Here is a 72,089-nt window from a genome sequence, read left to right on the forward strand (position 1 = left end):
AATTGCGCATAATGATATGCGTAAATTAAATCATGCGCAGCATTCACAATATATTAAATATAACATTCATGTGTAGTAATAAATTTCGAAAATATAAAGTGCGCACACGATATGTTATCCAAGTTCATCCAGTACTGCCTACGTCCTCGCCTCTAACTTGCAAGTCCGAAAATTTGACTAATGCTCACTTAACGGGTGGAGTGACACCTAATACAATACCTTAACAGGATGGTGTACCTAGCTTTCCTAATCGAGTCAAAGTCAATCTGGAACTTTTACTAGAGTAAGTCTCCCTCTTTAGGCCCACACCTGGAATACAAAAGATATAAAAATTTACGTACAACCAAATGCTTCTTACACAAGCAGATATGTACCACTATGCACAAGTACTAATCAATGCACCTCAAACAAATAGGAACTATAAGCTCTATGCTATACATGTGCTAAACACTCAATCTTATGTCAATATTCAATCAAGTAAAAAAGTGTATAATCAAGCTAATCTTTGAAACAGTGTATAAAAGTATACAGTTTAGGGTTTCAAAGATTTCTACCAAGAGTAAACAGAATATCTAAAAAATATTTTCTCAATATCAAAGCAATAAGAGATATTCAAAAATGAGTTTGTAAAAACATTTTTGCACACACAAAAATACAAACTCAATGAGTCTTGCAATGATAATGCAAAGCCTCACTAGCCACTAGATTTTCCCACACACTAATTTATGAAATAAAATCGAGGGAAAAATCTTATGCTCAACTCTCAATTTGAAAATCAAATACACAATACAATGAGAATTTCCAAAAAATATAGAACAATGTATAATCACTCAAATAACTCTCACAAAGATTGGTTTAGCAAAGGAATGATTGTATGAGAGAGTACAAGAAATTTGGCTTAAAAATGTATAGTATGGGCGAATAGGAGTATAAAAAATTTAAGAGGATTTTTGTTAATCTTATTTGCTAATCCCCATTAATATTTGCAAATGAACTCATATTTATAGAGATAGGAAGAATTATGACCATTGGGGACACCAAGGGAATTATTAAAATTGTTTTAAAAGAGTTTAAAAAAATTAACCCTATTTTAACCCCAAATAACCTTGGTAAAAATTGTGCAAGCTAAGAGGTTCGGTCAATCGTACTTGAGGTTCGGTCGACCCATTTGCCAGGGTCGGTCGATCGAGGCATTTTTGAATTATAGGTTTGGTCGACTAGTCTTGAGACGATTTCAGAACCTCTGTGGTTCGGTCAACTAGATTGAGTTTGGTTGAGCGAACTTGGGTGTTTGGTCGACCAGGTAATTTTTCAACTATCAATTCGGTCGACCGAGGCATTGGGATTTCCCCATGTGCCAGTTCGGTCAACTAGGGCGTTGAAGTTCATTTTCAAGATAGTTGACCAACTGGTCAACTTTTTGACCTAGGGGAACTTCAATTGACCAAAGTTACTATGTATGTATGGGTTCGGTCGACCAAGCAAAGTCAAAAGTTGACTTTTACCTGGTTCGGTCAACCAAGCCATTTACACTGCCCAGGTTCGATTGACCGAATCTGTTCAAAAATCATTTTTGGCCCAAATAAAACCCAAGTTAAATCTTTGTTACTGTAAGTTATTAACCTTATTACTTCAAGGATTCCTAGTCATTTTATGGTCTTTGAGCTAACCCTAAAAATCCAACGTCGGTCGACCGAAGGGCGATCCCTAAGGTCCATCTATGGTCTTGATTTTATAATCCCTACCATGCATGACATATATTAATTATTACATACCGATAGATAATTAATATTACATACCTTGAATGAATGAATATAACTTATAACAAATAAATATTCTGGGTCTTTATTTTCTTCAAGTCCATGTGCACCATATGATATTGCCAATTTGATCTTGTACACAAACTCAGCAAAAATTAAATACCTTGTATTTGCCATTAACAAAAACGAGATAGGACTCAAAAAGTCAATAGGATCTCCTCATTGACACCTGCGCTCGCCGACGAGTCCCTACTGTGCTGCCCTTCAAATTTTTCTTCCTTCCCTTTATTTATTTTCCTTTTCTATTATGTATTTATTTTATTTTATTTTATTTTATTTTTTATTTTTTGGGTTCGGGTCTCTACAAGACATGTATTACAATATGTTAACTTTTTGAGTCTGATCCCTGGTTTTGATAATGAAAAATCACAAGTTTCTTATATGTGTTTTCAGTGCTTGAGCAGATTTAATATTTCAGCACACATAAGATCAAGGGACTTGGAAACTAGAAGAAACTCAAAGATCACATACATCTGGCGTAGTCCATGAAGTGAAGAGCATTGAAGAAGACATATTTACTTTGATTGTTAATGCATTTTAGTTTTTAATTTGGTCTGTAATAAATGCATGACATGCATGATATGGTTGAATAAGCTTAATGACCATAGATTGAGCTTAGGACCCCATGCACATAATGAAAAATCCTTTAAGTTAAAATGTCACATTTATACAAATAGGGATAAAACTTAAGGTCATAATTAGGGTCAAACTTATGTTTTTTAATAACCCAAGTCAACCAAACCCTTCTAGTAATAACCAGCTTGGTCGACCGAACACTTTGTTGGCTAAAAAGGTCAAAGTGTTGACTAAGCTTCGGTTGACCAAACCCTTGGCATTATAAATGCCTTGGTCGACCGAACAGGTCAGAAGTCAACATGTTGACTTCACTTGGTCAACCGATCTAAATTGAACATATCATTCTAGGTTGACAGAATCATAAAGTGTCTAACCCGCCAACTACTTGGTCGACCAAATGTGTAGTTCATTTTAGCCTGGGTCGACCAAACTTAGATGAGTAGTCGACTGTCCCTTGTCTTGGTCGACCGAACCCACGAAGAGTTCAAAATAGCCTTGAGACGGTTGACCATACCTACAATTCAAAATTTTCACGGTCGACCAAAGTTATTAAAGTGGTCGACCGAACCTTGAATATAGTCAACCGAACCTCTCGGTTTGGTCAAATTTTTACCGCAAGTAAACGAGGTTATTTTTAATTAAATATCATTAGTATTTTTCCAAAATGACCTCCATGTCCCCAACGGTCATATTTTCACCCGACTCTATATATACCCCCTTATAACTCAAAATTAGCAAGCTGATTAGTTAGAAAAATATTTTAAATTTTTATATCACATTTTCATCTTCCTAAGCTTATTTTTTGATCCTCTCTTTACTATTACTTTGAAAAATCTTTCAAGAGAGCTTTGTTTTAAACATCCTTTGGGCATTTATTTTACAAATCAAAATTCTTTTCACTCTCATATCTTATTCAAGTTTCATATCTTATTTTTGAGAGTAAAACAAAGTTTTTCCATATATATATATTCATTGATATATATCCTTGGAGAAAAACTATTTCTTTGCTTGTGAATCTTGCACATTCATTGCAAGATTCAAAGGCTCACTTGCTTGTGCTTGCAAAAATAATTTTGAGCCATAAACCCTAGATTTTCCAACACCTTATTTAGAAAAATATTTTTGGAGAAATTTCTTATTTGGGCATAAAATCTTGAAGCACTCATCATACACATTTTTACTCAAAGATTATATTGAGAAAAACACCTTACTCACACTGAGCTTATTTTCATATCATATGTGAGTGTTGTTGACCTTATAGGTCACATCCAGTTTTGATTATGACAAATGCTCTTGGTACTAATGGTTGTACTGAGAATTGCATGCAGGTTCACCTTGTGCCCGCTTCAGGACTAAAAAGACATATCATGATCGCGTGCGATGTTCGTGCCAAAGAATGAAGATCTATGTGTTGTAATTTGTATTCATTTATCTATTTCTTCAGTTTAGGATGTAATTTATTATGAACTATGCGCGTTTATGGCTTGTAATAATTTGCATCATGCATGGTAGGTAGGTATGCTCAAATCAATCCTAGTTGGGCTTTAGGTGCCTACACAAACCTTAGAAAGACCTTAGGGAATACCCTTCAGTCGACTGACACTGGATTTTTTCAGTGCACTCAAAAAGGCTTAAAATAACCCTAGGACACTCACATATGTCTGAGTAAGTGAATAGGGTGTTTGAATGATCAAATTGGACCGAAATGCACAATATATACATGTTCGTCGACCGACCCTCCATGTACAATTTGCCCCTGGTCGACCGACCAAGGACCGGGTCAACTAGTTGACCACAGCCCGGTCGACCGAATCCTTATAGTTCATTTGACCCCGATCAACCGAACTCCCCATAAGTCAACTTTTTGACCACTTGGTCAACCGAGCCCAAAATGCACTCCAACACTTTGGTCGACCGAGGGTCTTCGGGAGTTGTCCCAACGCTATGGTAGACTGAACTATCCAGTTCAAAACTTTTTGGTCGATCGAACCTCATAAATTGAAAAATCGCCTTGGACTTACAAGTCCGGTCGACCGACCATTTTAGTTCATTTAAGTCCCGATCAATTGAACCTCAAAAAAAGGCCTCGAACATACATGCCTGGTCAACCGAACGGGCAGTTCATTTTTGGCCCGATCGACCAAACCTCAAGAACTTCAGTCGACCGAAAGTCTTTTGGTCGACCGGTGCTCTTAGGTTGCCCCTTATTTTTTACCGCGGTTAACTTTTTTAAATGGGGTTAATTTGTGTGAACTTGTTTAAAACTTTTAATTATTCCTATTGGGTCCCCAACAGTAAAAAATTCCTCCTTGCCTATATATACTCATTCATTTATCATAATTAGCAAGGGATTAGCAAACTTGATTAGGCCAATATTCTCTCAACATCCAAAATCCTTTATTAGCCAAATAATACTTCCAAACACTCACATACTCCTCATTCTTGATTTCTACAAGCGTTGTGAGTATTTTCTAAGGCTATTGTGCTTGATCTTTGTAGCTAAAACTCTCTGTTACATTATTGTTTGATTGATTTTATGCGAGAGTTTAGCATCAAGGTTTTTCCACAAATTTCATTTGATAAATTTAGTGTGGAAAAAATTTGAGGGTTATGGTTCTTGCATTGTTGTTGCAAGATACCTAAAACTAGATTTTGTGTGCAAAAATCTTTTTCAAAAGTTAGTGCTTAAAACAACTCTAGTGTGCTTTGAATATTAGAATATTGTATTGAGGTTGTTTGTTTGAACTTGTTTAGCATATTTTGAAACCCTGATATGAGATTGTATTATTCACATAGTGTGTTTCAAATATTGCTTGGGTATACACTTTAGATCTGAACAGAAGCTTACATGTGACTAAGTGTTTAGCATACATTAGAGCACTGGGCATATTTACATATCATTTGTGTTATTGATTGAGTTGTATTGATGCACACATCTGCTTGTCTAGAAGCGCATTTCCGTGTACAAACATTTTATAACAATTAGTTGTATTCTAGGCGCAGGCCTGAAGAGGGAGACTAGCCCTGTGGAATAGTCCCAAATTGGTTTAAACCAGATTAGGAAAGCTAGGCGCGCCATCCTATTAAGGAGTGTTGGTTGAGGCCAGCTCCTTGAATTGACCTAGTTGTATTAGGTGCCGCTCCACCCATTTAAGTGAGCATTATAGTGGTAATCCTTGTGCTGGTGTGGCCAAGGCGGTGACGTAGGCACAGTTGGCCGAACCCTGATAACATATCGTGCGTGTTCTTTCCATTTTTGCAATTTATTTACTGTATGTGTATGTTATATTGTGAATGATTGGGTTTACATTTGCATAGACAGACCCTAGGTTAAGTAATACTGTTAATTTGGTTTGACCTAGGCAATAAATTTTAAATATGCAATCACCCCTATAAAGACCAGAAAAATTAAAATGATTGAAATAAAAAAAAATATATATATATATATAATAGATAAAATAACAAATAAATAAATAAAAGGAACGGCGTGGGAAAAAGAAAAAAAAATTAAAAATTAAATTAAATTAAGATAAATTAAATAATTAAATAATTAGTTATTAAATTAAACATTATTACATTGGATTTAAAAAAAAAACTAATTGAAATAAGAGAAATATATATATATATATATATATATGTGTGTGTGTGTGTGTGTGTGTGTGTGTGTGTGTAAAGTTAACTGAAAAAGAAGAAGAAGAAGAAGAAGGAGAACAAAGAAGGAAGACACGCCACCCTCGAATTTTATTTCCTGTGGCCGCTCCGTCTCCGTCTCTCTCTCTCTCTCTCTCTCTCTCTCTCTCTCTCTCTCTCTCTCTCTCAATTTCTCGATGAGTTTGCGTCGGATCGAAAAATAGAAGGTTTCGTTAGATTCCTGATTCCACTGCCGACATTTCTACTGGAGCAGATTTGTCATGGCAATGGCTTAAGTCCTGCTCTTGGGGAAAGGTAACTTTTCTCCATTTTCTCAATTTTTTTGTAAATATGTTGTTAAATCGACGATCGGGTACCACCACGTGGTCCTAGTCGCGATTGCCGTCATTTTGACGTAAATAAATTTTCAATTGAAGTTTTTTAGGCCCCACTCCAAAGCGAGAGTGAGATTTGGGAAATTTGGTAATTTGGCTATATTTAAGGGTATATTTATTTATTTAAAATTTATGGGTTTAAGAAATATTAAAAGAATATTTTATTCAGGATTAATTACATGGAACTAGAATTTTTTATTCAGGATCCGGGTGAGCGCCGCAGGTATTTTTTTTGGAGTCCCTGTCGGCGTAGTTCAAGAAATCAGGTAAGAGGGAAATTTATATATTAAATCAAGTTTTTCATGAATTAAAAAAAATCATGTGTTATTTATGTATATATGTTTTTATGTGGTTTTAAAATGCCAGCCATGAAATTTATGTTTTCTGAGTAGGATTGTCGATATAGTTATTATATATATGTGAAAGTGAATGAATGAAAATGAAAAGAATTTTCTGATGAATTAAATAAGAAATGAAATGTATTTTGAGCACATAAATGCTAAGTATGGGTTGGCTTATTTTATGAGAAATATGTATGAATTTTACTAGTAAATTGTGTGGCATGAGAATCTGTGCAAATTATATGTTAAATGTATGAGATGCAGGCTAAGTAAGTAAAGAAATGAGAATAAAATATGATATGGACAATGTTGCCTGTGTATGTTAAATGCAACCATGTAAAGGTACGACAGCTGAAAGTCGGGGTAGCAGATTCTAGCGCATTTCTATATGGACTAACTATAACAGATTCTAACACATTTCTATGTGGACTAACTGATGACGGCTAAACAGCGGTTGTAGTACAAAGGAATGAAATGAAAATGTTATGAAATGAAATGACAAGGAATGACAATACAATGAAATGAAATGTGAAATGTGAATGATACAAATGGGAAAGAGTCACTTAAAGTGAAACACAAGGAAATGTTAAATTATTAAATATGAAAAAATGTGAATGATTGAATAGCGATGGAAAGAATGATGTATTATGATATTAGAAGTATCTATGTATGTAATACATGTTACGATTGGACGAGGCATACTCTTCTCCTGAGGGCTTGCTGAGTAAGGCGAGTGTATTAGTAGCTTTAGATGTGGCAGTAGCTGCATAACGCACTAGGGCAGAGGGAACCTACTTGTATGGGCGGGTAGAATTCCCTATCCTTAGGGTCTTTGCCGATAAACTGTTGTTGAATGCGAGAGTACGAGATCAAGTTAACACTTGAGGGCTTACTGAGTAAGGTGAGTGCTCTGGTATGCTTTAGTAGTAACCTTCGGGTTACCTAAGTATCAGAGTAGAGGGGTGCAACTTGTATGGGCGGATAATCACCCCTATCCTTGGGTGATCTCGTGGGTAAACCTTTGCATATGATTGTTAGGTTCAAAAAAAGACTTTCAGTATTATGTTAATGATTTACAAATATTATAAAATGATATGTATAATCTCATGATGGCCACACGTTGAGTTTAATATATTATTTCTTCCCTTACTGAGATGTGTCTCACCCGAATATAAATGTATTTTTTTTCAGGACCTCCTCGAGATCGAGCTTAGAGAGCTCAAAGTTTTTATAACATTATTGGGAAATTGAAAAAGAAAAGGGTTTATTTCTATGTTAATTTTGGGGAAGGTAAATAATTATGTTTTATGTCTTTATGTTTTAAGTCTATGGAGAAAAGAATGTTTGTGAACATACTGAAATGGTGGATGATTAATTTATTATGGTTGGTAGATGGATTTAGAAAACTCTGGTATTATGTTATATGGAGATTATGTTTATGTTTTCCACAGCGTATATATTGGTTTATGGATTATCAAGTATAATGCGCTAGACCCGAGTTTAAGGGTTCTGGGTGTTACAACCCCCCCTCTTGGGATTGCACCAAAACTAATAGTATTTTGAGTTGTAGTGTTGTACACATCTACTTGTATTGGAAGCATATTTTTTTGTACAAAATATTATATTTGATTATCTGTTTTATTCCCGACGAGTGGTCAGAAGAGGAAGACTAGCCCTGTGAATATTCCCGAATCACTTAGACTCGGTTAGGCGAGCATCAGCCTGGTTCAGACCCAGTTAAGAGAACTAGGTGCAGTTTTGTAATCGGCGTCGCTCACCCATTAAGTGAGAAATTAGTGGAATCCTTGAGTTGCGGCTTAAGGTGAGGACGTAAGCAGTATTGGTTGAACTCCAATATCATATCGTGTGTTGTTCTCTCCCTTGCGCACTTTATTTCCTAAACTTTGAATTTAGTTCATGTATGTTTAATTATTTATTGTCTTTATTGTTTTCACATACATGCTTTGAATACTGTGGGTATTGGAATATGTTTACAAAGACCCTAGGTTGTGAAATACTGTTAATGTCTGGTTAAATCTGAAAAGAAGTTTTAAAATTCAAATTCACCCCCCACTTGGGAACACACCAAAGGCAACACAATACAAAAACTAAATGCAATACAACTCAAATAAAACATGTCTTCACTCCTTGCTCTTCAAGTTTCTATGAATGGGCTAGATAATATGTGCTTCAAGTGCCTTATGGCTTCCATTGTATCCTTATCATATGTGCGTGCTAAATTATTGACCTGTTCAAGTACTCAACACACATATAAGATACTTGTGATTTGTAATTATCAAAACATGATCAGACTCATAAAGTCAACAATCTCCCCTTTTTTTATGATGATAAATATAAGAGCAAAAATGGGTTCAACCTGAAAAGAATTCTCCTAAGAATATGCATAATTTCAAACTTTACAATGAATTTCAAGCATATGTAGGAAAGAAAACATTTCAATTTAATATGCATTTACATTTCAATGTAGCTCAAATGTTTCTCAAATATTTCTCCCCCAATATATCACACCCAAATTTGCACTTTTCTCACCCAATTTTGCTTAGAAGTTATTTCTCCCCCTTTTGGCATCAGCAAAAGTTCTAGGGTAAAGAGCATTCCTTAGCTAGAGAAACTCCCCCTTTTCGACATAAATATAGTTCTTTTGAAAAATTTAGCATTTTTTACACAAAACAATATTTCAATCAACATGCAATATCTAATCATCTAGCATGCACACACAAAGTTTTGCATCAGCCATGCAATTGTTTGTAGAGGGTGATCAAAATTACAAGTTTTTTCATGTGGTTATTAATCAAAAACAGAATTCGTTGATGATTAATTCTATGGTCTTAGAGGATGGTACGGTTTTGGTGTCCCTTGGAGAGATTCATGAAGGTGTGGTTAAGCATTTTCAACATTTTCTCTCTGAACGGTCTACTAAAGCATTACCTAATTTGAGCGAACTTATTTCTAGGGAGATATCGGATTAAGAAAATGAGTATTTGGCAAAAGAACCTTAAAAAATGGAGCTGAAAACAGCTCTAAATTGTATCCCAAAAGATAGTAGTCAAAGACCCAATGATTTCGGTTCAAAATTTTACAAATCTTGTTGGTACTTTGTTAAAGAGGATATGTTGGAAGTTGCTAAGGAATTTTTCAGGGGAGCACCTCTCCCCGGATTCTTCACTTCTTATTTTGTTCTTATCCCTAAGGTGAAGGATCCAACAAGCTTTGAAAAGTTTAGACAAATTAGCCTATGTTCTGTTACCTACAAAGATTTTTCAAAGATTATTTTAGGTCGATTGATACGATGCCTGAATAGAATTATCTCTCTAGAGCAAGGGGATTTTCTCCCTAGTAGAAGTATTTTTGAAAATATTACTTTGGCACAGGAAATGGTTTACTCAATCAACTGAAAGATTAAAGAGGGAAATATAGCTTTGAAAGTGGATGTGGTAAAATCTTATGATCGGGTTGACTGGAGATTTTTTCTTATTTGGGTCTTCGAGGGATTTGGCTTTTCTAGTCAAGTTTGTAACCTAATAGCAGAATGTGTTAAGATCCCATGGTTTTCAATCATGATGAATAGTACGAATAAGAGTTTTTTCAAGTCTCAAAGGGGCCTTCGGCAAAGTGATCCACTATCTCCATATTTATTTATTTTGATGGAAGAGATTCTTTATAGATTATTAAAAAAAAATATTTGAGGAAGGCCGGATTGGAAATTTTTATCTTCTGAGGAGAGCTCCTTTAATTTCTCATTTATTATATGCGGATGACTTGCTTGTTTTTTCTAACAGAGAAAGAAGAACTTTGAAGATGCTTTTAAAGACGCTAGATTTCAATAAAAGTTGGTCTGACCAATTAATCAACAAGGAAAAATAAAATCTATTTTTTCCAACAATATCAACATTTTTTAAGAAGGGGGCTATTTCAATTGACGGGTTTTATAGAATGAAATTTTCTACCGATGTACCTTGAGGCACCTTTGATTTCCGGACGCCTTACTACTAGAGTACTTGAACCATTGGTCTCAAAAATTCAAAATAAGGTATCGAGTTGGAAGATGAGGTTTCTGTCTCATGGAGGTCGTCTCATCCTAATTAGGGATGTTCTATCATGCATGGGGACACATACACTAACGGTTCTCTCAGTTCTTTTGGTGGTGATTAGAAATATTAATTTCATTCTCTCTTCTTTTCTTGGGGGGGGGGGGGGGAGAGAGTAATAGTAGGGCGAAAATGAAATGGTGTGCCTGGTCAAAGGTTTGTAAACCATTAGATGAAGCAGGTGTTGGCATAAAGGACCTTAATGACATTCAACGATCTTTCCACATGAAGTTTTCTTGGAGACTTATGATGTTAGTTGTCCTTGGACTCGTTTCTTTAAGGTTAACTATGTTAAATCAGGTCACATGGCTTCAACCAATTTTACTCCTGCAAGCTCTCGGTTTTGGAAGACAATAATAAAGGTTTTTTCAGAGGTTTATAAGAATGTTTATATGAAGGTTAGATAAGGAAAAACCTTTTTTTGTTTTGTTTGATAAGTGGTTGAATAATGGTCCCCTTGCTGAGTGTTCTTACACGATCCATCATCCTAAGTTAAAGATCCAAGACTGCTTGTGTAACACCCCAAAAAATATCTAATGATATAATAATAATATTCATAATAATACACCATTGTGACATCTCTGATACCATACTTTTACATTCCAATTTTTCTTTTCTTTCATTTTTAATCACAACATGCGCGCGCGCGCGCACACACACACACATATATGAATATATATATATATATATATATATATATATATATATATTATAACATAAATATTACATATGCCCATTCACTACCCGCAGAAGCAAAAACAGACCCATCCATAACTGTGCATACCAAAGTACTACCTCCCAACCATTACTATACCATCTTCTCAGACAGAACTATAATCCAAAACTCTAAACATTTATATACACAGATCCAAACTAACACTTACGCTATCTATAATATCTACACCCCCTACCTGAGCTCCTAGGTCTAGGTACTTGCTGATCCAAACTAATGTTGAAATATTAATGGGGTGAGACACCTCTCAGTAAGACGGAATAAATTAGTGTTAGTGTGTGGCAATGAGTTTATATATATATATATATATATATATATATATATATATATATATGTATGATTCATCTCTTAATCAACTTAAATGAAATAGAAATTTAAACTATACTCATACCTATACAATTTCATAGCACATATTCTTTTTTTTCCAGTTTTTAACTTGGCTCAAAAGCCCTATACATATAAATTAAAAGTTACATGATCTATACACATAAAAATTATTTGCTGAGATTGAGGCGTTTCGTATCGGCATCCCTCAATCCAGTCATTCATAATCAGTTCACAATTCGGCTTAACAACCCTATACATATAAAACCACAAGTTATATGAAATGCACACATATAATTCATTTGTTGAGATTGAGGCGTTTCGTACCGCCGTCACCCAATCCAGCCATTTATAATCAGTTCACAATTCGGCTCAAAAGCTCAATGCATAAATCCACAAGTTACATAATCTACACACATATTAACAATTACTGCATGATTGAGGCATTTTGTGCCGCCGTCCCTCAACCAACTATTCATACATTCATTTACCATGATTGAGGCGTTTCGTACCGCCATCCCTCAATTAGCTATTCATACTATACCCTCACTGAGTTTGAGGCATTCCGTATCGTCGTCCCTCAAACCAGCCATTCATACCATCACTCTAACAAACACTAGTATGTTTCGTTGAACGTTTTGTTGTGTGGTTTTATTCGCAAGTTTCGGTTATTCTAAGCGTAATTTGTGTGTTATCGTTTTTATTAAATATATGTTTCATGGTTTAAGATTATATGTTTCATGTTTTATAATTTGTTTGATTTATGTTATACAATTTACGTATAAGATGAGAGTTTCTAAATGTATTCATAAGTGGTAATGGTACAGTGTCCAATCATTAACATGAATACAACATACTATCATACTCTAACTCTGTATAAACTACTACTATTCCATAGTTCTATATAGAATAATATCATGTTGTAACTCTGTGTTAAACACTATCAAATTATTATTCTACATCTAACACTGTCATATCATTATTCTGCATTAAACACTGTTATATTTATATTCTGTATTAATCTCATTGCCACACATAATGGGTATTACTTTACAATATAAAATTTTTCCTGGGAGAAACATATTTTATTCACCTATTAATTAAATTCCATTATATCCCAAAAACTCTGATATAATCAATTCCCTATACTTTAACTTATTTCCAAAATATTCCCAAAAGTCTAATTTAATCAAATCCCTGCAGTTTAACTTAATTCCAAAATATTTCCAAAAATCTAATTTAATCAAATACATGTAGTATAACTTAATTTCAGAATATTTTCAAAAAATTAATTTAATCAAATACCTATAGTTTAACTTAATCCTAAAAATATTCCCAAAAACTCAATCTGATCAAATCCCTACGGTTTGATTTTATTTCAAAATATTCTCAAAAATCTAATTTAATCAAATACCTACAGTTTAACTTAATTCTAGAATATTCCCAAAAATCTAATTTAATCAAATACCTGCAGTTTAACTTAATCCCAAAAATATTCTCAAAAACCCAATCTAATTAAACCCCTACGGTTTGATTTAATTCCAAAATATTCCCAAAAATCTAATTTAATCAAATACTCGTAGTTTAGCATAATTCCAGAATATTCCCAAAAATCTAATTTAATCAAATACCTGCAGTTTAACTTAATCCAAAAAATATTCCCAAAAACCCAATATAATAAAATCCCTACAGTTTGATTTAATTCCCAAATATTCCCAAAATCATATACTCAAATTTAATCGATTAAATTTCAAAAATAGGCTGACCTAATTTATTCCCCTTACCTTAGCCTTGAAGTGGTACCTGAGATCCCCAAATAACGATTCCACTTCCGTTAACTTGTTAAGGATTGCCACTAGTACCCCATAGTGGTGTTCGTTTTTCGATTTGGCTTACAGACAAAGAGAAAATCTAGAGAGAGAGTGAGAGTGTTTGAGGAGAGAGAAATGGAAAGAGAAGGAGAGAGATTGGCATGAGAGGGGAGAGTAAAATTAAGGCGGGTCTCCTGAAGACTCAAGATACATCCTGAGTCTTCTTATACATACATATATATATATATAATACTTTATATATTTTTTAGAATCATAACCCTAATCAAGTATAACTATTTTCGGGATCGTTACATTCTCCCCACCTTATAAAAATTTCGTCCTCGAAATTTGTTGATCAATACTTATACCAACAAAATTTTCCTTAGTACGCAATTCTCATAAATATCTTTTCTTAATATAGTGGAGATCGATTCCTTCGACCATATAATGCCTTAGATAGCATCATCCCAATACTGGCTTGGTAGCTATTGTTATAGGTGAACTTTACTAACAGCAGGTATTGAATCTAGTTTTTCCCGAAATTTAACACTCAAGCCTGCAACATATTTTCTAAAATCTGGATTATTCTCTCTATCTGTCCTTCAGTCTAAGGGTGAAATACTGGAGGTAACCCCATTACAAAATCCATGATGATGTGCACCCATCACGCTTCCGCTGCACCACTCTGATGCTTAGCTTTCCCCTGTTGACATATTAAACATTGTTCTACGTATTAGGCAATTTCTTTCTTTATATTATTTCACTAGAAAAATTCTCACAAATCCCGATACATTTTGGTGCTTCTTGGATGCACTGAATAAAGAGAACAATATGCCTCATCCAAAATGGTTCTTTTAATCTTAGCGGTATCAGGTACACATAGTATTTTTTTAATTCAAGCTATTTCCTCTATCTCATATTCAACTCCTATTGTGCAAAAAAGAACTTAACACTTTTGTGGTCCTTAAAAATCTCACACTTACCATCATACAATTAGTGCCTCTAAATGTGCATATACCACTGCTGCCTATTACAAAACATGTATGGAATAACTCTTCCCGTACTCCTTGAGTAGCCAAGAAGCTTATGCTACAACCTTCTCATGTTGCATCAAAACGCATCCAAGCCCCTTTTCGAACCGCATCACTGTAAATCACAAAATTGTTTTTCCCTGAAAGAATTGTTAGTATTGGCGCAGTGATGAATCGTTGTTTTAACTCCTATAAATTTTGTTCACATTCATTTGTCTATTTATACTTCACATTATTTCTTGTTAACTTATCAGAGAACCTAATAACTTAGAAAACCCTTTTATGATTTGCCAATAATACCCTACCAAACCCAAGAATATTTTGATCTCATGAATGTTCTTCAATTTCGTTCAATCCATTACCACCTTTATCTACTAGGGTCAACTGAATATTCTCTTGTCTTGACCTTCACCTGATGGTACCCTATTGGAAGTTTGATTTTTGGAGAAGACTTGTGTTCCCAAAGTTGGTTAAACAAGTCACCTGTACAGAGTAGTGGGTATTTGTTCTTAACTATCACCTTACTTATTTCTCAATAATTGATATACATTCTCAATGACCCGTCTTTCTTTTAACAAACAAAACTAGTGCTCCCCATGGTGACACACTGGGTAAGATGAATTCTTTATGCATTGACTCCTACGATTGATCCTTTAAATCTTTCTAATTTTATTGGAGTCTTAGAGATTGGTGTCGGATATCTTCCAAATTTAATTCCTCCTCCTGGCACTTCCTTCACACAAGTCAGATATCCTTGGAATCTCCCTAGAGGTAGCCTCTTCACCTAATTAGCTGACAACATTTGTGGTGAAGCGCGCAAGAACGACCCAACAAATCTATACTCTTACTCCCCTGATGGTCTAAACACCACTTCCTTCTTATAACAGTCAATATTGGCATAACTGAAAGTTAGCCAGTTCCTCCCAAAATCATGTCAAACCCATGAATATAAAAAACCATTAGATTAACAAGAAGTGTCCTCCTTGGAATACTAATGGGATAATCCCTGAGAACCCTTCTACAAACTACCACAGTCCTCCTCGATGTGACCACAGATAAATCTGTATTTAACAGCTAAACTTCTATCACACACAATTCGACATATTCCCGAGATATAAATGAGTGTGATCCCTCAAAATCAAATAATACACAACTTTTTTTGACAAAAATAATAAATATTACCTGTCACCACGTCATTTGTATTTTCTGCTTCTCCTAGTGTAAGATAATAGGCATGCGCCGGGGCGGTGTTCCTCTAATGGCTATCTCGAGATGCCTGACTATCTCCTTGAAATTGTCTAATAAGGATTGCGTTAATCGGCTACGCATGACAGTCTCATGCAATGTGGTCGGGCCGACCACACAAATAACATACATTCGTCCCAGCCCGACATTCCCCCAGATGTCTCCTTTTACACTTGGGACAAAAAGGGCATAACAGATTACCCTACTTTGCTTGATTCCCCATCTTAGATCTTTGGCCCATATTGTATCTCCTCCACTGCCCCTTACTGGTACTTGCCTGAAATTTAGGAGGCGTGGGCTTCTTCCTCTGTCTCTGTACTCCTGTGCCGCTCTGCTGACTTGCCTCTGCTACGGTGGCTTTATCCACTAGTTTTGATAAATCACGCACTTGTAAAATTGCCACCTACTTATATATTTCCTATCTCAGCCTCCTCTTGAACCTCTGCGTCTTTCTAAATTCATCAAGAGTCATATATGGAGCAAAATGAGACAACTCCACGAACTTGGTGGCATACTGTGGTACTGTCAGATGACCCGTAATCAAATTCAGAAACTCTTCCATCTTAGCATCACTAACAGAGGTGAGAAAGTATCGGTCAAGAAAATCACTTTAAAATGACCCCAAGTCAATGCTACGAGTACTAGCCTTTGTTCCTCCAAGAGTTTCACCGCTAACCACCATCGCTTGGCCTCACCCGTCAATTTGAAAGCAGCATTTTCTGTTTATTAGTGCAGCGTAGCACTATCAACATCTTCTCAATCTTCCATACCCAATTCTCTTCAATAATTAGGTCGGCACTTCCTGAAAAAGCTGGGGGATTCATCCGATATGGTGCAGGCCTAATCAATAGGTGGGAAACCCTACCCCCTAAAGTTCCGTACAATTTCTGCCATGACCTACTACACAACACTACGTAGTACTAGATCTAAATCACTGCCACCCTTGCTGGAAGCCCCCACGTTGCCACTACTCCTAACATTTGCGTCGTTATTCCCTGGATCCATCCTGAAAATAAGACAGAAAGCAACCTTAGAATTCCAATACCTTAACGTAACTGACACAATTATCCAACTAAGGAAACAGTTAAACATCCACGTTCTCAAGGTAAGCCTTAACACACAACTCAATCACAAAATCGTCGACGGTTTGTACCTATCACATAAAACTATCGATGGTTTGGCCCAAATACCCTCACTATCCTCTTTCTCATATACCCTTAGTCATTTTAAGGACCAAACCCTGAATCCATAGAAAATATGACCTATCCAACCAACATTTCAAGTTCCAGTCCCTTTGCTCAGAAACAAAAACCATCAATGATTTGCCATAATTTTACTGAAATCGTCGTCTCAGGAAAATCACAGAAGACCATCAATGGATTTTTGCCTCCTACCTGTGAGACAAAACCTAAAATTTCAACTTACTTCAGATACTCCATTTCACTATATATCCTTGGCCAAATCCACCATACAACACATAACCTATTCCATTTCTATTCCCATCACCACTTATTCCTATACTTTGATAGTATTATCCATTAAAGAATACAGAACCTAGCAACCTAGGCTTTGATACCACAATTATAACGCCTCAGAAAATATCTATTGATATAATAATAATATTCATAATAATACACCATCGTGACATCTCTGATACCATACTTTAAAATTCCCATTTTTCTTTTCTTGCATTTTTAATCACAACACAACACACACACACACACACACACACAGAGATATATATGATAACATAAATATTACATTTGCCCATTCACTGCCTGTGGAAACAAAAATAGACCTATCCATAACTGTACATACCAGAGTACTACCTCTCAACCATTACTATACCATCTCCTCAGATAGAACTATAATCCAAAACTCTAAACATTTATATACATAGATCCAAACTAACACTTACCCTATCTGTAACATCTACACCCCATCCTTGAGCTCCTAGGTCTAGGTACCTAGTGATCCTGAAATGTTGAAATATTAACGAGGTTAGACACCTCTCAATAAGACGGAATAAATTAGTGTCAGTGTGTGGCAATAAGTTTATATATATATATATATATATATATATACGTATGATTCATCTCTTAGTTAACTTAAATGAAATAGCAATTTAAACTATACTCATACCTATACAATTTCATAGCACATATTCTTTTTTTCCAGTTCATAACTTGGCTCAAAAACCTTATACATATAAATTACAAGTTACATGATGTATACACATATAAATTATTTGCTAAGATTAAGGCGTTTCATACTGTCGTCCCCCAATCCAACCATTCATAATCAGTTCACAATTCGGCTTAACAACCCTATACATATAAAAGCACAAGTTATATGAAATGCACACATATAATTCATTCGCTGAGATTGAGGCATTTTGTACCGTCGTCCCCTAATCCATCTATTTATAATAAATTCACAATTCGGCTCAAAAGACCTATGCATAAATCCACAAGTTACATAATCTACACATATATCAACATTTACTGCATGATTGAGGCGTTTTCGTGCCGTCATCCCTCAACCAGCTATTCATATATTCATTTACCATGATTGAGGCGTTTCGTACCTCCGTCCCTTAATTAGCAATTAATACTATACTCTCACTAAGTTTGAGGCATTTCGTACCGCCGTCCCCCAAACCGACCATTCATACCATCACTCTAACAAACACCAGTATGTTTCAGTGAACGTTTTAGTTATGTGGTTTTATTCGTAAGTCTCGGTTATCTTAAGCATAATTTGTGTGTTATCGTTATTATTAAATATATGTTTCATGGTTTAAGATTATATGTTTCATGTTTTATAATTTTTCTGATTTATGTTATACAATTTGCATATAAGGTGAGGGTTTTTAAATGTATTCGTAAGTGGTAATGATACAATGTCCAATCATTCACATGAATGCAACATACTGTCATACTCTAGCTTTGTATAAACTACTGTCATTCCATAGTTCTGTATAGTATAATATCATGTTGTAACTCTGTCATACAACTCTGTGTTAAACACCATCAAATTATTATTCTGTAATCAACACTGTCATATCATTATTCTGCATTAAACACTATCATATTTATATTATGTATTAATCTCATTGCCACACAATATGGGTATTACTTCACAATATAATATTCTACCTTGGAAAAACATATTTGTTGACTCTATGAGTCCAATCCGGTTTTGATAATGACAAATCACTTGTTATTTGATCTGTGTATTGAGCTTGTATACAGGAACTATATTAAGTATGTATAGAAGGGTAACGAGTCATGGAAGTCACAAAGTAAAGCTAATAAATCTTGACAAGCTCCATGGAAATCAAAGAGTACAAGAATCAAGATGCAAGCGGCAAAGTTCAAGAACAACTTGGGAATGGGTATTTAGAACTCATGTACTTACATTTTCATATGATTTAATTTGAGGATCAACATAACTTAGAAAGACTTTAAGATTCATGCATTATATATATATATATATATATATATATATCTTTAGGGGACATTCATGGACTTAGAAATGTTTTTAAATCATGGAAAATATGTTTTATAAAAGACCCAAGAAAAGAAGCAAAGTAGAATTTAAAACTAGAGAAGAAAAATTGGGAAAAAGGATACTTCGGTAGCCTAAACTTCACCTCATTCGCCTGAAGAATTTCTTCAGGAGCTTGAGAATTAAATTCGGTAGCCTGAAGAATTAATGGGAATCACAGTATGTTGGTAGAGGCTCTTCAGTCGCCTGACCTTGGAACCTCAAGCGCCTGAACCCACTTCAAGAGCCTGAACTTCCCTCTTTAGGTGCCTGACCTTTTATTCCAACTTGATTTTTCAAAGGCTTAAGGAACTTCGGTCGCCTGGGCTTTCGACCTCAGGCGCCTGAACTTGCGGGAAACTTAAAAACTTGTTTTTTATTAAAAGAACTCGCGAGCAGCTTTTTCTTTGATCCAACGGTTGCGATCAATCCTAAGGGTAAGATACTATATATACTGAATATCTAAACCCTAGAACAAGACTAAGACACACAATAAGAGAATATCACATCGTATTGCAAGATTGTAAAGAAACTTGAGCTAATTGTCTGCACTTCATTCTACTTTCATCGTCTTTGGGCAAATCTATTCCAAATATTAAAAGGCATTCATTCATTCAACTATGCTTCAATCTAGTATTGAAGTTTGATCTTTCAAGTTATTATTCTTAAGAACTTCTCATCTCATTTCGTATTCTTGAACATCATTAGAAAAGTTTTGATCTTGAGTGTGCATATTCGTATAAAAATTGATTTTTGAAAAGATCATTACTTGAGAAAGCTTGTTTAGCTTGGTTGATTGATTTTTGATTCAAGAGTATATTAATATACATATATATCATTCATAGAGCTTATTATTAAAAAACTTATTTTGATTAAAAGATTGATCTTGAAAGTGCCTATACATATACATAGTTATTCTAAAGAAGATCATTACTTGATTTAGGATGTGTGATTGATTGAAAGTTTTTGATTCAAGTGTGCGTTTGATAAAGGATCTATATTTTAGATATATTAACGCTTGATTAAATATCCTTGGTACTTATCAATTTGTGGTTGAATACTTGAAAGAAAAACTTTGTGTTTTTTGATTGATTTAATATTCAAGACAAAGTTTTTGTTAACAAGTTCATTTCAAATATATTTGTGCATTTTTGCAAAGTGAACCAAGAACCCTAGTATACTTCAAATCATTTTAAATATATCTATACTTGGGAGTTTTGGTTAAATAAGGATTTGTGTGTTGAAGCATATCATACATAAAATGATTGTATCGTTTTCATACATTCATGAGCTTCAAGTTATATCATATGTTAATGTATTAGGAATTTGATTTGTACTCACACGCTTTTGTTAGAAGCATCTTTGAGTGTTATTTTTCAGATTATATTGTATACACGGTTTGGTGTGTGAACCGGTGTGTGAGGAGAGAGTTGTATCTCTTGTAAGCAGCGGAGTAGGAGGGAGTTGTGCCTCTTGTAAGCAGCGGATTGTAAGGGAAGCTTCGTCCCAATTTAAGGAGCAGGGATTTAGTGAAATCCTTGAGTCGTTGCTCAAGACGAGGACGTAGGCCAAGTCACCTGAACCTCGTAAAACTACATTTGTCTTCTCTCTTCCCTTTACTCTTTATTTTTAACACTACATTTAAATTGTGTATATTGCATGCATAGGTTGGATAGCCTTACACATAAGTAATTGAGTTACAAGAATTCATTGGTAAATATATAAGAAGGGTTTAATCGGTAAATAAGTGTTAAAGAATTTTTAAATACCCAATTCACCCCCTCTCTTGGGATTACACCTGATTTAACAATATTTTATTCACCTATTAATTAAATTTCATTACATCCCAAAAATTCTTATATAATCAATTTCCTGCAGTTTAACTTATTTCCAAAATATTTCCAAAAGTCTAATTTAATCAAATCCCTACAGTTTAACTTAATTCTAAAATATTTTCAAAAATTTAACTTAATCAAATACATGTAGTTTAACTTAATTTCAGAATATTTCTAAAAATCTAATTTAATCAAATACTTGCAGTTTAACTTCACTGAAAAAATATTTCCAAAAACTCAATTTGATAAAATCCCTACGGTTTGATTTAATTCAAACATATTTCCAAAAGTCTAATTTAATCAAATACTTGCAATTTAACGTAATTCGAGAATATTTCGAAAAATCTAATTTAATCAAATATCTACAGAATAACTTAACCCCAAAAATATTCCCAAAAACCCAATCTGATCAAATCCCTACGGTAATACGAAAATATTCCCAAAAATCTAATTTAATCAAATACCTGTAGTTTAACTTAATTCCAGAATATTCCCAAAAATCTAATTTAATCAAATACCTGCAGTTTAGCTTAATCCCAAGAATATTCTGAAAAACCCAATTTGATCAAATCCCTACGGTTTGATTTAATTCCAAAATATTCCCAAAATGATATACTTAAATTTAATCAGTTAAATTTCAAAAATAGGCTTACCTAATTTATTCCTCTTACCTTAACCTTGGAGTGGTGCCTACGATCCCCGAACGACGATTCCACTCCGGTTAACAAGTTAAAGATTGTTGCTAGGACCCCGTAGTGGTGTTTGTTTTCAATTTAACTTACAGACGGAGAGATAATTTAGAAAGAGAGTGAGAGTGTTTGAGGAGAGAGAAATGGAGAGAGAAGGAGAAAGATTGGTGTGAGAGGGGAGAGTGAAATTAGGGGGGTCTCTGGCTTCCTGAAGACTCATGATACATCCTGAGTCTTCTTATACACACGCGTCCGCGCATGCACAAACACACACACACACACACACACACACACATATATAATACTTTATATAATATTATATTATTTAATTCTTAATTAATTAATTAATTAATTTTTATTTTATTTTTAAAATTTATTTTTTTTAGGATCATAACCCTGATCAAGTATAACTATTTTTGGGGTCATTACAGCTTGGAGTCTGAGAATTGGGATACTAATATGCTAAAAGAATTTGTAAGGGTCCCTAAAACGGATAAGGTCTTGTTGTCATTTATAAAGCATAGAGTGGGGCCTAATGTGTTTATTTGGAAGCCTTCCATAAATAAAAAATTTTCAACCCCCTCGGCTTAGGAGGTGATAAGAATTAAAGGGGAGCAGTGCCCATGGATGGAGTAGGTCTGGTATAAGCTACTTCCTAAGAGAAGGATCGATGTGTATGTGAAAAGTTATGTTCTAATGTCTTCCTGTAGATGAGAGAGTGCAAAAACTAGGATTTGATATGGTCTCATGTTGCAACTACTGCATGGATAAAAAATAGGAGTCTCTTAATCATGTTCTGAGTACAGGATCCACCGCAAGTATGATTTGGAAGAGAGCAGCATCTGTCTTGGGAATTCTAAATTTTGAGGCTTAACCATGGAGGGTAAAAATTAGTAGATGGTTCATATGTGCCAAAAAATCAACCCAAAAAAGGTACGATTATCGGTTTATTACCTACTATAATTTCTTGGAAACTACTGCTTAGACGTTGTAAAGCCTACATGGAAGATAAGTATGAGTCAGGGAATGTTGTTTGGTTATCTGTGAGGTTTTGGATTACAAGAATTGTAGAAGACGTGAAGGGTTCTCTGCCCTTTATAGATAAAAATTTATTGGAAGAGCTTCAAGTGGAAACGAAAACGCCGAAGTTTAGAACTCCTTAAAAAGTAGTCTCAGAAAAGCCTCTAATAGGTTGGTTGAAGCTAAATATAGATGGCTCTTGTAGAGGGGATCTGGGTTCTTGTGGTTGTGGTGGTATCATCCATGACTCATTGAATAATATTAAGGTTGCTTTCTTTAAAAAATTTAAGTCAGGTACTAACAATATAGCAGAGTTGCGGGCTCTTACTAATGGTGTTTGACTCTATAAAGAGTTGGGATATCAGAATATTTGTATTGAAAGTGACTCGGAATTGGTGGTGAGATGACTTACATCTGGAATTCGTTCCTTCTAGTACTTATAAGACTTTTGGGAATCTTTGGAAGAGGAGTTATTATTGACCTTATAGGTCATTCCCAATTTTGATAATGACAAATACTCTTTGAATTTGATGACTTTCAAGTTTGTGTGCATGATCATACTAACTGGATCATTTCGTGGCATGTGAAGACTTGAAGAATAACAACCCTGAAGATTTATTTGTAATTTATAGTATGTTTAATTCAGGATTGTAATAGTGATATAGGAAATGGTCTATAATAATCAGCATATCATGCATGATAGGAACTGATAAGCTCAAGACCATAGAGTGAGACGCCAGGGTTTTTGGGACTAACTCAAAGACTTTAGAAATACCCTAGGTCCTTGCACATACATATAAATTTGTCCCCAATATTACATATATTAATTAGGGGAAATAATTGAAGTGAATAGGACATAAAAGCCAAATTTTTTAGGTTTCGAGTGATCGAACCCCTGGTGTTCAAAACACCTCGGGCGACTGAACCTTTGACTAGTAAGAAGGTTGACTTGGTGTCAGGAGACCGAACCAAAAATGACCATAGCGTCCACGGTGACCGGACCTTGATTGTGACTTTTCCCACCAACTCGGCAACCCAAACTTCACGTTCAAATTTGCCTCAAGCTACCAAACACATGCGTTCGGCAAACCGAACTCAGGATCGGGCAGCCGAATCACGGTCTTTTGGAAATCACCTTCAGTTCAGCAAACCGAGCCCATATTTGGGCACCTGAACTTCAAAAATTACTTTTTTGAGTGTGTCTGTTTGGGCGACCAAACTAAGGATTAGGCACCCGAAACTCTTGGGTTGGTCCAATTTTTAACCGAGATAAATAGGGTTAAATGGGGTTAATTTTCTTAAACAGTTTTAAAACAATTTTAATAATTACCCCTATGTTTTCAACAGTCATAATTTAGCCCTCTTCTATAAATAGGAGCTCATTTGCAAGGATTAGCATAGGATTAGCAAAATAGATAAAGTAAAATTCTCTAAAAAATCCTAAGCCCTATTTTCTTATACAAACCTTATGCACTCAAATACTTCTATTCTCTTGAAATATCAAAACCTTGTGAGTGTTTGTTGATTGTTCTAGTTTGCTATAATCCCTCACTTGCTCTTGCATATTTAATTTTTGTTTGAGGGTTAAGCAAATGATTTTTTTCCCTTGATTTTATACAATAAATCTTTAGTTGGGAAAAATCTTATAGCTAAGTGGGTCTTTGTATTATTATTGTAAGACTTATTAGGGCTTGTATTTTTGTATGCAAAAATATTTTTTAGAAGCTCATATTTGAATATCTCTTTGTGCTTTGATATTGAGAAAATTATTTCTAAGATATTCTAAATTTCCATTGGTACAAATCTTTGAAACCCTAAACCTTGATTAAAATTTATCTTTACTTAGTTCAAAGATTAGCTTGTTAATACAGTTTTGTGCTTGATTGAATATTGACATGAGATTGAGTGTCTAGCACACGTATAGCACAATGCTTATAGTTCCTATCTTGTTGATGTGCATTGATTGATATTGGTACAAATCTACTTGTGTAAAAAGCATTTCCGTGTACGTAAATTTTTATATCTATTATATTCCAGGCGTGGTCCTAAAGAAGGAGACTAGCCCTATTGAATAGTCTCGGACTGGCTTAGACCCGATAAGGAAAGGTAGGTGCACCATCCTACTAAGATACGGTTGTAGGTTGAGGCCAATCCTGTGAATTGACCTGGTTGTATTAGGTGTCGCTCCATCCGTTAAGTGAGCATTAGTAGAATCCTTGTGCTGGTGAGTCAAGGCGGGGATGTAGGTATTATTGGCCGAACCTCGATAACATATCGTGTGTGCACTGTTTATATTTCTGCAATTTACATTTCTGAACATGTATGTTATTTTGTGAATGCTACGCATGATTTAATTTCCGCACATTTTATTTATCTACGCATTTGGGTTTATGAGTTTATAGACAGATCCTAAGTTGGGTATTACTGTTGCTGATTTGAACATACCTAAGAAGAAATTTTAAATACCCAATTCACCCCCTCCTCTTGGGAATACACCAAGGCTAACAGTTACAAGGTCTTCAATTCTTTATAAAGCACCAATTTAGATAAGGTAATGAGGTGGCAAATTTATTGACTTGTTAAGGCAAAGGAGGCAACACGGGGAGATATTTTATAGGTGATGTGTTGCGAGTAAAATGAGAGATCTCATTTATATGAATAAGATAAGTATTGCAAGTCTTCGTATTCAATTGTCATCATTTGGTTTTCGTTCTTTTTCTTTGATTTATGTTTGCAAGTAATTGCATCATTTTGCAAGTAATTTGTTCATGTTTGTTTTGTTTTGTTTTGACTACATATAGGCATGTTTAGATTATTTTAGTTGGATAATGGTTCTGATTTTCTTAGTATTGGTGTTAGTTTTACCCTGATCCCAAGAGGGGGGGGTGAATTGGTATTTTTAAAACTTAAGCCCTAGGTCAATCTCTTAACACCAGTATATTAACAACCCTATGGTCAATCTAGTGTAAATAATGTAAATGTTTACCAAAAGTAAATAAAGCAATTTAATCAAACACACATGCACCAGAAAGTAGTAAAGTAAGAGTGACATACAGAAATGTTATCGAGGTTCGGCCAATTGCCTACATCCCCACCTTGGCTAACAAGCACAAGGATTACCACTCTAACTTGCTCACTTAAACGGGTGGAGCGCCACCTAAACAAACCAGGTCAATTAATACAAGGCTGACCTCAACCTTTACATACAATTCTTACCAGGCTGGATTACCGCTCCCTCAGGCCACGCCTGGAATCACTCAAATTTTACAATCAAATGGTACAGAAATAGTGCTTTCAAGTAAAGTAGAAATGTACCCAAATACGCACAATCACACACACATCAATAGCATGGATATAGTGTAAGCTCAATGATGCAAGTTTTGTTCAATCAATACTCAACACAGTATAATCAATATGATATTCAAGAGTATTCAACACAAACAGTAACTTGGAATAAAAAACAAGTATTTCAATAGCACATCAATATTCCAAGTATTCAAATCAGATAATCAAACTAATTCAAAAAGAGTTTTCCTCAATGAAAGATGCACAACACTAGTTTGAAAATAAGTACTTGATTGAGAAATCTTTGCACACCAAAAATCAAGTTATTGGATGCTTGCAACAAATATGCAAATATCCTAAGCTTACTTGGTTTATCCTCACACAGATTTATAATGAGCAAATCTGTGGGATAAAGCTAAGCTAAAACTCCCCAAAAGAAATATGGCAATCATTCACTCAAACGGGAGTTTCTAGCAAGCTATAGCAATCTTAAGCAATCTAGAAATGTTCACATAATCTTAGAAAATATCAAACGAATGAAGATTTGAGAGTATTTGGCCAAAAGATGTATTTTCAATAGAGAGGATATTTTGGCTACTCTATTTTCTAATCTTGCCCTAATCATGCAAATGGACTCATATTTATAGCCAAGGGTAAAAATATAATCATTTGGGATATAATGGGAATACTTAAAAAAGTCCCAAAAGATTAAAATCCAATTAGCCCGACTTAACCCAGTTTTACCACGATTAAAATAATTTTAATCGGCTGCGGTTTGGGTGGCTGAACTCAAGTTCGGTCACTTGACAAGACACATGCTGAAAAGGTGGTTAATGACATTCAGTCGCCTGGATAGATCTTCAGCAGCCTGAATCAAAGTCAGTAGTAAAGCTTCATGACTTCGGGTGCCCGGTCTAACATTCAGTGGCCCGAACGCATGTGTTCAGTCGTCTGGGGTTCATTTTGAACTAAAAGAATCGGTCGCCCAAGTTGGTGAACAGTTCCTCTCAAGGAGTTCGGGCGCCCGGAAATGGTATGTCCATTTAAGGGTCGGTCGCTCGAGAGCCTGGTCAACATGTTGACTTGTCACCATTTAGGCACCCAAAGAGTTTTGTACTCCAAGGGTTCGATCGCCTATGCTCTCACAAAATGCTTAGATTTGTTCAATTAGAGCACAATTTCAACACACTTTCTTATATGTTATATGTGTGAGTGTTGGAGCCTAGGGTCTTGCTATGGTCTAATTGAGCTTACAATATATCCTGTAGGCATGATGTGCAGGTAAAAAACATACAAACCACAGCTTAGGTTACTATTACAGACATTAAATTTACAATTACAAATTACAAGTCTTCGGGGTCTTCTTGCTTCTTCAAGTGTCCTTCATTGGGATATTTATTTGAGCCTGCACAAACACTTGACAATCATCAAATATCAGTGTTTGTCATTATCAAAACTGGGTGCGACCTATAAGGTCAACATTCTCCCCTTTTTTGATGATGACAAATACACCATGTAAAAAAAAAAAAGTTATAGCCTTAAGAGGCTCCCCTAACAATATACATCATGTATTTAACCCAATTTTTTTTGCCCCCTACATCTCTCCATTTTGGCAAAGGCAAAAAGGACCATAGGAAAGATTTTGAAAATTTTCGGCAGGGTGTCATTTGTAAATCGGGCTTTCCAAAAAAATCCAGTATAAATAGTAACCTATTTGAGTTTATATAGTCTGACAGTTTATCCACAATTACTCAAACAGTTCAGTATAGTTCAACAATCAATATAAATGTTAATATCACCATGGAGTAGACAAAGGAGTTGTGCATCACAAATAATAAGCAATATGCATTACATTCAATATGATCATGCTATAGATATAAGATATGTGCACACAAACAATAATCAACATTCACAAAGTCTAAGGCAAGTAAACAAATCAACAATGATATTGGTTGCTAAGACTTGTTAAATTTCACTTGAGAGCTCCCCCTAAATTTATGCAAATTATGAGACATCTAAGAAGCCTCTCTACTGTGCGTTAGACCTAACTCACGTCTAATTTGTATGAACCTATCCTCGGGAAATGGTTTAGTGAATATATCCACCCACTGTTCATTGGTGCATACAAACTCAAGAGCCACATCTCCTTTTTGCACATGATCACGAAGGAAATGATGTTTAATCTCAATGTGTTTAGTTTGTGAATGTGAGATAGAATTTTTAGAGATGTTGATTGCACTAGTATTATCACATTTAATCGGTATTGTGTCATAGTGCAATCCAAAATCCACAAGTTGTTGTTTCATATAAAAAGTTTGGGCGCAACAACTTCCAACCGTAATATATTTTACTTCGGTTGTGGATAAGACAACTGAGTTTTGCTTCTTGGAGAACCAAGAAACAAGAGATTGTCCTAAATAATGATAAGTGCCGCTAGTGCTTTTTCTATCAACCTTAATACTGGCAAAGTTAGCATCAGTGTAACTAACAATCTCAAAGGTAGTATGCTTAGGGTACCACAAGGGGAGTATCCTTAGGAGCAGCCTGAAACCTAGCACACATACACACATTAACATAATATCAGGCCTACTAGCAGTGAGATATAGGAGACTCTCGATCATGCCACTATACAATTTTACATCAATAGGGATTCCTTGCTTATCTTTATCAAACTTGATGGACGAGTTCATAGGTGTACCAAAAATTTTGCAATCTTCCATATTAAATTTCTTTAGCAAGTACCTAATATATTTAGATTGGCATATGAAAGTTCCATGATTAGCTTGCTTAATTTGTAACCTTAAGAAGAAACTAAGTTCACCCATCATGCACATTTCAAATTCACTTTGCATGCATTTGGTAAACTTATTACACAACTCATCATTAGTTGCTCCAAAAATGATATCATCCACATAAATTTGAACAATGAGCATATCATCATTTTTGGATTTGATGAAGAGTGTAGTGTCAATCTTGTCACGGGTAAACCCATTTTCTAATAGAAAACCACTAAACCTCTCATACCAAGCTCTAGGAGCTTGTTTCAATCCATACAAGGCCTTAGACAACCGGTAAACATAATCTGGATATTTATGATTTTAAAATCGGGTGGTTGTTCTACATATACTTCTTCATTAATAAAACCATTTAGAAAAGCGTTTTTAACATCCATTTGAAACAATTTAAAATTTTTAAAAGCAGCAAAAGCAAGTAGCATACGAATGGCTTCTAACCTAGCAACAGGAGCATATGTTTCATCAAAATCAATCCCTTCCTACTGGTTATACCCTTGAGCAACTAGTCTAACTTTATTCCTAGTTACTACCCCATTCTCATCTTTCTTATTTCTATACACTCATTTAGTTCCAATCATTGTGTGATCATTAGGCTTAGGAACTAAAGTCCACACTTTGCTTCTTTCAAATTGGTTGAGTTCTTCTTGCATGGACATCACCTAAGACTCATCCTTTATTACTTCTTTAATATTTTTAGGTTCTTCTTGGGGTAAGAAAGCGGAATGATTTACTAGATTTCTCAAGAAGGATCTTGTGGCTACACCATCAGATGGTTCACCTAAGATTTGATCAATGGGATGATTTCTAATGAATTTCCAATCTCTAGGCAACTCCTGATTTTCATTATCCTCATATGATTTTTCATTTTGTTTTGGGTTTTCACTTGCATTGTTTTCAATTGATAATTTATTTAAGCATTTTTTAATATCAATATCATCTTCATCATCTTTCTTAGAAAATTGATTAGCTTCATCAAACACAACATGAATAGATTCAATGACAGTCAATGTTCTTTTGTTGAAAACTCTATATGCTTTGTTATTTAGTGCATAACCTAAGAAAATACCTTCATTAGATTTAGAGTCAAATTTTCTTAGATGTTCATTATCTCTAAGCACAGAGCATTTACAACCAAACACATGAAAATAGGAAATATTCAGCTTATGATTGTTTCACAATTCATAAGGGGTTTTATTATTTGACAGACTAATCGGCACCCTATTCATAACATAACATGCAGTATTAATGGTCTCATCCTAGAAATATTTAGGCAAATTATGTTCATTCAGCATAGTTCTACCCATTTCTTATAGTGACCTATTCTTTCTTTCTACCACACCGTTTTATTGAGGTGTCGTAGGTGTAGAGAAGTTGTGTGATATGCCCTCTAAGTCACAGTATTTTTCTATGTTCTCATTTTTAAACTTCGTACCTCTATCACTTCTAATATGAGTTATTTTATATCCTTTTTCATTCTGAATTCTCCTACAAAGCTTGGTAAATTGTTCACATGATTCATTTTTGTATGCAAGAAACAATACCCATGTGAATCTAGAAAAGTCATCCACAATTACAAAAACATAAGATTTACCACAAAAACTTTGCACAGAATTAAGTCCAAACAAATCTAAGTGAAGCATCTCTTGTGGCCTAGTAGTAGATATGAATTTCTTTTTCTTAAAACTAGATTTTGTTTGTTTACCCATTTGACATGCATCACAAATTTTATCTTTTATAAATGACATCTTAGGCAAGCCTTTTACTAGTTCTTTTTTAACAAGTTTGACAATAAATCCATGTTTGCATGTCCTAATCACCTATGTCATAACCATCTAGCTTCATTTACAGCAGAAAAACATGTCACTTGTTGTGAAATTAAGTTGTCAAGAGAAGTAGTATAAACATTTTCATGACGATTGGCAGTAAAAAGCACTTTGTGATCTAATTTATTTTCTACTATGCATTTATCATTTTCAAAAGATACTTTATATCCTATGTCACACAACTGACTTATTCTAAGTAGATTATGCTTCAGCCCATTAACCAACAAAACATTATCAATAGTAAAAGATGAATCCTTACCAACCTTACCTATCCCAATGATGCGCCCTTTGGCATTCTCGCCAAATGTCACATAGCCTCCATCCTTGGGAACAATTGATGTGAATTTGCCCTTGTCACCGGTCATGTGCCGTGAGCACCCACTATCCAAGTACCACTGGTCCTTGGGGGAGGATGATCTTAAGCATACCTGCAAAATAAGATAAGTGACTAATATTGGTCCCCAAATTTTGTTGGGTCCATGGGGGTTAGTAGCAGGATCTCCCTTAACTACCCATATTTTCCTAATTTTAGCACGCTTATTCCTAAGTGGACAATCATATTGAATGTGACCAATTTGTTTACAGTTAAAGCATCTTATTCTACACTTAGGATCTTTAGGAGGAATATCGGACTTTGACTCACGTGTAAAATGTCCTAAGTAAAGATCAGGTTGTCTAACATTTTCAATACCATTAAAACCAAGACCCTCTTTACTTAAGGAGTTTCTTTGGGCACCAAGTAGTTTTTCAAATTTGCGTTTGCCCTCAGTAAATTTAAAAATGATTTTGGAGTTATCCTCCAATTTTCTCTCAAGCTCAACAATGGTTACATCTTTTTCTTTTAAAATGGAAGCATGAGAGGTTTTTGCAATATTAAATAATTTTGACCAATTTTCACATTTATTTTTCAAATCGTTATTTTCTTTAGTCTTTTTGCCTGACAATTTAGATACACGAATATATTGCAGTTGCAACTCTCTAAATGTAGGCATGCAATTAGAATCACAATCATCAGATAAATAAAATGAAGATAATGAGCTAGAAGATGATACCTCATCGTCGTGTGCCATCAAGTATAGATTGGCGACCTCTGAGTCACTATGGTCTGAATTTGAGTCGCTGTTGCTAAGCTTATCCCATGATGTTCCAGCCTTCATGGCTTTCTTCTTTTTCTTAGCCTCCTTTTTCAGTAGTGGGCAATCTGGTTTGATATGTCCGACATTGTTGCAGTTGTAGAACGTGGGAGCATTTGATTTCTATTTTCTTTTACTTGACTCTCCCTTTTCAGTTGTAGACTCCCTATATTTTTTATATGGTTTCCTGTTCTTCCTGAAAAATCTGCTAAATTTTCTGGTTAGCATGACCATATCCTCATTAGTGTCAGATTCACTGCATTCATTAGATGTGTTCGTGGAAGTTTTTAATGCAGTTACTTTCTTAGCCCTATTATACTCATTAAGTCTCTCATTTATGGCCAATTCATAAGTGATCAGGGTACCTATCAATTCATCTAGGGGTTATCTCTACCCTCAGCAATGGTCGTAGCCTTGGCTTCCCAAACAGGAGGTAAGCCTCTTAGGATCTTCCTAATCATCTCATATGTGGGGTAGGTCTTTCTTAATGCATGCAGTGAGTTTATAATGTATGTGAATCTAGTGTACATGGTCTGAATGGACTCACCTACATTCATCCTAAAGGCCTCTTACTCACTAGTCAACATGTCTATCCTACTATATTTCACATCCCCAATACCCTCATATGTGACTTCTAACTTATCCCATATTTCTTTAGTAGTAGAGCATGCCATAATTCTGTTAAATTCATTTACATCAAGACTACAGTACAAAATATTCATGGCAGTAGCATTTAAACTAACAGCTTTCATATCATCATCATTATATTCTTCTTTAGTCTGTGGAACCCTAGTTGTACCCTCAGTTTTCATAGGGACATAATTTCCCTTAGAGACAATCCTCCACACCTTCCAATCAGTATTCTAAAGGTAGATGCACATCCTCTATTTTTAGAAGGTGTAATTAACGCCACTGAAAACAGGAGGTCATGTGGAAAATGGTCCCTTAGGGAAAGGGGTCACGGAGCTATGAGCCATATGTGATCTTTTGCAAATTAACAGCTAGTCTATGCTACGTGGCTCTGATACCAATTGTTAGCTTTACCGTGATCCCAAGAGGGCAAGTGAATTGGTATTTTTAAAACTTAAGCCCTAGGTCAATCTCATAACACCAGTATATTCACAACCCTATGGTCAATCTAGTGCAAATAATGTAAATGTTTACCAGAAAGTAAATAAAGCAATTTAATCAAACACACATGCACCAGAAAGCAGTAAAGTAAGAGCGATACACAGAAATGTTATCGAGGTTCGGCCAATTGCCTACGTCCCCGCCTTGGCTAACAAGCACAAGGATTACCACTATAACTTGCTCACTTAAATGGGTGGAATGACACCTAAACAAACCAGGTCAATTAGCACAGGATTGACCTCAACCTTTACATACAATCCTTACCGGATTGGATTACCACCCCCTCTAACCATGCCTGGAATCATTCAGATTTTACAATCAAATGGTACAGAAATAATGCTTTCAAGTAAAGTAGAAATGTACCCAAATACGAACAATCACACATACATCAATAGCATGGATATAGTGTAAGCTCAATGATATAAGTTTTGTTCAATCAATACTCAACACAGTATAATCAATATGATACTCAAGAGTATTCAACACAAGCAGTAACTTGGAATAAAAAAAATACGTATTTCAATAGCACATCAATATTCCAAGTATTCAAATCAGATAATCAAACTAGTTCAAAAAGAGTTTTCCTCAATGAAAGATGCACAACACTAGTTTGAAAATAAGTGCTTATTTGAGAAATTTTTGCACACCAAAAATCAAGCTATTGGATACTTGCAACAAATATGCAAATATCCTAAGCTCACTTGGTTTATCCTCACACAAGATTTATAATGAGCAAATATGTGGGATAAACCTAAGCTAAAACTTCCCAAAAGAAATATGGCAATCAATCACTCAAATGAGAGTTTCTAGCAAGCTATAACAATCTTAAACAATCTAGAAATGTTCACACAATCTCAGAAAATATCAAACGAACGGAGATTTAAGAGTATTTGGCCAAAAGATGTAATTTCAATAGAGAGGATATTTTGGCTAATCTATTTACTAATCTTGTCCTAATCATGCAAATGGACTCATATTTATAAGTAGGGGTAAAAATATAACCGTTTGGGATATAATTGAAATAATTAAAAAGGTTCCAAAAGATTAAAATCTAATTAGCCTGACTTAACCCAGTTTTATCTTGGTTAAAATAATTTTAACCGGCTGGGGTTCAGGTAGCTGAACTCAAGTTCGGTTGCTCGACAAGACACATGCTGAAAAGGTGGTTAATGAATTTCGGTCACCCGGATAGATCTTCGGCAACCTGAATCAAAGTCAATAGCAAAGCTTCATGACTTCGGGTGCCCGGTCTAACATTCGGTGGCTCGAACACATGTGCTTGGTCACCCGGGGTTCGTTTTGAACTAAAAGAATCGGTCGTCTTAGTTGGTGAACAGTCCCTTTCAAGGGGTTCGGGTGCCTGGAGATGGTATGTGCATTTAAAGGTCAGTCTCCCGAGAGCGTGGTCAACATGTTGACTTGTCACCATTCGAGCACCCGAGGAGTTTTGTACTCCAAGGGTTCGGTAGCTCGAGCTCTCACAAAATGCTTAGATTTGTTCAATTAGAGCACAATTTCAACACACTTATATATTATATGTTGTGTGTGTGAGTGTAGGTCTTGTTATGGTCTAATTGAGCTTACGATATATCCTGTATGCATGATGTGCAGGTAAGAAACATACAAAGCACAGCCTATATTGCTATTACAAACCCATATTAATTTACAATTACAAATTACAAGTCTTCGAGGTCTTCTTGCTTCTTCAAGTGTCCTTCCTTGGGATATTTATTTAAGCCAGCACAAACACTTGACAATCATCAAATATCAATATTTGTCATTATCAAAACCGGGTGCGACCTATAAGATCAACAATTGATTTTGATGCTTGTGATGGTTTTAATAGTTTAATTGTAAATCTCATGTTTCCTGCTTGTAACCACGATATTCATCGGCTATAAGTGAAGGCTATCAATAAAATTGGAATTTATATATATATATATAAGTGAGGATGATGGGTTGGATCTCAATTAATGGACTAGATCAAAAAGTCAACTTTGGATTTTTTTTTTTTTTTTTTTAACATTTTCTATTTTTGAATAGTTATACATGAAAATAAAACAAGACATAAAATAAATTAGAACCAACCTCCGATCTTCAACTTCTTCTATTTTTAAGCCTAATGTTAGTCAGTCAATTCTTCTCTGATTATGGCCTTCTGCAATCTCCAAGCCTCAAGATCTGCAACCTTTCTAACTCTTGAATTGTAACTTTTATCCAATTTCTTCTTTCTTCACAAACTCTCCTCCAAACTCTCAATTATCCATATGATGTCTCCGTATTTGTGTGTCTCTACGACCCTCAGAAGACCTCTATTTATAATTCTGTTATTAATTCCTAACTTAAATTTGATTGACTAATCAAATTTAACTTAATCAATTAAATTTAAAACTAATTTGATAATTAAGTTGATTAATCAATTTAAATTAATAAATCAATCTCCAGGTTCAAAAACTACCAAAAAACATCTTCGAGTTTAATTTTATTGACAAAATAAACTTTTCATTAATTGACCATAAGTTAACCATTATGTATATATGAAAAAAAATTAATTTTAGCCATTATAAAATGATATTTTTAAAATGGCACATATTTAATAAATTAAATTTAAAAAGTTGGTCAATATAATGTCTTGAAAATTAACTAACTCAAAGACATAATTGATTCTCAAATTAACTAATCTATCTGGTCTAATTGCTTTAGATAACCGACATCAAAATTAGAACAAAAAAAAAATACCTATTATTATTTTTAATTTTTTTTAAAAAAATATGAAAAATAAAAATTACTAATAATTCATAAATTACCTAGTAATTATAATATTACAAATTGTTTTTAAGGTGTAATTTTCATAAAAATTTAATGACTAAACACATCATAAAATCAATAAAATATAGTTCAATATTTTTAAATTCAAGTAACTTAGCAAACATAGACTAAGAAAAAATAAGCTAAAATTCAAAAATTCATTGTTTATAAGTTCAAATTATAAAATGAAATTGTAGTTCTTTTCTATGCAAAATATGAATACTAAATAGATAAATAAAATTCAAATTTATATTAATTGGTTGACAATTATTTGAGACAATTCACCTGACTTTTCTTGATTTTATTCAAATTGTTATGTTATTAAATTTGGTATTCAAATAAACCCAAAAAGCAAGCCACAATTTAACTAACCATCTTATCCTTTTATTTGTTAAAGATATCTTTAGTCATTTAATTTTCATGAAACGCATACAACAAATATTTTTTGTAACAATATAACCGTTTAAGTATTTCTACTGAATTATTTGAATTATTAATTTATTTTTTATAATTTTAATTTTTTAAAATAAAAATTAATTATGTTATCATGCTTATATCTATTGATCGACCTGGCTTAGCCGTTAGGCATTCAATTCACTTATAATTTTAATTTTAAAAATATATTGTAATTAAACTTTTTCAACTTAATTTATTAAATTAATGTTATTTTCTTAATTTATCTTATCAAAATTATGCACAAAGGTAAAATTATCATTTTATTAAAGACAAATTTTAATTTTTTTTCACTATACTTGACGTTGACTAATGGTTAATTAACAAAAAGGTTTATTTTGTGAATAAAATTAAATCTCGGAAAGTTTTGTGATAGTTTTTAAAAATATAAAGGGTGGAATGTCATTTTCTAAGAAGTGAAAAGGTGTTGTGGGATTTTACACTATCCTAATTTAAATGAAACAGGATCCAGTGATGGATGTGAACAAAGAACTAATAAAAAAACAAAAAAAAATTAAATATTTTTTTTCCCAAACCAGTGGGACTATCGTTTAATGAAGTTAGGGACACAATAATCATTTTACAAAATATAACCTTTGTGTCATGGCTTGAAGTGGAAAAGGTTCCAAACAATAATTTGTGCTAGGTATATCATTACAACTTTCTCTTTTTTAAAGCTTCTAATAATTAAATATCATGACTCGAGATTTGAAATTACGAAAGTACTGTATGATTCTAATGAAATTTCAGGGAGTAACAAGCTGTGTACTCTATGCATTACAATCTATACGGGCATGGTGCGATAAAAAGGCATCAGCATGTAAGAAGAAGTTTCGAAAATTCAATTTTAGGTAGATACACTCACGAAACCAACAATATCTATGGATAGTAAGAATTCGTTCTGTGAGCCAGCGAAGATCATAGATGATAATGGAGATATGTCCCGAAGGTCAAACTATTGTTTAATGAAGTTAGGAACACAATATAACCTTTGTATCATATGGCTTGAAGCGGAACAAGTTCCAAAAATGTTAAATATCATGACTCATTACGAAAGCACTGTATGATTCTAATGAAATTGCAGGGAGTAAAAAGCTGTGTACTTTATACATAGTAGAAAATAAAATTGCATGGTAACATTTTCCATGTAAATATTCCAGCAACTTACCCAGAGTTCAACTGACATTTAAAGTAGGAAAAGTGTGTAATCTAATAAAACCGTGTATGGGGGTAGAGGCTTAAATCAAGAATTTTGTTTGAATAAAGGACAAAAAATAAAAAAATAAAATTTTCATCATATGTTCTCCCTACATCAGACATTATTAAAAATAAAAATAATTCTATTATTAAAAATTTTAAAAACTATATCTCAAATATGTGTAATTAAAATTTTATATATTAGTTTACTATATATTTTATTTTTCTTTCTATTTTTTTCAATAATCAAACATTAAAAGGTGACTGTTGTACAGTTTTCCTTCATATTTTCCAAGTTCTAAACAGGCCTATCAAGATTAACTAGCAGTTTAATTGGCTTGCTGCAAACAAAACAGAAAAACACAGAAATATAAATGAATACTCCCATGAGAAATATGTCATGAAGACCAAACACAGCACTAGCGAATTGCATCACCAAAATGCAGCATGTTGTAATGGAATTGGGCCACCAGCTTTGCTGGCATCAAATAATACTCCCCGCCCCACCAACAATAAAATATAAAAATAAAAACCCATACCACAACAACAAAATATGGACATCATGCACAGAGAACCCCTTCCATCCTAGAATTAGGCAAGCCTTCTGCGGGCTTACTTTCTTTCCAACTAATCAGATTTCTCTGCAGAAATTTCTGGAGAGCTTAGTTTGCAGGTTCCACAAAACATGTCTCACAATAAAATTACATGCAGCAGTGAACATTAATTCCAGTAGCTAAAGCAAAATGAGCTACTGCCTACACAGAACCATATACCCTTCTCTATGGACCCCCTTCCATGAACTCCACTGAACGTGCAGCAGCATCTTTACAGATAGCAGCTTGCCTAGGAGTCCCACAGCTAGTGCCTAACCATGTGCGCAGCAACCATTTATTCCACAAAGTGCACAAACTTTTCCTCCACCACCACGTCATAATCATGAAAGTTTTTTCCATACAGATTCCATGAATTCGGTTTCATAAACCAAGAACCAAGATTAATTTCCCCTTCAGCTAAACCAACCGAAAGTAACTTCGCAGTAACACCCAACCAACTATGAATGGCAAGTAATTTACAGTTTGGCCTAATACACCCCCACCTTTATCAGTCTCCAATGGAAACATAATCATGTAACCATCCTTCCCTTTTGGCTCCAACAGTAATTTAGTCGTAGCCAGTCAATTGTCAATTTTTCTTGTTGATGAACATTTTATTAATTTCTTCTAATGCGAATGCAGAGCTAGGGACCCATAAAATGTTAGTCCACGAAGTCCTGAATCATCTGACCTCCAAAATGCTGCCGAAGCTGATCCTCCTGCTGCTGCAATTGCTGCTGTTGGGAAGTCTCCACATTATTTCTTAGACCCAAAGTGAGTGACACTGCTCCTAGACCCCCAATCCCAAGGCCACTGCGCTGATACGGCACGAAACCAAGCAATGACCCACCACCCATGCTTGCTGGGATATGACAGTCCACCCTTGCCCTCTTCTCCTGATTCCACTGATCAACACAAAGCCCGTCTCCTTGGCCTTGCAAGGAACCCATTCCAGAGGACTCAACATGCTTAGCTGTCCTTGCATTTACGTTGTGAGAGTTTTGGGGCTGAGATACAGAGGGTTGATCATTGCTTGGCTGTCTGGATTGTTCAGCCATTGTTGTTCCATCATTCTTTCCTGAACTTCGGTTCGCTTCTGCCGAACCCTTCGTCTCAAGCATGTGTATTTCTTCAACCATGGGCTTCCACACACGAACTCGGGCATTTATGAACCAATTTGAAACCTGTGTGCATGAAATCAGTCTAGTATCAGCAATATCACATAAGATAAATTAAATTTGCATTCTGTAGTAAATCAATGTCATTGCTTATGCTTCGTCATATGCTAGTATGAAGTATATGTAAACAATGTTTCAGTTTAGGACACTGTTTTAGGTAACATAATCCAAGTTTCAAATCTTTTGCAACACAATCACATAAATTCAGACGGGATAATCACAAAAGGTAGCAGATGCGCTAATGCAGAACTTGGCCCACAAGCTAGACAGCCTACAAACAAGTACTTGATTACACTATTTTAATCACCTAGCTTAACACAAGGACCTCACTTCAGTCATAATAATTGATCTAAAAAAGAAGTGCTGATCCTACCTGGTTTCGAGAGAGACCAGTTTGAGTGGCCAACATATGCTTGTCTGTGTCTGTGGGATATCTAGAAAATAACAAACAAATTGAAGTGACGTACATAAATTAAATCAAATTATACAAGAGGTAAAGAAGGTGAGATGGAGGGTCTCACGGGTGAAGAAAATGGTCAAAGAGCCAAGCCCTGAGTATGGCCACGGAACGTTCTGGTAAGCCTCGCTGGGGCCTCCAGATGTGTTGTTGGTGTTCATGGAGACTCATGTCAGCCCCGCCTGTTCTGTGCCTCGGAAAGCTCTGGTCAATGAACTTTAGTCTCGACATAGCTGCATCGCCTTTACTACTACTCATTCCAGTGGTGGGGAATGATAGATCCTCCCCCAAGGCTATCCTAACATGCCTGAGCTGATCAGATATGGCACTCTTTAGGCACCGAAAGTGCCTTGAAACTGTCTTAAGAGCCATGGAAATGTATGGGGTTGCAGCACTAAGACCCGCAACTGTTTCAAAGGATGAAACAACCAATTGCATCTGCTGGTGATACTGCCTGTACCTTCTGCAAACCTTTACATTGCAAAGTGCAGCGGAAAGAACACTGATTTAGTATGGTCTTTTCAAAGAAAGCACATGAATAAAATGTTAACAATGAATACATTGTAAAACTTATTAAACATATATGTAATTTGAAAGCCAAATCAAACCATTAAGAACAGAAGTTTGCAAAATGAAGTAGCCACCACCAATAATGATTAGCAATAAAAATAAGTGAATACTTCATTCAGAGGTACGGTATGGTAACACCAAGATAAACCAATAATTGAATTGTGGTGTTCTTTTGTAAGGCACTAGACAGTGTTTCTTTCAATGTTGGATTGGACCTAAGCAAAAGCCATGTTAGGCAAGTCTACTGTAGCATTTGCTGGAAAGAAAGAAAACTCGTAAGTTATAGCACTTGCTGGAAAGCAAGAAAACTTAGTTGTCAGGCAGGCAGCTCTGCCGGCTCTACAATCACATAGGCCGTTCTTTTTAACAGAAAAACGGGGCATTCACCAATTACAATATGAAAAGTTACTAGGTTTCAGGCTCTGATCCAATAAAGTCACAAATAAAATATAATAAAGTGGAGCGTTCTTCTGGTCAGTCACAAATAAAATATAATAGAGTGGAGCGTTCATCTGGTCAACAATCCTGTGAGTACATGATCCTGTAGATGCGGGGATTAAACTCCTATATATAATACTAATCCATAAAAAATGCAAGTAAAATTTGGCATCTAACTAAATGGGGAGCAGGGCGTCCACAGCACTGCTTTCTAGCTTCCTAAAAGTTCGTGCCAAATTTGAACCTATTTATTTATTTGATTTTTTTCCCCTAATGAATCAAGTCACTACCATCCCAAGCAATGAGCGTGTGATTTCTACCAACATCAGCATTGTAACCTCTTACTGAGCAGCACAGAAATATTTTGAGACATTTTGAACGAATCTCAGTAATTAACTTTGTTTCAGATGTACAACAGACCGTGAAAGACTTTGCACAATCAAACATTTCATTCACAATAAATAAATAACTACAACAGATAATTTCTTCAAGAAACCATGTAAGCTGGCACACTCCTCCCAAAATTTAACTCAAAAACAAAAAGTTGGAGTAGTCATGCTGCATGTATAATAAAATTAGGCTACAAATAAGTGAACCTGTATTGACAAAGACTACAATCATCGGAGTATAACTAATAGATGTATATGAGCTTTAAATAACTCAGAGAACAACTTTCAATATTATAATATTTGGGATGGCTCAATGTCAAACAATTACATAACTTCGGTATTTGAATCTTTGATATGGTGCGCTCAAATCTAAAATATTTTAACATTATGATCAAATTTCAGAGCCAATGTGAAGGTTAAATGGGGAGGGAGGTTCAATAATCCTAAAACAATGTCACCAACTGTTTCAAAGTAAAATTTAGATTTCATTATGTGAAATTTGATTCACGGAATTGAGTGAGGTGGGAATGAAATGGAATAAAAAAATTGAACAAAAAACATGCAGAAATTGAGGAAAAAGTTTGATTCCATTCCATTCCTACATACCAAACATACACCTAATTGAATTACAGGCTAGCTCCTTTGGGCGAACGCATCCCTACAGCAATGAATAAAAGAAATTTTGCCACGGCCAGTCACAAGAGACCAACATTATGCATTTCATGCAGTTTAGATTCATTCAAATGAAACCTATAAAATTTAGAGCATTTTCCCTTCTGTTTTTTTTTTTTTTTTTTTGAGTATTGAAGCTTTTATTATGTTGAAATAAAAAATATCTAACTCAGTACAAACCACCAATTAGACCAAACACTTACAATGTAGTAACTTTAATGTGATGGGAGTGGTGGAATTACTAAACTTGATCAATAACACACTGCTGTAAAACATAAGAACCATATTGTTTCAGATTGATGAGGTTGGATTAGTCATTAAGAGTGAATTTTGATAGCAGAGCTAAATAGGCGATGAACCCTGATTCAAGCGGCAACGGGATAGGGTGAGTAGGGCAAGGCTGGGGTAGGTAAAGTGTTTTTGAATCATATACAGATATTTAAAAAGACAAACAAAAAATAATGCAGATCTAATTATCAATGTTGGTTTTGAATATTCATACTCCCTGTGCAAATGTTTTACTAACACTAAGCAGCAGCACTGTTGCTGACTTTCCGCCTCTGCTATTTTTTCCTAAGAGACGAGGATAAAATTAATCTAATCAACATAAGAACTCATACTAAAATCAGTTAATTTCATGATCAATAAATTTATCACCTCATAAAACTAGAAAATAGAGTCGCCATATATATAAGGTGATAGTGGACGTATAACCTTGCAAAATGCAAAAATTGACTTGTGCAAAGGACTGGAGAAAGATTGGACTCATTGGAGAGAATTTGATGCGTCAAAAGAGTGCATTACTAATATAGATGTCCAAAAGTTAATGACATGGATCCTAAGACATAGGAGTTGGGCAAACTTGAGTCATGGCTAGTAATGCACGCCAAATGTCTGCATCAAACAACATATATATGCTTTTACCTGCATTGAATACCGAACCATATGTTGAAGACAAAATGAACATTGAACTCAGGTGGGCTCCTGCCATTATCAAAGGCAGTGGAGAGATATATATATACATACATATATATACATATAAAACAATTCTCTAGAGCTACATTAATTGGGGATGCTTGCCATTATTACTCATATAGTAGTTCTTGTAAAAATGAGAAACTCGCTGCCACAGCTAACTATTGCTTTTGGATGGGAGCCCAACAAACTAAATAATTGAATTATACACTCAACACAAAAACTTTAAGGGCCTAACCAAACATCAAATGCAACAAGCACTATAAATTAGAAACCAAAAATTATAACCACTCCAAAAGATCCTAGATTTAGCTATCCAATTGACTCCTAACATAAAGAATTGCACATGAGACCTCGACACAATCACAAGATTTATTTTTTTTCCCTTATAAAAGGATACAAAACCACAAGCTTGAAAGTTAAGAGATGGTTAGAGAGTAAGCCGCCACATCATATAGACACACATGACAACCATGAAGACAAAAAGGTACTAGTGATTACATGTGAAGGGATGAGTGATGTTGAACAAGTTAAAAGACCCAACCCACCAATAAGATAAGCCCACTTTTGGATGGGGTCTCAAAGAATAAATAAATAATAGAGATTGAGCAATAGAGTTCTTCACTCAATCTAGAGAAGTTTGAGGGCCCATACTGTCAAATATAAATCGGACATTCTCAGAAATGTAATCTTTTTTCTATAAATTCCCATTTAAATCTTTCCTTTTCATCAATCTCAACAACAGTGTTTCAGAAATATTTGTTTTAAGAATGATTTAGAAATTATTTCTTTCCTCCTCGACCAATTATGCCATGAGGCCTAGCTTAGAATCACAAAATAATAAAATTTCCTATCAATAAAATTGCCTACTTCCAATATTGAAAAGCCCTAAAATCTTATTCATGATTTTCTAATAGGGGCTAGGGACCCCCCAAATAAATCTTGAAAATTAATTTTCTTACCTGAAGGCAATCCCTAAGCTTGGCTGCCATTTCCAATAGGTCAAAGTTTTTTCTCCACCAATTGGAGATGACTGAGGATTAGAGCCTTCGTCGCTAAATTCCATAGTGTACTTTCCCCATACTTTGCAAAGGCGATTAAACTATATACAAGGCCTCAAATTTGGGAGGAGCTTGCAAATATCTAGAACCCAATTCAGGAAATATGTATCTCTAATTTATCATTATTTCAAATATTGTTAACTTGCACAAACCATTCACATGAAAAAAAAGAGACACTGGCTCATACTTCATTTCTAGCTTTGCAAACACAAACATGTTGTACCATTCTTTGCACATGATATTCACTGCTTTTAATTTACATCTATATATGCCACCATATAGCAAGAACCTTACATTAATCTAATTTTGTTTTAGCAGTTATTTATGTGTTTATAAGGATGCAGATACAAACTAGCTAGCAATAAGCCCTCACTATAGGAATCATGGTAATGGGAAATGCATAGAATAAGTACTATAGTCTCCAAAATAGTATTGATCAATATTGAACATATATCAAACAAGCATGGCTCAAAAATTTTCTCAATGAAAGCATACAACTAGCTTGAGCCGAACTACATAATGTACAAGCTCAAATATTTTTTTTTCTAAAAATAAATAATAAAATACTATCCCTAAAGAGTTCAAATTGATTATTTAAATTAAGAACATAATAAGCAATATTGTGCTGATAAAAAAAAAAGCACGCACAAGACAAAAACATCAGTCGCATCATGAAGGTTGAATGCTGTAACAATAATGTAATTATGTACCAGAATTGGATAGCCCACTACATCCCATTTTTTAATGCCTTGCCAACCAAAGAAAAAGAAAATCTCACTTTTCAATTATTAAACAAATTATTAAATCTTTAATGGACATGATTATTGAACACATTACTGAAATTTATTATGTAAATATATAATTCCTTTCAAATATTAATTAAATATAGTTACATTTAGTACTAATGCAAATGACAAAAAAAAAATGAATAACTTCATATAAGTTTTAACACAAGAGAAGTGGAGATGACCAACCTCCTCCAGCATGTACAAGAGCTTTGCCTTCTTTTGCTGGTACTCAGGCCGGAATGATTCAGAAGAGCTGCTTCCAACCCCAGCTTTGCCACAAATTTCTGTTAAACTGAAAATTTTGGATGATGAAACACCGTCATTACCACTCTTAGCTCCAATCTCAGTAATTTCATGATCAGCCGTAGTAAGAGCACCAGCTGAAACACAAGCCAACCCAGAACTCCTCGCACTTATCTCGCATGTTTTGGTGAGTTCTGAAGCAGCTGTTGAACTACAAAATTCATCTAACAGTAGCTGGGCGGGCTTCAAGAAATTTGAGCTTTTCAATATGGTCGCATACCCAGTGAATGGCCCAAGAGGACCAGTATTTCTGTGTGTGTAATTAGAAGTCCCCACTATGTCCTGAAGGGAGTTTCCATAACCTTTTCTCCCAATAGGTGGCTTTTCATTTGAGCAAATATCATTGCCAGACTTTATGGGCTTCAAGTCTTGAGGACTACTAATAACACCACCTCTAGAATGCACATGCAAATCCTCACATCCATAACTCTCCCCCAACCGAGCTCCCTGCATTTCACCCCGTGGATTGGACGAAAGTGATAGTGATAGGCCATTTGTATAACAATCACTTCCAGTGGCCCTCAAAACTCCGGCGCCCTTACTTTCAGGAAAACTCAATTCCCCATTCCATTGATGGCAGCCTTCAGCAGCCCGACTCGTCCAAACCGAAGCATTTTCGATGTGCAATGCACTGGATTGATTCCCATAAGTTGGAAGGAAAACAAGTTCATTCCCACTGTCACACCATGAACTCCGGCCTGTTTCCCCAACATTTCGAGGTACAAGGGAATCCATGTCCATGTCTAGCCCCTGGGTTCCAATGGGTGCCGATGTAACAACTTCCTGAAGCGTGTTGTGGTAAAGCTGAGGAGGACTGAAGTGCATTTCTCCATAGTGCTTTTGACTATCTTGGCTGGAAATTTCACTAGTGGAGGGATTGGTCAAAGAAGATTGCCCATCTTGGTGAAACCCAATATTGTAATTGCTAGGCTTATTCATGTAAAGTGTGGCTGCCGAACTCATATTATTATTAACATTAATGTCACTAAGCTTAACTGAACCTGACAAGACTTCCCCGACAAACAAAGGGTTTTGGTTTCTTTCACTGTCTGGGGAACCACCAGTATCATAATTAGCAATCCAATCACAGCTTTGGTTGGAAACAATGCTTCTCCATTGATGTGGGTCATTTGCCGAAACTACTTTAGTTGACATTAGAGGATGATGAGATGATGAATTGTTACCTAAGGCAGCATTAGCATTCTCATCTTGATGATGCTGATGATCAACCTTGGAAGGCAATAGAAGGTGAGAATTGGAAGAGAGATTGAGGATTTCAGGAGATGGGTCATAGAGGAGGGAGCCATTTCTGGGATTCCGAAGTTGAATTTGGTCATCATCATCTGGGGTTAGGGCTCCCGGATGATGATGAGCTCCCGGATGATGATGATGATGTTGACGACGGTGATGATGATGATGGAGGAGCATTAATTGGTCCAAACTGCTGTTGGCGAAGTTTGAATTAGTAGTACTGATCTGCTGTACTCTCAGCTTGTCTCGGCGACTTTGCTGCGCTACATGCAGTTCATTATGATGCCTCAAGTTACTCATCTCCATTTATTTTTGACCAAGTATTTCTCATCTGATCAGGGTTCCATGGAGGTTGCAATATTAAGCTGCAGAATTCATCGAGGGAGAGATCCGCATCAAGAATCAATGAAAGGAGGAAAACAGACACACACACACACACACACCTTCCTGCAAACCAGATATCGATTGAGAGAGACTTGTAACACTACGTACATACAAAAGGACAGAAACACATGCAACAGCACAGATTTTCAACAAGACTAACATAATCAACTCGTACACAGAGAGAGAGAGAGCAAGCGAGCAATTAACATTAGCAAGTAATGATGATCGATTATATACGAACACAAAGCACGCACAGTGCATGTGAATGAAAAAATCACATGGCCGGCCATAGACAAAGCAGGCAAACAACAAAGAAACAACAAAGAAACATACACAAACAAAAGCTACTGTGCGCCGCAGTGCAAGGAGCTCGACCGATGGAGAAATTAATTGAGAAGTTTTACCTTCCCTTCCCCCGATTTACTTTTGTAGATGGAAGTTTCGAACAGTGCAATCTCTCTACCGTTGGTAATAACCACCACAGAAGCACACTAGCTCAGAGAGAGAGAGAGAGAGAGAGAGAGAGAGAGCTCACGAAACAGTAAACCAGAGCTTCAGAATCACAGATCAAAACAAAACAGTACCCACTATAGCCCAGCTCAGGGAGCGAAGGTTCAGAAAGAACCATGAACAAACCCTACCTACAAAAGCATTAAACAAACAGACTAGCTAACGTCAGCCACTGAAACCCTAACTTGGAAATGGACCTAATGATTAACCCATACATCAACTTTGATCCTCAAGCTCTGAAGCATGAAGCATGCATCCTAATGTAATCTATTATAAAAATAAATATTTTATATATATATATATATATGTGCATATATTCTACTTACACCTACGGAACCCATAATCATGAAAATCATATCATATTATAATAATTAAAAAATCCAAAAAAATCCAAAAAAATTCAATTACCAACAAGGAAAATTCAGCAAAAATCCCATCTGGGCAAAGCTCTACAAGCAACAGTATTCCACAAGAAAGATCAAACTTGACAAGATCTTCATATTTTAAGACAGAAGCGCGAGACAGGCGTGTGACACGTATCATGCGGCTGGCATCCATTAATTACCTCTCTCAGCTCTCTGCAATTAATTCTTTTTGCCTAGATCACCCGATCAGATCCTAATAATCTTCAGACCGCCCCTTGCAGCACGAGGCAGCCGCCTCCCGCGGCGTAGTTCCGGCGGAGTTTCAACAGGTGCGGTCCGAGCGTACTGTGTGGGTGTTGGGACGAGGATGGTCGTGCCCTGCAAAGTGGAAATTAAGCCAATAATTGCCAGGGGATGATCGCCGTTAGCTTTAACGCTTGCGCCATCGAGCACATTAACGGTCTACGTTAGCCGTTATATTTAACGGCGGAGACAGGTGTGTGTCGCCCTCTGAAATTTGGCGACCCCTTTCTCTCTCTCTCTCTTTTTTAACCTATAGAAAAAGGTGTGGGAAGAAAAAAGGTTGGGGGACTCTGAGAATAAGGCTCGGTTGGGCAGTGTAATTACGGAAATGCCACTGATACTGTACGAATGTGCATACGTGCAAACAATAGGTGCGTCGCGGCGCGGTCAAGTTGCGCGCGGAGGGAGGGAGAGAGAGCGCGCAAAGGACAAAGCGTAATTAAAGGTCTCCTAGTCCAACTCTGGTTGCTGCAGAGTGCAGTGGCAGTGACTGATATAGCTTCACGTCATCCCTACTTAGTATCTAGGAAAATTAATAAATTACACATTTATACTCTACTTTATCTTGTTGCCTAAACATAAATATATATTTTATTTTTTAAAGCTTGGCATTTTTAGTATGTTAGTTTGAAAATAATATTTTAACTATAAAAGTAATTTTCATTGTTTTTTTTTTTTTTAAAGAATGAAGGGCAGAATATATAATTATAGAGACGATGTAAGAGCAACACTAATTATGAAATTAATTAAATAGTAAATACGTTCCTCCTCATGTATCATCAATCCGACCACTATTTACATTTTTTCTATTTTTAAAAGGTACTTTTAAATATCATTCTTAAAAATTATAAAAACATAAATTAGAAATAAAAATTAAAAAAATAATAATAGAAACTAAAAATTATAAACAAAAAATAAAAATTAACAATAGAAACCAAAAATATTTAATGAAACCACCAAACGTTTAGAGTGATGAGTATTTTCTATTTTTAATGATTTACAGTTTGTATACATTAGTTGTGATTATAATAGAAATGGAAAGAATATACAAAATTCAATGAGGTCAATCTCCTAGAATTAAGTGTCAATTATATCACATATGAGAGGCCTTTAATTGAAGCAAGTATCCTCAACACCCCCCTCCCCATGCAAGCTGAACATCGGACGTGGAGCTTGGATCAAAAGAAGTCAAATAAAGGCTTAGGGACCCTCTTTGTGAAGATGTCAACAACTTGTAAGTGAGAAAGCACACACTATGTGTGAAGTTTGCCAACGACAATGGGTTCGCGAAGGAAATGGTAGTCTAATTTGACATGCTTGACCCGCTTATGAGAAACTGAGTTGGAGCTCAAAAAAATCGCGTTTTTGTTCTCGCATAAGAGAAAAGGCCGCTGTGGAAAGGAAACCCTAAGGTCACGAAGGAGATGTGTAAGCCAAAGAATTTCAACGATAGTGAGGGTAAGAGAGCGATACTCAAATTCACAGTTGGAACGAGAGATAATTGGTTGCTTCTTGGCACTCTAGGAAACCAAATTGTCGCCAAGATAAATAGAATAATTAGAAGTGGAACGATGAGTATCCGGACAACCAACCCAATCAGCATTAGAGTAAGTAATGATGGCACCAGGAGAGGCGAATGGGCTAAATATTAAGCCAAAGTGGAGTGTACCCTTAACATAGCGAAGGATACATTTAACAACAAGAAAGTGATCTTCAGTTGAAGCGTGCAGAAATTAACTAACAGAGTCGACAACATAAGTAATATTTGGACGCGTAATGATCAATTATTGAAGTGCACCAACAAGAGATTTGTAAAGAGTGGGATGGGAAACAACCATAGGAGTATGAACAGGCTTGCTGCCAAGTAACTAAGCCCGAGTAACAATATCATATGCATATTTTAGCTGATCGATGAAGAGACCTTAGCAGTGGGTGAAGCTTCAAAACCAATGAAGTAACTGAGGTGACCCAAGTCCTTAGTGGCAAACTTAGAATTGAGTTTACAAGTGAAGCTGTCAATGAGAGGCAATTTTTTCCTTATAATAATAATGTTGTCAACATAAAGAAGCAAAGAAATGATATCAGACTTCTTATAAAAGATAAAGAGAGATGGGTCAGCACGACTGCAATGAAAATCAAGATGGATTAAGAAAGAACTGAATCGTTGAAATCAGGCATAAGGTGCTTGCTTCAGACCATAAAGAGCTTTCTTCAACTGGTAGACATGATTAGGGAAGCGAGGGTCAATTTATCTAGGAGGTTGTTCCATATAAACATGTTTAATGAGATTACCATTGAGAAATTCATTTTTGACTTCAAGTTGGCGAAGGGGTCATTTGGTCACAACAAAAGAAAGTACAACATGGACAGTAGTACCCTTGATAGTAGGACTGAAAGTGCTAGTGTAGTCAATACCAGGTAGCTGTGTATAGCCTCTAGCAACAAGTTGGGCTTTGAGACGCTCAATGGATCCATCGGGCAAATATTTGGTCCAGAAACCCCATTTGGAGCCCACAATGTTGTTGTTGGCGGGTCAAGGGACCAAAATCCAGGTACGATTATTTTGCAGCGCTTGAACTTCTTCAACCATGGCTACGAGTCAAGCAGAATTCTTAGCAGTAGATTTGAATCCTCTAGGCTTAGTAGCTGCTAGAAGAGTAATAAGCAAACCAGAAGATCCCAAGGAACCAAGGTTTGTTAGATGACGAGTCTTGAAAATACCAATTTTAGCTCTTATAAGCATAGGATGAGGACCTTATGGAAATACTACAGTAAGAGTGGAATCAGCATCATGGGAATCGACACTAGGCCCAGAAGGAGGTGGGCTAGGCTCCATGTGTTGCAAAGAGGAGACACAAGAGAATTATGAGCCTACAAGGACTCATTCACTAGTTCAGTACAAATAAAACAGGGGCTAGATCCAGATTGAGCATGTGTGGGGAATATGGCTCAGAGGAACGAAGTGGATCTGTATGGAGAAGATTGGGTTCCAGGAAATTGGAAAATTGTAGTGAGGATATGGGCTGAGTTTGGGAAGTAACTGGGAAAGGAAAATGATTTTCATCAAATTGAGCATGTTTGGTGATGTATAGCCTAGAGGTGGAGGGGTCAAAGCAACAAAACCCTTTATAGGAGGGATCGTAACCCAAGAAAATGCAAGGAATACCGTGAGGGAAAAATTTATTAAGCATATAATCACATAAACAAGGGTAGACACCGCAAACGAAAGGATGAAAATTTTCATAATTTGGGGAGTTACCATACAAAACCTTAAAAGGTGATTTACCTCCAAGACAGCGGTGTGGGCAAGTGGTTGATGATGTAAGCTGCAGTGTTAAAGGCGCCAAACCAAAAATGAGGAGAAATGTGAGAATGAAAAAGAAGGGCCAATCCCGTATTAGTCACATGATGGGGTTTTCTTTCTGCGCGACCATTTTGGGAAGGTGTATAAGGACAAGAGAGTTGATTGTGAATGCCAGAATTAAGAAGATGAGTTTTAAAACAAATGCTAGTAAATTCAGCACCTTCGTCACTTTGGAAAATTTTTATACGAGCAGAATATTGATTTTCCACAAGCTTTTGAAATTGAATAAAAATATCATAAAAATCATATTTTAATTTCAAAGGGTAAAGCCAAGTGAAGTGTGAATAATCATCAATGAATAGAACATAGTAGGCGAATCCCAAATTTGGTTTGACGGGGGAAAGGCCCCATATAATCGAATGAATAAGATCTAGCGCATTAGACAACTTATGTTCATTACGAGAATAAGGCAAACAATGATTTTTCACAAGTTGACATGTACTAATATAGGAGAGGGCAATAAAGACATAAGATAAAGATGCCCTTTTTTTTTTTTATTCAAAAAGGAAATAACAGAATGATTCACATGTCCAAGTCTTGCATGCCATAAATCATATGAATAATAAAGAGATTTATTTTTAAGGACATTTTTAAAAGTGGAATTTCCACAATCAAACACACATAAGTCTCCATCTCATTTACTGATTGCTACACCCTTCTTGTTTTGTGATTCTAAATAGTAAAAAGATTATTAGTAAATGTAATAGATAAAGGAAAATAGATGTTAATTTACTAATTGACAATAATTTTTTTGTGAGATGAGGAACGACCAAGACATCTAATAAGTGGATATTTTGGGCAAGAGAAATTGTGCCGATATGGGTAATGGGTAGAGACACACCATTCTCGAAAATTACACAATCCTTACCCGTGTAGTTATTTGAGTGATTCCGTTGAGATGGGTATGTTGTCATATAGGCTAAAGCACCAATGTCCAAGAATCAGTGAGATTCTGAAACTTCAGAGAGTACACACAAATTGGTAAAGGCCTCGACAAATTGAGCAGAAGGCTCAATGCAATCATAGCACTGGCAGCACCAGTTAGCATAGTGACCTTCCATCCGACAGATCTAACATCATGGAGGACGATGCCCCTGGCTAGAGTAAGGACTTCCTTGTTGAAAGTTGAGGTGTAGTCCCAAGAGGAGGGTGAATTGGGTTTAAAAATTTTCTTTTAAATCTTTTTATTAATTCTTAAACTCTTTTAATTCTTTCAATGAATTCTTAACTTTTTGTTGATTTAACTTTTTGTTGATTTAGCAATCACACAAAAACTTAGTTATTTTTATTCAATACACAACCACACAGCTAAAAAACTTAATTAACCAATCAACCAACCACAATATATTCAACCAAGATATGAGATTCAGGTTTTATACAAGTTTCAGCTTTTACAGCCCTATGTATGTTTGTAAGCCCAATAAATAATGAAATTTGATTTTGCTTTCTCAATATGATGTGCAATATAAAATCCAACACTCTTTCCAAAAGTTTAGACTTTAAATAAACTTTAAGTTCAAGAGTCTTAGGGTGTTAACTAATCAGCGTACTCCCTTACGGTTTCCGCAAATTATTGATCAACCAACGTACTCACTTTTGGTTTCCACAATCCTAAAAACAAATTAAACTTCAGTTTATTTAATTTCCAAACTACGTAATATTTATGATTATGAAATTTAAAACATCCACGCAGTTTATAATCATGTTTGAAAAATAAGGAGTAAGGGAAAGAGAAGGAGACCAAGGTTTTTACGAGGTTCGGTTAATCCCTAGCCTATGTCCTCGCCTTTGGCCAATGCCACCAAAGGATTCACTAAACCGTTCCTTTCCGGGTGGAACAAACCTTTTACAAGCGATACCCCACCCTCAAACACTCCTTAAGTAGGCTAGAGCAAGACCTTTCCAAGCGATACCCCACGCTCGGTCACTCCTTCAGTAGGTTCGAGCAAGACTTCTCCAAGCAACACCCCATGCTCAGTCAACAATCCAACAACTTGGAATCATCACGATCTACAAAAACAAGATCAAGAATTTGTGTGCAAAGAAATACCCACAGATAGGGCGAATTAGTACAATTTCAAACTATATACTTCAATAAAAAATATCAACAAGAAAATAAGATAGAAGCTCAAGATATGATATCGCCAAGTTTCTTCTCTTAGATAAGATTCAATGGTTCAGAATTCATAAAAGAATCACCAGTTGCTTCAGAATGATCACAACAATTCGATTTAGCAAGGTTGATTAAGAGATAGCTTTGAGAGTATGTGAGAGTTTCAGTTTGAGAATAGATTATCAATTGCTTGGTAATGTTTGATTTCACAAACTATGTATTTATAGGCTTAGAAAAGTAATTTCGTGTTGCCCAAGGTTACTTGGAGTGTCCCCCAAGGTCTTATATAATTTGGGGAGCAAGAAACTTAAATTTGAATTTTAAAACTTTTAAAATTTCTAACTATTAACAGTGTTCAAATGTCTAAGGTACTTTAAAACTCTAAAAAACTTAACTGGATACAGGGTCAGGCGTCTGAGGTTCATACTTCAATCGTTTGGGCCTCTACTACCAAGATTTTGACAAAAAAATCTTCAGAAGACTGAACTAATTCTTAAGTTGTCTGAGCAAATTTTTCAGACATCTAAGGTTTTATCTTCAGTCGTATGAGCAAACAAAAACCAGTTTTTCATATTTGTTTTTAGAAACCTATTTGCTCTCTTGCTTTTGTTGATTCGTAAAAATTTTTCCCAAGGTTTTTAAGATAAAGTCTCTAATTCCATATGACATTTTGAAATGAAGTACTTACATCACATATCCTAAAGCCTTAGTACTCTAAGCTTTGTAGTCTTCCAAGATATTTGACTTTGAGTTTCTTTTGACTTGAGCTTGAGTCAACTTTAGATATCTTCATGCTTTCATCATATTGGTGTTACTTGAGCTTTTGTTGGATCACTTTAAATTTGAATATGACTTGTTTAGACCTTTAGTGATCTTGAGGTTGCATTTATACTTTCTTTTGAATGTGTTCAAATATTCCTGCAACACATCACCACTTTACCAACATATGTTAATCCATCCTTCATTTGTTATCATCAAAACAAAATTTGAAAGCCTTGTTAGGCCAATAATCTCCCCCTTTTTGATGATGACAAATGAGAAGCAAATGTGAGAGATCCTTTAAAAAGGCTCCGCCTTACAATAAACATGCATTTTAATAAATTTTGAAAAATGATGATATGTATAAGTTCAAAAAGAATTACAATTGAGAATTTATAGCATATATAAAGCATATGTTTCAACATATTTGTATAAGTTAAAAAAGAATTACAATTAAGCATCTATAGCAAATATAAAGCATATGTTTCAACATATCTTGCTCACATTTTATCATGTTACAATATAGTTGGCTTATCATGTTCTCATTTTATCATTATCATCCTCACACTTCTTTTTGCTTAACATTCATTTTTGCTCACATTTGCTTAATATTCTTTCCCCTGTTTGACATCAATCAAAAAGAATCAAGGGGCATTGAGTATCCATAATCAAAAGTTTGCATTCATCATGCATGAAAAGATAGACAACAATATCCAAAGTAGCATGAGAAAATACAACTGATTGTTATATCATAATTTTCAATGATTTCCAATAATCATAGATCATTCATAATTATCAAGTCTAACTCCCCCTGAATTAACTGTATCTTACCAATTGTGAATTGCTGACTATGTATTTATGAAGATATCAAGATTACCAATTTAAAACTATGTATTCATGAAGAAACCAATTGTACTTTTAAAATTATCATGCCATTCTTCAAATATTAATTTACTTCATGCAAGCACACATGGATTACCAATATTAAGAATAGTACAAATATTATTTCAATATCATCTATGTCATAACATACTTATGTTTATTAATAAATCATGCAAAAGATATATAAAGTGATTCATCATTTAGCATGTAAATTGATATGATCAAGAATTAATCTCATACTCATATACCAGTATCATATCATCACATGCTCATGGATACAAATATGTTGTCATGCTCAAGTATCAATCGACATATTCATGGATACCAATATGCTGTCATTCTCAAGTATCAATTAACATACTCATGGACACCAATGTATTTCATAGATACCAATACAAATATCATATCATAAGCTTCTTAATCATGCTCAAATTTTCAATGTATAGTAAGCCATAAAATTCAAGTCAGTATCATGTCTTTGGCAATATAAAAATCATACATGTTAGCTTTTTAGCATAGCATATTAGCATATAGTTCATATTAGTATCTCATCACATATGCATATCACAATATTAACATTTAGCATGAAGCATATCAGCATATTTAAGCATGGAGCATATTTTTGCATTGGGCTATAATTGTTTCTCATGTTTCTTAAATATTTTTATTTAGCTTAACTACCTCTCACTTTGCTCAAATATTTTCTTAATCAGAGTTCTCAAATAACTTTTGCAATAAGCTTAATTTTGATTCATATTTTCTTTCTATTACTTTCATTTCATATTACTTTCCAAACTTTAGAAAGTTAAGCCTTGTACAAATCATCCTATGATTTTGGCCAACAATGTCATTTTTGTTTGTATTTGTTTCAATGTTATAGATATCAATAAGCTTTTAAATTTATCTTTGAGATTTTAGAAGATTGCTATTTTAGTTCAGTCTTCAGAAGATTTTTAGAATCAAGAAACTGAACAGGCAGTAGCACTTCAGAAGACTGAAGTCCGGGTTCAGTCATTTGAACTTTCAGTGCTGCAGTTTTCAGTAATCTGAGCTTACAAGCTCAGTCGTCTGAAGTCTGTAAATTTTCAGAAATCTTTCTATTCTTATCTTGAAACCTTTCTAAATTACTTTCCTACTATGTTGTATCAAATTAAGCTTCAAGCATCTTTTTAGCATTGCCTATATAACGTCCTTGTTCTTTGAAAATATATTCAATTAAGGTTCTCTTTATTTGAGGCTACTTATGACAGTTTGTGATTAATTCATAAGCTCTTCAACTAGTTCACTATCCTTGTTTTGGATTAAGAAGCTTTCTTAATTTTTAAAGGGGAATGACTTAATCCATGGAGTTATTTGTTTATGAACTTAGTCTTTCATCTTTGTACCCATACTTTCTTGGGTCCGAATAGTTTAACAAGAGATGTTTCTTCAATTTTTCAAATTTGTTTAAATTTCACATCCTTTTTCTTTAATGGACATTCAAACTTTATATGTCTCTTATTTTTACATAGGTAGCATATAGTGTGAGTATAAGCATTAGAAGAGCTGCTAGCATAGTTTTTGGATTCTTTTGCAAAGTACCCCATATAAAGGATCTTTTTCTTTGTATTTTCTACTCCATTAAACCCTATGTGCCTTCTTTATTCAAAGACATTCTTTATGCATCTATCATTCTATCAAAGTTTTATTTTCCTCTTGTGAAATTGTAAATTATTTTGGCTTGATTCTCATTTTTCCTTCTAAGATCATTTATTTTAGAATTTTCTACATTTTTACCCTTTTCTTGGTTTTGAGACATCTTAGTAATTTTATTTTCTAATTCAGAAATATATGTCCTTTTTTTTTTTTAATCCATAGAAGTTTTGGACTTTAGATTCTTTAGCTCCTTTATTATCTTCTCATTCTTGCTTTCTAGTCTTTGGATTTTTAAATCTTTTTCACTTTTAGGAAGTTTTAAAGATTCCAACTCTTTCATAACTCCTTCATTCTTGTTTTTCAATGATGTGTATCGTTTAGTCACATTAACTAGAATTTTATGCACCTTGAATAAATCATTTTGAAGTTCTTCATAAGAGGGCATACACTCATCATTGGATTCTTCTGCTGAATCATCATAAGAACTATTAAAGGATTTGGGTGAGGAGCTTTCCTCATTGTCCCAAGCCATATAGCAAGTATAAGCAACCTCTTGGTCACTTGATTCACTTTCTATACTACTAGAACTTAGATTATCCCTGTAGTGGCCTTCATTGCCTTTTTCTTTTTCTTTTTAGAATCTTTCTTAAGTTTTGGACAATCCAGTTTTAGGTGTCCAACTTTCTTACAATTATAGCATGTAGGTAATTCTTTCTTTATTTCTTTCTCCTTAGTTTCTTCCTCATCTGAACTTGAGTTTTAGATTTTTCTTTTGAATTTATTTTTCCTTCTTAGTATTCTTGCAAGTTTCTTGGATATGAAAGCTAGTTCATCTTCATCCATTTCATCTTCATCTTCATCACTAGAGTTTTTGTTTGAAGCTTTAAAAGCAATTGAATCTTGAGCTTTAGTTTTACCACTTCTTTCATTCATAGACATTTCATATGGAAGAAGAGATCCTATGAGTTCATCTAGGGATGTATTTTTTAGATTTCTCCCTTCCGTAATTGCTATAGCTTTAGGTTCCCATATTGGAGGAAGTCCTCTAAGTATTTTCCGAATCATCTCATATGTTGAAAAACTTAACTGGATACAGAGTCAAACGTCTGAGGTTCACACTTCAGTCATCTAGGTCTTTACTGCCTCTTCGGGATTTTGACAAAAAAAATCTTTAGAAGACTGAACTAATTCTTCAGTCATCTGAGCAAATTCTTCAGACGTCTAGGCAGACAAAAAATAGTTTTTCAGATTTGTTTTCGAAAACCTCTTTGCTCTCTTGCTTTTTTTGATTCACAAAACTTTTTCCTAGGGTTTTTAAGATAGAGTCTCTAAGTCCATAACCCCTAAAGAGCTTCAAAAATAATTTAATATGTCATTTTGAAATGATGTACTTACATCACATATCCTAATGCCTTAGTACTCTAAGCTTTAAAGTCTTCCAAGATATTTGACTTTGAGTTCCTTTTGACTTGAGCTTGAGTTAGCTTTAGATATCTTCATGCTTTCATCATATTGGCGTTACTTGAGCTTTTATTGGATCACTTTAATTCTAAATATGACTTGTTTAGACCTTTAGTGATTTTGAGCTTGCATTTATACTATCTTTTGAACCTTGTGTTTAAATATTCCTGCAACATCACCACTTTACCAACATAGGTTAATCCATCCTTTATTTTTTTCACCAAAACAAGATTTGAAAGCCTTGTTAGGTCAACACTTGTCTTGTCTTTGTCCTTGGCTTGAATTGTTGCTGCTAGGGCCATTGTTACAACCACGCTGGTTGAAAGAGGAGCCATCAACATGGTTAGAGAAATTTTTGGTGGCAATAAATGTCATAGCAGAGGAGGAAGAGGGGTCAAAAGATTTCTAAAAAATCTCAAAACTCTCTGCTCTTGATACCAAATTCGTGAATGATGGGAGGGGGGTAAGCACCATTTGAGCGGTGGAAAGCCTTGATTAATTAGGCTCTAAGCCACAAAGGAACCAGTGCACCTTATCGGTGTCATTAACTGGCCGACCAATCGTATGGAGCTGGTCATAGAGTGCCTTGAAGGCTCTGGCATACACATTAATAGCGTAGGAGTCACGCTTCATCATCTAGAGGTCATGCTTAAGATGGAGTTCATGGGCTTTGGAGCAGTGGTTGAAGGTGTTCTCCAAGGTGAGCTAGACCTCACGGGAGGTGAAGAGGCCAACGACTTCAGCCATAACTTCCTCGGCGAAGGAGGAGAGAAGCAAACTACGCATACATTGATATGTAGCTATCCACGCCAAGTACTTGTCGTTTGGCGTCTAAGAGTTGGTAGGTTCAAATCGGGGTGGCGGCACAAGGGTGCCATCAACATGACCCAGCAGTTCGTAAATCTCAAGAAGGGGAAGAAGTTGAGTCTTCCATAGCAGATAGTTAGAAGAAGAAAGCTTGATAGTGACCATGTGAATCATGGTGTTGAAGGGAAGAACGGTGGAGGAGGACTCATAGGCCATCGAGAACGAGGGATGTTAATCCAGCTTTAACTCAGATACCATAAGAATAATTAATGAAACCACCATGCACTTAGAGTGGTGAGTATTTTCTATTTATAATGATTTATAGTTTGTATACATTAATTGTGATTACAATAGAAATGGAAAGATTATACAAAATTCAATGACGTCAATCTCCTAGAATTAAGGGAGAACAATCTCTTAAAATTAAGGCCTAAAATTAAAGGTCAATTATATCATATATGAGAGGCCTTTCATTGAGGCGCAAACTAACAACTTGTATGGTTAATACTTATAAAGTAAATAAAATTAGAATTTTAATTAAAAACTCTAATTTTTAGTCTTTGAATAAAATAATATTTTTAAAATAAGATTTAAATAATGAAAGTGCAAAATAATACATATTAAAAATACAATAATAAAAATAAAGATTATCATAATTATTTTATTTAATTAATATATTTTCAAAATTCACTTTATAATAACAACTATACCAATGAATAGTTGACAACTTTAGGAGAATAATTAGATAAAATGGAAAGTTATGAGTTAGAAAAATTAGATAAAATAGATAAATGTTGACCTAACATGACTTTTCAATCTTGCTATGATGATAACAAATAAAGGATAATTTAATATGTGTTGGTTAAGTGGTGATGTTTCAGGAAAGACAAGGTTCAAAAGAAAAGCAATGGAAAGCTCAAGGACTCAAAAAGCCACATTCATATGAAGAGTGATCCAAAAGAAGCTCAAGCAACACCAACATGAGTAAAGTGCATATGGAAACTTAAAGCTAACTCAAGTTCAAGTCAAAAGGGACATAAGACAAAATACCTTGAAAGACTTGAATATTAAAGTTTTAGGTTTTAAGAACAATATTGTAAGTACTTCATGTTTAAATATCTCATGAAATATTTTGAAGCTCTTTGGGGGTAATTATGGACTTAGAGACCTTATTTCAAACCCCGAAAAATGTTTTATAAGTAATCAGAGCAAGAGAGCAAAGAATTTTTGAAAACTAAAATGAAAAACCAAAAAAGTGACTGCCTAGAAGACTGAACTAATATTCCAGAAGGCTGAAGTATTGCTTTAGAAGACTGAAGTTTAACTTCAGTCTATTGAAGAACTTTTTTAGAAGACTGAAGAATAAGTTCAGTCTGCTGAAGTTTTTTCTGATGGAATACAGAAGATGCAGTACACCCTGAGAAGACTGAACCCTCAGTTTAGTCGTCTGACCCTGTATCCAAACTAAATTTTTTAGTGTTTTAAGGTACTTCAAAAGACTGAACCCAACACTTCAGTTTACTGAACATTGTTAACGGCTAATTTTTTAAAATATTTTAAAATTCAAATAAAGGTTTCTTGTGCCCCAAATTTTATTAAAACTTAGGAAATACTCCAAGTAATCTTGGGCAACACGAAATTACTTTTGAAAGCCTATAAATACATGGTTTTAGCAAATTAAACTCAACAAGAAATTTAAAATATGTTCATAAGCTGGAAAGTCTTGCTGCTCTCTCTTGCTCTCATCCTTGCACAACTGATTTGCTAAGATTTCTAAAAGTGCGAATCATTCTACACTGAGTTCTAATTGCTAATTCTCATCTAGAGAAGGAACTCAGTGAAATTTTACTTGAGCTTCATTCTATTTCACTTTGATATTTGAATAGTGAAGTATATTAGTGCTTTTAAATTGTACTAATATGCTCTTTGTGAGTGTTATTATACACAGAGATTATTTCTTGTATTCTTGTAGTGTATTGACAATTCCAGGTTGTTGGATCATTGGACCAAGCGTGGGGTATCGCTTGGAGAGGGATCTATACCTTTAAAGAGGGAATTGTAATGGTTTACTCTGCCCGGAAAGGAGTATACTAGTGGAATCCTTAGGTGGTATTAGCCCAAGGCGAGGACTTAGGCTGGGGATAAGTTGAATCTCATAAAATTTTTTGTGTCTCTCTTTCCCTACTCTTTATTTTCAACATTTATGTACGTTGTGTTGTGTGTATGCAAAGTGCAAGTAGCTGAGAACAAAAACTAAGATTAAAAGAAGACTCTTAATATAAGAAAGTACATTTTGATTAAACTTTTGCGGAAACCCAAAAGGGAGTATGTTGTTTAATTGTTTGTGGAAATTTTCATTAAGAGAGTGCAAAAAAAAGAAATTAATTCAACACAGGGCTTACAAATATTCACAGGGCTGCAAACAAGCAAATATCTTGAGTTCTTGCAAAAAATGAAATTACCAAAGAGTTGCATACTATATCTTGGTTTGGTATTTTGTTGTTCAATATTTTTAGTTTTTGGTTGGTTCTTGGATTGCTTAAGTTTTGGTTACTTGTGTTGTGATTGGTTTGTGAGTTGATTTAAAAAGCTTTGCTATGTGTTTGATAAATTAACAAGAGGTTAAAATTTTCATAAAAAGAACTAAAATTTAATAACCCAATTCACCCCCTCTCTTGGGCTAACTCCTTCACTTTCAATGAACAAATAGACAAATTAGAAAAGGAAAAGTAAGAAATAGAACAACTAGACAATCATCTATTTTGAATGTTTCCACCTAGCCAAAAAGAAAAAGAAAAAGGAAAAGAATCAAACATTTGACAAAGAAGAAATTCTAGACCAAATAGACCCAAAAAAAACAACCTTTTAGAAATTGCCTCTACGTCCAAAAACATACAAGCTCTTGATGAAAATATCAATGGAAGTTCGAACCACGAAAAATACTGCTGTCTTTTGAGTCTGATCTCATTTTGATAATGACAAAACACAATTATCTCATATGTGCATTGAGCTTTTTAGCAAAATCATTATTTAGCACGCACGGATGATACAAATGCTATGGAAGCCATGAGAAATTAAAAGTGCATACAACCTGACATACTCCATGAAATTAAAAGAGTAAAAGGATGTATCTTTATACTAGTTAAGTTTGCTAATTTTCTACATTTTAGGATCTATAGCATTTCTGATTGTTTTTGCTCATTAAAGGTAGGATTTCTTATGAAATGTTATATAATGGTCACACATAGGGTAGTTATTCCTACATGGATCACATTTCCTATTTCTGTATTAATTGGTTCGCCATCTTCTCTTATTTTTACGAAAAAATTTATGACATCTCTTTGGTCTGGTGTAAGGTAATTTTGTAATATAATGGTAATACATAGGGTAGTTATTCCTTCGTGGATCACATTTGCTATTTCTATCTTAATTGGTTCGCCATCTTCTTTTATTTTTACGAAAAAAATTATGACATCTCTTTGGTCTAGTGTAAGGTAATTTTGCCACCAGGTATGGAGGGATCCTTCAAATCCCATTACTAAAGCCTCGGTAGCATCTGAGATAGTTTGTTTTGTTTAGTGATATAAATGTGTTCTACTATGAACATCTGTTTAACCATTACTAATATTTGGTATTCTGAGAGCCTATGAATATTCCATAGATAACATGTATTTCCTGAATAAGTTCTAAATGGTAAGCTTTCTTCGAATTGTAAATTCGGGGCTATTGGTCTAGGGTAGTAATTTTTCATCTGGGATATATGTATGATATAATTATCAGTGGCTCTGTTTGTCAATCCAACATGATTTAAAGTTTGCTTATTGAATATATCTTCAATCTTTGAGATGTCACTTCGATAATATTCTTGGTATTTGTTAATTTAGGTGTAATCCCAAGAGGAGGGTGAATTGGGTATATTAAAAATATTTTGGTATTTCAATCCTCAATTAAAAACCCAACCAAACATCCACAAATTTGGATATACACCGATTTCAGTATTATACAACTAAATTGATTTAATTAGTGGATATCTCAATTAATTTAGTATTCCCAATAATTCTCATGTATTTTAGATATTCATATATATCAATATTTAAAACATGCACTATAGATATAATATGAATATAGGTGCAGAAATATAAAAGAGATAGAGAGAGAGCGCAGACACCAAATTTTTAACGATGTTTGGCCAAACCTGGCCTACGTCCTCGCCTTGGGCAAAACCCCCAAGGATTTTACTAATCTGCTTCTTAAACCCAGGTAGAGCTTCCCGTCACAAACTCACTGCTTACAAGAGGTACAATTTCCTCCTACTATGTTGCTTACAAGAGGCACATCTTCCTCCTACTTCGTTGCTTACAAGAGGCATAACTTCCTCCATTCCGGTTCACAATCTGAACCATCAATACAATAGATTGATAAAATTTCTGAGCACTTAGATGCTTCTACATAAGCCAATGAGTACAATAAAATTCCTAAAACACATTGATAGGATATAACTTGAAACTCAATAAATGTATGTGATGATTTCAATAATAATCAAATATATGATCTTTGTATATAAAAATATGTATGATGAGTTTTCTCAAAGATCGACACCCAATGCAATATATCTCCAAAAATTGATTTTTCAAATAATATATGTTGGAGATCTAGGGTTTTCTCAAATAACTTTTGGCGCGAATAAAAGAATATTAAATATTTGAATAAAAATAATATCAAGAATTTTTCAAAGATTTAAAGTCCTAAAATGAACTTCTCCCATAAGATTTTTCAAACAAATATATGAAACTTAGGGTTCTTGCTCTCTTAATAAAATATTAAATAAAAAATATGAGAGAAGAAAAACTTTTACAATGAAGATTAAGTGCCAAAATATAAAACCTTGTATACCAAACCTAATCCGATCCTTGTTTTTGATAATGACAAATCATAAGTATCTTATCTGTGCATTTAGTCTATGAACATATTTACTATTTCATAAAGCACATATGGAAAAGGCAAATGGAAGCCATGAGGTACTTAAAGAACACTTCACATGATCCATTCCATGGCAACTTGAAGAGTAGAGGATGAAGAAAAATAATTATTTCAGTTTATTGTGTTTAATTTCAATTAAAAATGCATGCCTTACATGATTTGATTGGAAAGCTCAAAAATGACCTTAGACTGACTTAGGAACTTAGCCTTTTCAAGGAAAACCTTTACTTAAAAAGTTAAACTCATTAGAAGGCTTATTGGCATGAAAAATAGAGAAATCGTAGACTAATGTGATGCATTCGTTGACTAATATAAGTCGGTAGACTAATTAAGAAACTGCCCAGGTGAATTGTCGACGAATGGGCATGACTCGTCAACAAATGGGGCTAACTTGTCCACGAATGATATTTGAGTTGTCGACGAATTTTTCCAGTAGCTAAATATATTCTTCAGCCTAGGTGACTCATCGATGAAAAACGGTGATTCATTGACGACTGAAGGTCACTCGTCGATGACTGGACTGCACTCGTCGACGATTCGTATCAGGAGTTGAACTCCAACAGCCAAAAAACAACTAGTTTTCAAAGTAAATCATTTTAATAATACTCAAACGGTCATAAAACGGCTACTTCGGGTTTTTACCTATAGATATCAAGTCCAAAACCCTTTAAATCACTTTTACTTATCTCATATCATATTATTACATTGTTGGACATTTTTCTCATCTTCTCAAATCAAAGAAGCATTTTTACTCTCACTCTCTTCATTGTAAAAATCTTTTTGAGTGCAAATCAATAGTTTCTCCTACTCTTTTCATTTGAAAATATTTTTTTTTGAGAAACCACTTATTGTTAGTGAATCTTTGAGCAATTTTTAATATCTCATTTGCAAAGATTCAAAAGTATATTTATATCTCTTCATTGAAAAAATTCTCTTGAGAGCAAAACCCTAGTTTCTCCTACACTTTCTTTTGAAAAACATTTTTGTGGAGAAATCATTCATTACATTTGAGTCTTTGAGCATTTATTATTTTACACATTTACTCACTGAAAGATTAGTTATTCTCACCAACTCTCATTTATTTCAAAATATTTTTTTGAGAGAAACACTTAAACTCTATTGAGCTCAAATCATATCTTGTGAGAGTGTATCAAGTTTTTCATTGTACAAATTAGCTTGTTCAAGAAACATTTTATTGTACACAAATATTTTAATATCATTTGTATTTGCGGTTCGGGTTGTGAATCGTGCCAAGCGAGGGTTCATCGCTTGGAGAGGCAGCTTCGCCTCGTGTGAAGAAGCGGATTATAAAGGTAGCTCTGCCTTGTGAAGAAGCAAATTGTAAAGGTAGCTCTGCCTTGTTTGAAGGAGCAGATAGTGGAATTCTCAAACAGGTTGTCTTAAGGCGATGGCGTAGGCGGGGATAGCCTAACCTTGTAAAAATCTCATGTTTGCATTTTTTTTCCCTACACTATTTATTTTTACACACTTGTATGTATAAATTTATTTTATTATGATTATTGTGAATGCTTTAAATATTTGTTGTACTTGATATTGATTGAGAAATACTGATTGCTTGAGATATCCTAAGCTTGAAATAGTTTGATTGTGTATTTTAAAAATATGGCAATAAGTGACCTGAATTTTTAAAATATCCAATTCACCCCCTCTTAGGATTACACCATAACTCTCAATTGGTATTAGAGCCTTGTTGCATAAGACTTTAACGTTTTTCTTAAAAATCACATGGCTCATCTTGGTGTATCCCCTTTTGGTGAAGGACAATCGTCCACGCTCCCTCCAATCTTTTGTGATATTAACTATATATTTTGGAAACAAAGAATGAGAATTTTTCTTCAAAACTTAAATTGTAAAGTGTGGAGGGTTGTAGCCAAGGGAGATTATGTACCTACAAAAACTGTTGAAGGTATTCCTATAGCTGAGGATGATTTTAGTGAAGAAGACATGAAAAAAGTACAAGTAAATGCTAGTGCTATGTGTAACGACCTCAAAATTTACATCATTATATATATGAACTACTCTGATACCCCTTGCTATGAAACTCGAGCCTCGGAAGGTATTGGGGTAAATTTGAATATAAAGTCATACCTATGCAGCGGAAACATAATCCATACATCCATACACATCATACAATACCAGGAATCTGTGTTTCTAAACCATAACTATATATAATACATCTCTCTCCAGAAATATCCGTCCCAAAACACAAAATCCTGCACAAACTTACCCTCTAACCAGTGTAATCAAATAAATTTTCTATCCGCGAGCCTGATCTGCTCGTCTAGCTGGCTCACTTGAAAAATGTTAAAGTCATGGGGTGAGTCGACGCTCAGTAAGTGGAAATATGCTATTACTAGTGTGTAGCGACTAAGTTGCATACTGTTAAAATAACAACTGAACTGTAATAAAATAGTGAATCTGTAAAGCATGTCTTTTATTTCCACAATTTAAAATATAATTGTATCATCTGTATGTTCTACTTTTCATACTGCTAATATCATACTATACTCATCATATACTGTAAAACTGTATACATATACATAAATGTGCTTTATCCCTAAAACTCTGTATGTCATGATTTGATCCCTCATGACAAGGTTGTGCGGCCCGTAGGCAGGACTTAATCTAGTCGACCCTCCAGATAAGTCAATATACTCTACACTACCTTAGCCCGGCCAAAATGGCACACTCTTCTAGGCGCAGGACTGGCTGCTACCTCGTCAAACTGGCCCCCTCAACCTAACGAACTGGGGAGTTGCATCCTCTCCGAGCATAGTTTGATGGTACCCACACACTATCTGAGATATGTGGTTGCACTCTATCTGTATATAGCAACGGTACCTTGCTCTATATTCTTTATCTGTACCTGTCTGTAATCATTCCTCAGGGATCTGATACTATATATATACATATATACTCTTTTACTGTTTTCATCATGTTTCCAAAATTACCATAACGCTATCTTTCTATACCGTAAACTCTGTAATCTTTATATTCTATATCAGTAGCATCTTGATGCTAGCTCTGTATATCTGTATACTCTGTATGTTATGGTAATAGGAAACATGGAAAACTATAAATATTGTATATACTGTTCTGAATAAAGTTGTAATATACTGATCTGAGTAAAACTGTAATATACTATTCTGAATACATATGTGTGGTATACTGATCTGTATAAAACTATAACATATTGATCTGAGTAAACATTTGTATACATACATACATATATATATATATATGTTTTGTGAAACTATTTGAATAAAAGCTGTATATGTATGTATATCTTTATGTATAATCTTTGTGAATATATGACTATATCTGTATGTTCCTTATAACTTCATATACTGGAAAAACTGTATAAAGTTCTACATCAAATATTATCTACTCAGGCCACACATACTTTAAGAACATACATTCTAAAAACTACATAATAACTGGTATACATACATGTTGGTAAAATTTCTATTAACATATACAAATTTCCTAGCATAATATATTTCTCTTACCTTATCTCTGAAAAATTCCTACTATATTCTAGCCATATACCCGCAGGGTTCTCCACTCAACACCCTAAAAACCATATCCCCTAGAACAAAACATCAGTATTTTCTTACCTACGACATTTCTTATAACTACAAGGAAGTCATAATATGAATAAAATACCTTACCCTGGATTTGGGATGAATTCCAAACCAACTTCTCTCGTGATCAGCTCCTGCAGACTTGCAGAGAACTTTTCTAGGAGCGTCGTGGTGGCCTCGGAATTTTGATCCGGTGAGAAACGGGACCAGGATCGAAGAGAAAAGGAGGGAGAGGCATTTTAGAGAGAGAGATAAAGAGTGATTGCTGCGCCAAATTCTGCAATATAATTTGGGTTTTCACTATTTATAGCCCTGGATTCGTCGACGAGACACGTCATCTTATTGACGAGTTTTTAAGGAATTTCATCAACGAACTTCCTCCCTCATCAACGAATTTCAAACTGCTCCAAAACCCTCTCTCAGTATTTTCTCGTCGACGAGAAGTGGCTTCGTTGACAAGGTCCTTTTATGCGCTCGTCAACGAACTCCCTGTGTTTGTCGACGAGGCCCTGTGTGTTACTTCCGTGTTATTCCATCCAAACTGCAATGTCGTCTCCGAACGCTTCGCGTTCGTTGATGAAGCCTACTACCTCCTTCTATTTTTGTTTCCATTATTTTCCGAGTTGTTACATTCTCCCCTCCATATAAAATTTCGTCCTCTAAATTTACTGTTTGTATCTCCATCTATCATCCCATAAAGGCAAAAGGTCTACTTATGTTATTACTTGCCCTTATTTATGGCGGAGGAATACCATGGTTACATTTTTTTGTTCTGGGAGATTACATATATAAAACTGAAACTATCTACTCACTAAATCCATACATGTACCTACAAAAGAAACTTATCTAACTATTATACTTTACCTGGTTACCTTTATACCTCTTAGAACAACTGCGGGTACTTTTGTCTGATCTGCTGCTCAAGCTCCCAAGAAGCTTCCTCTATGGCGTGATTCCTTCACAAAACTTTAACTAACTGTATTTTTTTAGTGCGTAGTACTTGTGTTTTTTTGTCTAAAGTTTGAACTGGTACTTCTTCATATGCCAATGAATCCTTAAGCTCTATCTCTGCATAACTAATGATGTGGGATGGGTCTGGGATGTATTTCCTCAACATAGCAACATAAAACACATCGTGTATTTTGAATAAAACTGGCGGCAAAGCTAGCCTATAGGCAATTGAACCTATTCTCTCTAGTATCTCTAAAGGGCCAATATACCTAGGGCTCAACTTGTCCTTCTTTCCAAACCTCATAACTCCTTTCAGAGGAGTTATCTTCAAAAATACTCGATTTCCCACATCAAACTCTAACTCTCGGCGGCGAGTGTTTGTATAGCTTTTTTGTTGACTCTGTGTTGTACTGATTCTTTCTCTAATTAATCAGACCTTGTCAAACTCATGTTGTATTATATCTGGACCCAAAACTTGCCTTTAACCTACTTTATCCCAAAAAAGAGGAGAATGAAATCTCCTGCCATATAATGCCTTGTAAGGTGCCATGCCGATGCTAGCTTGATAGTTGTTATTGTAAGCAAACTCAACTAATGGCATAAACTGAATCCAATTGCCTCTAAAATCAAGTACACAAGTACGAAACATATCATCTAGTGTCCTAATCGTCCTCTCAATCTGACCATCTATCTGAGGATGGAAAGCAGTGCTAAAAGCTAACTGTGTACCCATAGCCTCCTGAAAACTTTTCCAGAATCGTGAAGTAAACCGAGGATCTTGGTTTGAAACTATGGATACTGGTACCTCATGAACACGAACTATCTCTTGAACATAAATTTTCTCCAACTGGTCCATGGAATAACCGACTTTAATAGGGATGAAATGAGCAGTCTTAGTCAAACGATCAACAACCACCCAAATCGCATTCAACCCCTGTCACACTGTGGTAACCCTGTAACAAAATCCATAGAAACGTGGTCCCACTTCCACTCTAGAATAAACAACGACTGTAACTACCCTGCTGGTCTCTGATACTCAGTTTTAACCTACTGACACGTCAAGCATTGCTGTACAAATTTAGTTATTTCTCTCTTCATTCCGCTCCACTAGAAGTACTCCCACAGATCCCTATACATTTTAGTGCTACCTTGATGTATGGTGTATAGGGATCTGTGAGCCTCCTCTAATATATTTCTCCTGATCTCGGTATTTGTAGAAACACAGAGCCTAGCACAGAATTGCAAGGCTTCATCATCTGATATGCTGAACTCTTCTCCCTAACCATCCCACACTCTAGCCATCACCTCTTCCAACTCCGCATCATCACCCTGGGTTGCTTTAATCCTTTCGTATAGCATAAGCTGAACCACTAGACTGGCAATAATTGCCCGAGGACTCTTCTCTACCAATTCTATGCCGAGTTTCTCAAATCCATCAGAATTGAGTACTGAATCTCCATAACTGCCAGTACGGGTCCCCTTGATTTTCTACTCAGAGCATCTTCCACTACATTTGCTTTTCCAGGGTGGTAACTAATCGTGCAATCATAGTCTTTAATAAGCTCTAGCCACCTTCTTTGCCTTATATTCAACTCTTTCTGGGTAAAGAAATATTTCAATCTCATGTGATTCGTGAAAATCTCGCACTTTCCACCATATAGGTAATGCCTCCAAATCTTAAGAGCATACACCACCGCAACAAGTTCTAAATCATGGACAGGATAATTCTTCTCATATTCTTTAAGCTGTCTAGATGCATACGCAATACCCTTGCCATGCCGCATCAACAAGCATCCAAAACCCTTCAAAGAGGCATCACTGTATATTACGAACCCATCCTCCCCTGAAGGAATAGCCAGTACTGGAGCTGAAACTAACCGCCGCTTTAACTTCTGAAAACTCTGCTCATAGTCGTCGGTCCAGTCAAACTTTATATTTTTCCTCGTAAGTCGTGTTAATGGACCTGATAGCCTAGATAAACCATCCACAAAGCGTCGGTAATAACTTGCTAATCCCAGAAAACTCCTGACTACCTGAACATTTCCTGACCTTTCCCAACTCACCACTGCCTTTATTTTACTTGGATCAACTGATACACCTGCTTTAGAGATCACATGGCCGAGAAAAGTAACCTATTTTAACCAAAACTCACACTTATTGAATTTTGCATATAATTTTTTTTCCCTTAATATCTGCAATACTAGCCTCAAATGATGCTCGTGCTCCTCAAAACTCCTCGAGTAGACCAGTATATCATCAATAAATACAACCACAAACTGGTCCAAATACTGATGGAACACCCGATTCATTAGATCCATAAATACTGCCAGTGCATTAGTCAACCCAAATGACATTACTAAAAACTTGTAATGCCCATATCTAGAACGAGATGCGGTCTTTGAAATATCTTCTGCTCTAATTTTCACCTTATGGTAGCCTAATTGTAGATCAATTTTAGAGTAAACCTCGGTCCCCTGAAACTGATCAAATAAATCATTGATCCTAGGGAGAGGGTATTTATTTTTCACTGTCAGTTTATTTATCTCCCTATAATCGAGGCACAACCTCATGGTTCCATCTTTCTTTTTCATGAATAAAATTGGCGCTCCCCAGGGCGACACATTAGGCTTGATAAAACCCTTATTCAGTAATTCTTGTAGCTGATTTTTCAATTCTTTCAACTCGACTAGAGCCATACAATACGGTGCTTTAGATACTGGCGCAGATCCCGACAACAGTTCTATAGTGAACTCAATCTCATGATCAGGTGGCAAACTAGGTAATTTTTCTAGAAATACATCTGGCAACTCTCTCACTACTGGTATGTCTGCTTGTCTCAACTCTTCTTTTGGAAATTCTTTTAGGTATGCGACATACCCCTGGCAACCATCCTGCAGCAGCCTCCTCACCTGAATAGCCGACACTAGCTGTGGCGAGGCATGTATGCGTGATCCTATGAATTTGTATTCTTGCTCGCCTGGGGGTCTGAAAATTACTTCCTTCTGATGACAATCAATACTGGCGTGATAAGTTGCTAGCTAATCCATGCCTAATATCACATTAAACCCTTGCATATCAAGGACCACGAGATTCACGGGTAGTACTCTCTCTTAAACACTCACTAGGAAATTTCAAAACACTTTCCTGCATCTTATTACAGATCCCATCGGCGTACTCATAGATAATTCTACGTCTAACGACTGTGTCTCTACTTCAGTCATTTTTACATATGCCGCTGATATAAAAGAGTGAGTGACACCTGTATCAAACAAAACAATAATTTTATATGGTAAAGTAATAATGATACCTGTGGCCACATCTTCAGTCATCTCAGCGTCTCCCGGCGTCAATGCATAGACCCTCACCGGTGCAGTATTCCTCTGTTGACCTCCTCGGGGTGCCTGATATCCACCTCGAAATGGTTTGGGAGCCAGTGCATAATTTGACGACATCCGACAAGATCGAGCCATATGGTCGGGCCTCCCGCAAGGATAACAGACATTCTCCCCCAATCAACACTCACCAGGATGTCTCCGTCCGCATCTAAGACAAATAGCAAGAA

The 72,089-nt window shown here is 35.1% G+C and overlaps 1 protein-coding gene across 1 annotated transcript; it reads right to left on the reverse strand.

Moving 5' to 3' along the window:
- Positions 1-38,316: 38,316 nt before the first annotated feature.
- LOC131149693 (uncharacterized) lies at positions 38,317-48,193 on the reverse strand. Its single transcript, XM_058100375.1, has 5 exons — positions 47,868-48,193; positions 45,041-46,773; positions 40,026-40,432; positions 39,878-39,938; positions 38,317-39,510 (listed from the first exon to the last, which is right to left on the reverse strand). The coding sequence occupies exons 2-5, from the start codon at positions 46,712-46,714 to the stop codon at positions 38,989-38,991; spliced, it is 2,664 nt and encodes an 887-aa protein (XP_057956358.1). The 5' UTR covers positions 46,715-46,773; positions 47,868-48,193; the 3' UTR covers positions 38,317-38,988.
- Between the last annotated feature and the right edge of the window lie 23,896 nt (positions 48,194-72,089).

Source organism: Malania oleifera, chromosome 2 (genome assembly GCF_029873635.1).
Source record: "Malania oleifera isolate guangnan ecotype guangnan chromosome 2, ASM2987363v1, whole genome shotgun sequence".
NCBI lineage: Eukaryota > Viridiplantae > Streptophyta > Magnoliopsida > Santalales > Ximeniaceae > Malania > Malania oleifera.

Excerpts from the sequence above, each read along its gene's own strand:
- LOC131149693 (XM_058100375.1), bottom strand. The coding sequence starts at position 46,714 with ATGGAGATGAGTAACTTGAGGCATCATAATGAACTGCATGTAGCGCAG. Across the intron at positions 39,939-40,025 it reads TTTGACCATTTTCTTCACCC|ATATCCCACAGACACAGACA; the intron begins GTGAGACCCTCC and ends GTTATTTTCTAG. Across the intron at positions 39,511-39,877 it reads CTGGTCTCTCTCGAAACCAG|GTTTCAAATTGGTTCATAAA; the intron begins GTAGGATCAGCA and ends TCATGCACACAG.